The following is a 57,578-nucleotide window of genomic DNA, read 5'->3' as shown; positions in this document are numbered from 1 at the left end:
ATTACTTTGATTTTGTGCATTGCTGATAGTAATTTGGTCACGTTGATTTTAATGCTGATTGGCTAAGTGTGCTTAATAGCGTAAGCAATATGCGGCTTCCAACGTTTTCCACTACAAAAGGGTGGCCTATGGCAAAGAGGGAAAGGGTGATAATAATAGATATAGTCCGTTTGAGTTAAGTATTCACGGATATATTTTTTGATTTTTTTTTTAAAAATGCATTGTACTATTATAGTTTGTGGATACTTATAAATGTACTTATCTATCTTTATAAACATCACTTATGCGGAATATGGGTTTGCTGCCATTACAATAGGAATAGTGCGTGAGTGTGTTGTATAATTTAATTGATAAATTTTATCTTAATCACTATTTAAACATCATGAGTAGTGAAATTTGGTATAGTGATATCGGGAGTAGTAAAAATAAACGAAGTGTGGTAACAATAGGAGCAGCGCTAGTAACATTAGTACGTAGTATTGAGAGTAGCAACGGTGAACGTAGTGACAACGGGAATACTATATCTATTTCATAATTCAACCTGTCTCACTTGCAATATCCACTTTCATTTTGTGAGAGGGACACTATCCGTCTACAACTTTAGACGGATAATATCCGTCTAAAGTGAGAATTTGTATTCATAATTTAGTTACTCGTAATAAATTTGATCTTAGAGAAGTCTAATGATGGTTATCAAATAATACCTCGCAAGTGCTCGATTTATCGTTGTGCAAAATTGAGGGTCGATCCCGCAAGGAGCTAGAAAGACTACTAATTGTTCTAGTTCCCGCGTTTAGCTAAGTCAAACGACAATGAGGTGATAGTAGTAACCTAACACTAAACTAGCAATTTGAAGGGCAATTAAACTAGACAAGTAAAAACAAGCTAAAAGAGATTAAGATTGGATCAAATGATAGGAAAGGCTAGAACTCGGTTCTCCCACGACTATACGTAATTTCACATAACAATTCCCTAGGCCAATCTTAAGGGGTAGAAAGGTAAGGGGGAGATGGCTCTAATTCGCCTATTAACTCCCTCTCGGGCTCATAATAGGACACTAGCTATCCCAACTAACCCCCATCTCGGGTTCGAAAGTCGGTATCCCAAGTTTAATACCCAACAACCCGAGAACACATGTAATTCCCAAGGTAGCCTAGTATTGACTAAGGTCATTAAGCCCCCATCATAATCCGGGTCATCCCACTCCTCCTCTCGGAGGTCGATTTCAAACGCTAGCCTAGAGGTACCCTCCCTTAGTTCTCCCTTTCAGTCTCAACCTAGGTTAGTTGTAAGACAAATTTCCGAGTATCCTATTCACAACCTAACCAACTCTCGTTAGTGGACAAGGTCTACAAATCAACACTAGCTACCCAAAATCGGTCCATAAGTCAAGTCATTCCTCTAATGAGTCCTAGTAGAAGACTACTCGCTAATCATGGTTCCAAAAGCAATAGAGACAATAAAGATGGATTCTTTAATCACAAACATAATGGGAGAATGAATCCTACTACTAATCATGCAATAATCCAACACAAATTATGAAGAAAGATAATTTAATCTAATAATGATGAGGATTAAACTAAAAGACACAACCTTTAACACAAGTAACTCAAAGATTCAATCTTTAACACAAGGAAATCAAAGACTCAATCTTTGGGTGTAAATAACAAAGATGAACAAAGAAAAGATGGACAAGAGAGATAATAACAACAATCAAACAACAAAATTGGAATCCTAACATGAACAATTAAACAAAACTTAAAAGAGAAGCAAATGTAAACAAATGAAATTAGGAAGAGGAATAACACCAATTCAATAGCAAGAAAAGAATTTGGATTGAAAAAATAAGGAAGGAGGAACCTTCAATCTTCTTACAACCCAATTTCTACTACTAAATATGATGTAATAATTGAAGAACTTCTTCTAATTAGGTAAAGATTAGCAATGTAATTAACAAGATTCAAACTTGGAAAAGGAAATTAATTTAGATCTAGGGTTGTGTGTACAAATGGTTAAGGGAGGGGGTATTTATAGTCTTTCATTGGATTTAGAAGAAAAGAGGAGAAAAGAGAAGAAAAGCCCAAATTCGTCAGCCTGCTGCGTCCTGCCGGTGGACCGGCTACCGGTTCGCCTACCGGCAGTGAGGTCAAATAAACTTGAAGTTGGAATTTTTTTGGTAATAGCTGGCAAGTGTGTTCTGCCGATGGACCGGCTGCCGGCCTGCCGGCAGAACACGGCTTTCAACTTCTTCGATATCTTCCTTGTGTTGCGTTCTACCGGTTGGCCGGCTGCCGGTATGTCTGCCGGTAGCGAGGCCAAATTCTTTTTCTCCTCTAATTCCAATTTTACTTGTGCTGCTGTGCTCTGCCGATGGACCGGCCTGCCGGCAGAACACAGCCTTCAGCATTTTTCCTCCTTCTTCTTGGCATTGTGGGGGTGTGTTCTGTCGGTGGCCAGACCGGCTGCCGGCAGAACACGCTTCTCAGCATTTTTCACCTCTTCTTCTTCTCAAGCTAACGCAGGTTAGCTCCTTCGCTCAGATTTTATTCCGTCTTCCCTTTTCAAGGCTAATCCCCTACAGAAGAGCACGAGGAGTCATAATATCGAGGTACATGGAATAAAGGGCAAAACATGAGCGAGAACGAGCTAAAAACATGCTAAAGAGGGCGAAATGCATAAAAAGGGGGGTTGAAATGGCGTAAACTATCCACATATCATCTAACAATCTTAGGGGCGTTTGGTACGGGAAAGGGTAAGAGAATGAAATCAAGAAAGGGTAAGAGAGGGAAATGAATGGGATCACCCATATTATACTTGGGTGTTTGGTTGACAATTAGAGGAAAAGGGAATTAAAAGTCAACATCCACCACCTCCACCACCATTACCCACCACCTGCCACCATTATCTACACCAGCACCACCACAAGTAGCGGCACCGACGATCTTCCTCACGGTACCCCACGGCGACCTAATCACCGTGCCTCACGCCCTCAACAAAAACCACAATCCCGACCCCAAACACTACCTTATTCATTCTAAAAAAAATCCACAACAACCCTTCGAAAACCCCTCCCTCACCCCTTAAAACACCAGATCTGGTGTGGCCGGCATCAGGCGGTTGCAGTGGTGTGGCCGAGGAAGGTGGTGGTGGTGGTTGGTGGGGTGGGAGAGTTACTGAAGGTGTTGGTGTGGTGTTTAGTGGTTGAGGATATGGGGTAGCGTGGACAGGCGGCGTTGGTGGTGGTGGTTGTGTCGGCGTCGATGGTGGTTGTGTCAGTGTGGTAGGTGTAGGGTGTAGGTGGCAGTGGTTGACAATGTGAGAGGGTGTGGTGGGTGTTGGTAGGAGTGGTGGAAATAGGGAGTAGGAGGAAGAAGGGATTATGGGGTTATGGGCTTACCCAAGGGGGGGAGGGGTATGGATGAAAATGGTTTTGGGGGTAAGGGGGGTATGGGTTACCCTTTCTTTATGTCAAACAAACAATAACAAAAGAAATCACTCATTTTTTTTCTCTTTTCCTTTCCTTATTTCCCCTAATCAAACGCCCCCTTAATGTAAACCATGATTAAAGGGGTCAATCTTTGTGGATGGAGGACATTACTTTTGCAACTCTTTTTATAAATTTTAGAATAATGTTTCAGTTGATATGCATTAACAGTCATATCCTACAAAGACATTTTTAATTTTTTTTTTCATATCAATTATCAATAAATTAATATTCCTTTTTTTTAGAGTAGTTCCTATAGATCCTTTGCTAAGAGTCTAAGACTAATATTTTGCACAAATTCTCATTATAGACGGACACTATCCGTCTTTACGTATAGACGGATACCATTTTCCCTCACAAAATACCCATTTGCCATAAAGTGGGAAGCACATGGGGGGTGCCGCACCTTGTCTCCCCTATCCATTTTATTAGAGGTTTTTACCCGTTTATACGCTCCACCCGTCTATACCAAAACCTATTGAATATTTTGTGCTCTCCTTCACTCAGATAGAAACACCTAGAAAGTAAAAGAATTAACTGCCTTTTCGTGGCACAATTGTATACTTTTAGTGGTGGGAGATTAGAACCACATGATTATTCCTTTAACTTATTATAAAATTAAATTAATTTAATTCACCTTAAATCTAACTATCTTTTTATAAGAATGGTCACATAATAACAACCGATTTTTACAATATTTTTTTATATAAAACATCCGGTTTAATCCGAATCACTTTAGAAATGGTAAAAAGCCTTTTCTCTCATAACTTTAACAATGCTTTCGTTATTCTCGCGAAATAAACACGGACTTACCGTTAAATTAGAACAACCCATTATCAGTTGATTAAAACGATTAGATGGTGGTAAATAATATACACCTATAAACAATTGAATTTATTTAAGAGTAGGTCTCTTGAGAGACGGTCTCTTAATAAGCTTTATTGAGAGACCATTGTACAATTTAAAGAAAAAGTGGTACTAAAGGTAATAAAATAGGTACAAATCATGATTAATGATAAAATGGGTACATTTATTATGTATATAGGTACGAAATTACTATGTCACGATCAACAATAAAAATGGTACGAAATACAAATAAAAGGGTACGAAAGATTGGTCTCTCAATAACTTAGTGAGAGACCGTCTCTCCCAAGTTTTAGTGTTTATTTAATACTAAAGGCAACCCAACACGTTGGACCCAATTACGTGAGAATCATAGATAGGGGACCATTAATATGTTAATTTGTCATCTGTTTAAAGTTTGAACTATATATACTAGTGTAATAATGCCTCTTAACAGCAGCCTCTTCATTTCACTTAGTATTGTTAAATCTCTCAAATAACATGATGAAGGACGATGTCGACGATAGCGAAGGTGACGACGACGACGATTTAATGCGCCGGGGGTGATTCAATAGAAGGTGACATAAAAAAGTTGACTGAAATGGCAAGTCATAAGGCAAAGGGAAGGTCATGCCTTTCTTCCAGTTTTTTTTTTTTTTTTTTTTTTTTTCTTTCTGTTGTTTCTTTTTCACTACTATGTATGTTATCGGTCTCGTTACTCCGTACGAGATTAATAACGTCAGATGATATCTTATGTATAATGAAAATTTAGTAAAGGGTTAATTTGGCAAGCCTGCTTGTCTCTACCTATGTTTCAGATACTCGTAATTGTTATACTAAAATATTTAGATTTGAGTTGAAAAGAGAAGGTTGGTAGTATTCGAATATAATAGGTCTATTGCCAATTTCTCCCAATAACTTGATCATCTCCATCCACCGAAGTTTTCCTTCGAGAACTCATATGGGAAACTAAAGGAGATTAATCGTCCGCTTTCTATTGATTAAACTTTGGGTATAAATACAATATTGCTAAGCTACAATTAAGGACTAGGTTACACTAAACTAGGTAACAAATACCACTAAACTAGGTAACTAAATCAGTAAATAAATAATTACAATTTACATAATAATTGTAATTATTTATTCTATCAGAAACAGACGAGGGAATAATATATTTATTTATTTACCATTTTTTATTATTTCTGATAATATTTTAATTAAAGTTAAACAAATGATTGAGACAGAGGTAATATAAAATAAAATTCGTTTACACTTCTCAATTTGAATCCAAGCGAAGTACGAACAATTCTCCTAAAAGACGAATGTTTTTGTTATAACTAATTGTAGCCTGTAGGCAGTTAGTACAAACAAGATGTAACACAATTGATTCATTCATTGTTCATTCATACTACAAAAGTCACAGTTCTATTCTTCTTTCGTATCTCTCGCTGTTTCTACATTCATTCATATAAGCGAGCAGCGTGCGATAATTTACAAACTTATCAATTTAACAATAAGTAAACCTTATTAGAGGTACATATGATATGACCACAATCACACACTACAGTACTCAATTTTTGTATTACACTCAAAACCCCCAAATTCAATCATAACACCTAATTAAAAAGCACACTTTTCTTAATTTAAATTAATTTCTAAGAATTACCAACATAAATATAGCATAAAAGATTGTAGAAGTAAAAACAACAATTAAAAAACAACGAAAACTCACGACGTTATGGACAATTTGATTAATTGGAAAGTGCAGGCGGCAGGGATGGCGGGATAACAGCGTGACGGTATAGGGTTTGTGAGTTTGTGCGGGTGAGTGAAACAGAGTAAGAGAGGCCTGAGGAGCATTTTGTTTTAAATTTTGGAATCGTTTTGATTCTGGTCTTTAATTTTAGTTTGGTGAATTCGAGGCGTAAAATACGCGATCTTCAAGTATAAATTATTTGCTGGGCACAAAAAAAATATGTTTGGACTCAAATATGACCCATTTTGTCTTGGGTTGGATATTTTCAGAGTTCAGACCAAGTTCTAGACAATTGAATCTTTGTACAATCTGTCTAGGTCCCAAATGGGTGGATGTTTTTCAATTTCTTTTAATAATTTTACATCTTTAAATGTAATTTTAATAATTATTAAAATTATACTCCCTCCAATCTTATTTAATGTTCCCCTTTCCCTTTTCATCTACTTTTCTATTGTTCCCTCTTTCCCCATTTGGTATGATTTTGGGCTGTAAAATTACAACACTGTCCTGGTTAGTTTTTGGTATTTACTGAAATTGCCATCTACTTGGCCCACACTTACTTTACTTAACTCAGTCCAATTATCCCATCCCAACCCTAATCTGTGTATGCTAATCAACCCAGCCCATCACTAACCCTAATTAACCTATAATCCCTCCCGCCCTTTTATCTCTCCAGAAGATTCTAGGCAACCCTAAATCTCTCCCTAAATCAATCCCTCACTCACCTTATCTCTTTAGCCGTCTTCATCTTCATCTCTTCATACACTCTCATTTTCATATTCCTTCATGTATCTCCCAGATCTTCAATTTCCTATGAAACCCTAAATTTCTCCCTAAATCAATCCCTCATTCAACTTCTCTCTTCCGCCGTCTTCATCTTCATCTCTTCAAACATTCTGAGACTCGCCCCATCTTTAGTCTTCAACCACACTTACTTCTGATCTCTTAATCACTTATATCTCTCCGTATATGGCTTGTTTTGCGTTGTACGACTATGAAGATGCACTCAAATGTTCAGATCTTGTTTTCGAAGATGCGCCTTGTTTATTTAACATGTTGAGTGTTGATGAACCAGAAATTGGTACTGATTTTGAAGATGTGGAGATTGTTAATACTGATTTTGAAGATATGGAGGTTGAGGAGGTTGAAGCTAGGGTTGAGGATGAGTCAATGATGAAAGACTCATTCTGCAGCGTCGCTGAATCGCCTGATCTTCCATATTCTGTAATTGTTCCTGATTCTTTGGGAGATCTTGACACTTTTGTGCCTGAAACGTGTCCTGATTTCATGGAGTTTGATGCAAGGATGGAGGAACTTGATCGTGAGGCTAACTGGACGAATATTAGCGGAGAGGAGAGAAGAAAGAGGGTTGAGGCCAAGCGTGAGACTCCTGAACATAAACGGTGGTTCATTGAGGAAATCTCCAAATATTTTCCTGCTTTTAAGATTCTTCTGGAAGATCTAGGGAGGTTGATTTCTATTCCTAATTTTTTTCTTATTTTACGGTTTTTGTTTAATCGATGATGAATTGCATGCATTAGATGGGGTTTTAAAAAGTCTAATGATATCTTGTTTTTGAGGGCTTATTTATGATTGCATGCATTACGCCACCATGTTCTATGAATATGATGAGGCTATGCATGCAGTCAGATCAAGTTTTGTTGTTTTTCAGAAATCTGTTCTCTAAAATCTAGTTGTACGCCAAGTTATGTTGTTTCCTTGATCTTCAAAATGTTGTAGTTGTGGTTTGGTTGGTTGTTGTACTACATAACATAACTTTTCCACAAAATGAGTACAACAATCAACCAAAAGTAATGATGGTTGGTGTCTTACCTTCACAAAAATCTGGTTTGATGCTTGCATAATTGTTAGTTTCACTGTTGTGAACCTAACATTACTGAATCTATCAGTTCAGTAATTTGAGTAATCTGACTTTCATCCCTTACATTTTGAACATACCTAATGCAATCCTTTACCACATTGATGTCTGCCTGTAAATACTGAGGTAGTCTTCCTTCTTTTGCTAACTTGGACTTGTGCATATGTGGTATCTTGTACTTATTGTGTCCTCTGAGTTGTAACACCTCTAACATACAACCCTGCATAGTAATGAACACATAATTTAGTTTTATTACTTCAAGATTATTGAATGCGATTATTCTTTGCTCCCACCATTCATCTAACTTGTAAGAGTTCTTGAGTGTCTTGATGGTGAATGGCCCTAAAGAACCCCAAATCCAATACATTCAGATCTGGTGAATTTGGGGGTTGTTGAACTAGTTGTATATTCCACCCATTAGAGCTTGCTGCTGCTCTAAAATCTGCATCTGAATTGTTGATATGGGGACGTGCATTATCTTGTTGGATGTAAATAGTTTTGCTTGCATTTTCTGGCCATTTCCTCTTGATTTCAGGCAGCACCTTACCTAGTAGCATATCCTTCACCACTTGTTTAGTGATTGATTCTATAGGTTTGGTCTCCATTGTTCCTGCAACCCTATTCTTTGAATTTCTTTTGGCTGGTTCCAAATAAACAAATGGCCATATCCCAATCTTTCCATCAAAAATAACATCATTATTTTCATCATATTGTGGTCTCCCAACAGCACACATGAACATGATTTTACCTATAAATGTTTTTGACTGAACACTTCTATAAGGATCTGGTTCAGTTTGAGATAAGTAGAACCTTTGACCATCTTTAGTTATGTAAAACCATTTTTCATCAATGTGTATAACATTACTTTGATCTTTGAACATGGCTTTACTGCATATATCATCATAGTATAACTGTGACATACTGAAAATTAACCTACAAAGTTTGTTTTTATCTGTCAAACCTGGTTTTAATGCATTGGTATGAGTCCTGATCACTTTGTCAGTTACCCATTTGGACACCATTGATTGGCTACATTTCATAGCAGCAGCAACCCTTGCTTGTGTGGTTTTTTGTTCGAGATCAAGGCTTTTGAACTTTGCATCATCAAACACAAGCCTTGGTTTACACTTCTTTCCCTTTAACTTGCTGATGACATTGATAACTTCCCCTGCATCTCTTTGTTGTTTTGCTTTATTCCATAAATTAGTGATTGATTTTCTTGTAACTCCAAATTGTACAGCAACCTCTAACATTGACCCCCTTGCTGGTTTACCATTTTTGCACTTCTCAAGTAGAATCTGAATTATCTTTTGTCTCTCTAAGTTAGTCAAATTTCTGGTTTTCCACATTTCTGCATTAAATGGGTTTTGGCTGTTTGCTTATAAATGGTGATTGTATTTATTGTTTTGGGATGATTTTGTTTGTTTGCTTGTAAATGATCAGCTTGAAATAGTAACCCTTCTATATATGGCTGTTGTAAATTGCATTTTTGAACTTTGCACAAATTAATGGATGATGTTGGCACAATTATTTAAAAGAGCTGAAATTTCAAATTGGCGCAAAACTGAAATTTTGGTCCCAAATTTGAAATTAATGTTCCACTTGTGTGTCCTCTTGATATACATATGCAGTTCTGATTAACAATGCTGCCAAGAAATGAAGAAATACCCCACATGCAAATCTGAAGTTAAATCATTTTTTACTTTTCAGATTTTAATTTGTACTTTATGGGTTTGTAATTTCAGATTTTATTTTTAAACTAAGGGTTTGTAATTTCAGATTTTAATTTCTATTGTAAGGCTATGTAATTTGAAGACTGTATGTAATTGGAAATGTATGAAGAAAGGGAGAAAATCTGATGAATGAAGAATGTATGATACCTTTTCAGTTTTCAATGCAAAAAATGTTGGCTCACGTGATTACATTTTTGGAGGGAAAACTTTACTTGTTATTATGATTTGTTTACACTAATTAATCAAAGCTTAAGTTGGCCCACTTGATTAATATTTGCCCTCAAGTGTACCTTATATTCTTTTTTTAATGTTCTCCTTAATTCTTGAGCCAAAAAGAAAAGGGAACATTAAATGAAATTGGAGGGAGTATAAAATATATTAAAATGTTTAATAGGATAATCGATACAGAATTTATCTACATTTATCACAATAAAATGACATATAAATTGGTCTATTTTTAGTAGAAATCTGTCATTTATAATCTGCTCTACACACATTTTTAAATTAATCCGTTAATTATCAAAACTTGCCAATATAACAAATCTCCTATCTATAAAAGCTGGAGCCTTTAAAGAATTTTTATTGGTCCCTGATTTTCAGGGAGTGAAAAAAAAAATTAATTTCTTCAGCACCCACGTTCTCCTCAAAGATTTATTTTACCTCTCTCCTGGTTTCATAAATAATTCTCCCTCTTATTAATTATACTATATAAACACTTTGTTATATACTGTGTATGTCATTTGATACAAGTATGATTCAGACTTTAAGATGTAGATAATTAGATTTTTTTATTTAATTTTAAAATACCAAGCATTTTTGAAAAAGCGATATATAGAAATATTTTTTACAAAATGCATGTAGCATATCTGCATTTTTAAGCAAAAAATCCCCCCAAAAAAAATATTAACAAAAACGAAAATATTGTTACATCAAGGATAATAAAAATTTCAAAAGTAATCGACTATTTACATATAGAAAAACGAAATTGGGAAAAAAATTAAGTGAAAATAAATATAAAAAACGAATCACAAATTGCATGTACAATAAAATTCCATGAAATTAAGTAGAAAAAATACACTTAGATTACATCAAGCAATTGAAATTAATTAAGAAAATTAAGACTATCATCAAACCTTAAATGGATGGACTGCTTTAATTTTATCTTATATATCCGAAATTTGTTTCACTAAAGATGATTGACATCAATCATTTTAGTTATAATTGAATTGATTGAACAAAGTGAAGAAAGTGTTGGGTTATGGATTAGACTCAACTAGACAAAAGAGGGAGAAAAAGTGATACGGGAATCGGGATGATGAAAGAGTCTTCTCAGCTAGGGTTTGTTAGTATATATGGACATGTGGTCTACTATTTTCCACTTAGTTAATGGGTCAATATTAATCCAGTTTGTTCTTTTCAATGTTGTTAGACAACTTTCTATATAACTATAATTTCATGTTATTTCAAGATCCAACTTATAAGTTATACTTATGGCTATATATTAGTCCAATAAGCCCAAATTATATGGTGCTCCACGTTATACACTGCCCCTATATCTTTTCATTCGTATTAATGTACTCCTCCGTAAATTGAGTGTCCGTATAATGTATACGAGGTTTGAGTAGGTTTTGCGTGAGATGGGTTTACTATATCATGAGAAAACGTTAATATTTTATAATAAAAAGTGAAGTAATTATATCTTATAACTAAAGTTGTCAGTTTTTAGCGGACTTACACTACAATTACATTAGATTCAACCGCAAGTCTTCCTTGTGATGTGTATATTTGTTACAAGCTTGCGACGGGTCAAATACTACCCACATGAGTTGATAAGTCAAAAGAGAATGCTACTCCCTAGATAGTTTGTTTTTGTCTTATCTCCCCATGTGGGTTGTATTTGGTCCGTCGCAAACTTGCAACGGATATGTGTGTCACAAATGAGAATTTACGTAGGTCTAATTTCTCTTGCAAATTATCATTTCGAATATTACACGTGTTATGAGAAAAAAAAAAGTTAGTTCAACTGATAAGAGCTCTCTTACCCCCAACTATGGATTTGATTATGACCTGCGAGGTAGTGCACTTATTCGGAAAAAAAAATTACACGGGTTACACTTCTATTTATATTTTATACATGATTGTAAATCTCAATATGCGTACAATTAACAATATAAGTTAGAATCAAAACAAAATGCATAATAGCCATAAGTTAATCTGTAATGATGTTGTTAATATCATTCATCATATATATATTTTTTCAATTATTTGTTCATAATATTATAGCAAATTATATTTGCATTAAATAAGCAAAGATTTTTCTAAATTATCAGTATTTTAAAAGTAAGCCCGTACATTTTTTTTGCCCGGGTTTAAAACTAGTTCTTGTTTAAAACTGTTGTAAACAAGAACAATTAACAACGGAGTTATAAATCATCTAAACTCACACTTTTTATGAGGGTAATGGTGCTTTCCTCCTTCGCTGTAACTTACAACATTTGTAAGCAAGAGTGTCAGGGGCGGGCCGTCCTCTTCTAGTCAAACCGGGACTTGGCCGGGGTGAAAGGGCGGGCTTGGACTGGGACGGGTTATATGCGGGTTGGGCTGAGCGGGCCTAACGTAAATTTTATTTTTTCCTAAAATAGACGGGCCATGTGGGCCGGGCTGGGAAAATGGAACCCAGGCGAGGCAAGAGGAAGGAGCGGGCTGCGCTGGTCAGGGTGGGCCATGTGATTTGGCGGGTTGGGGCAGGCCGGGCTTTAGCCGGGCTGTTGGATAAAACAACATGACATGTTGATTGCCCAACACAAATTCTCATTGAAGACATGACATATCCGTCACAAGCTTGTGACGGATACCATTTTACCTCACAAAGTACCCACTTTTTCTCTCTCTGCAACACTATTTATGTGGTCCCCTTTCTCCACTAACCCATTTTGTTACCATTTTATCTCACAAAATATCCGTCACAAATGATAACCCGTCACAAGGGAGACCAATTGATTGCCCAAAGCCTCGGTGTAGTGGCCCACGCAGCTACACATTGGACACGTTGTGTTGTGACACAATACGTGGCAGACTGGCATATGCTTCACATTTTACTAGCCCACAGTAATCAAGACACTCTTATAAGTTGTAACTTAAAATTGAGCCTTTCAACTTAAAACTATCAATCCTCTCTGAAATACATTCATTATAATCAAAATCAGTGAAGCGATCTTACATTTTGTGAAGCTACTGTCATGGCGTTAAGGGCAGTTTTGGTAATTTCTCTAATCCCTTCTATCAAATGGTTATAGTATTACACATTATCGAACAACTGCATAATATTTGCTAAGCTGATCCAACTAATTGAATATGGAGTACTTTCTCTGTTTCATTGAATTATTTACGTTTATTAAAAATATTTAAAGGATAATTTTGAAAAACGTAAACAATTAACTGAAACAGAGGATACAAGTTGTAATAGAACTGATGGTATAATCCTATTTACGAGTACTAAGCATGAACAGACGAAGAGTATGAACAACAAGACGAGTATGTTACTAACAAGAGGAAGCCGCAGCATTGGCACAAAACCAACATCCATTCCAAAAATGAAGGCGTACGCATCAACAACAGGAGGAGGAGGAGGAGAAGAAATGGCCAACAAAGGAAAAGCCCGATCTACATACACTCCAGTCTACGGGCCGGGGTGGGCCCGTCAGGAGGTGGGCCGGGCTCTCTGGGTCATACCAAGCTAGGGGAGGGTGGGCTTGGCCGGGCCGGGGGCCAAAAGTAGAGATGGGCCGGGCCATGCCAGGCTGGCAGGCCTTATCAATTTTTTTTTGTTTTTGCTACAATGGGAAGCCAAGGACGGAGGGCCGGGTTGGAAATTTGGACTCGGGCTAAGTGCGGGGCAAGAATGGGTCAGGTCGGGTCGGGCCGGGCCAAATTGACTAGAATATCGGGCGAATGGCAGGGCGGGTTGGGCCAGCTCGTGCTAATGGCCAGCTCTAGATAACACCATTACATTTCATCCTCATTTCAAGTTGTTTTTTATTTTTTTAATAATTGTAAACTCATTCTTCTCTTCGATCCTATCCTTATCTTAATAATCGTGTGTAAAGCAATTTCAAACTATTGAATGAATAAGACGGAGGGAGTACTCTATTACACGAATAGACGATGGTCGTTCCTTGTTAAGTACTCCCTCCAATCCACACCAAACTCCCCATTCACTCTTTGGAGGTCAAACTTCGAAAAGTTTGACCGGTAATTCACTCAAAACTATAAATTATTGAAAAATAAAAATTACATATTTAACTTTGTTATGAAAATATCTTTTACAAAATTATATTTTTTGTGAAAAATTTCTACGTTTAAAGGACGAAAACTACGGTCAAAGTGTCGCCTCGAAGACCACCCAAAAGCAAATGGGGAGTTTGGTGTGGATTGGAGGGAATGGGGAGTTTGGTGTGGATTGGAGGGAGTACTATTGAAGATTTAGGAAATAGTTTGACCATTATATAACAAATCAGCTACTAATACAACTTTTGTCAATTGGTTTTAAAATGAGAACTACTCCTACGAAATAGATTATCCCTCTCCCTAGCAATTACGGGTCAAGCCTATCTCGCTCGATCTATTCATCCTAATTTAGCAAAACCTCGTGTCATACAGTACTCATACCTTGTATGTACGTGATAACGTGAATGCAGGGACGGCCGAGTGGAATCTCTAAAGAGTGTAGGGGTTGACCCAACAGAAGCCGCTGGAGAACAGCGACAGTGATGAGGCTCATTTCCATTCATCAGGAATCCGCAAAGACATGATGCGCTAGTCACAACTCACAATAACGTTTGCTCATGTTTTTTTTGGAAGCTCACGACTTGTTGTTTGCGGCTATCTTTTATTTCCTTCACTCTTTTGTATTGCGGGTTTAATAACGTACCTGTTATCGACTTATTATCATTGGGAGAGCTCTCGCTCTTTTTTAAATTTTCCGAGTTAAATGGTCTAATTTTATAATGGTTGAATCTTCTAATTTTACAAGTTTGATTGGTAAATATAATGTATAATCACATTAAATCCAATTGAACCGAACCAAATAAGCTAGTATTGTTTTCTTAGACAATTTAATGACCATATGGTTAGTTTGGACAATATTTAACTAAAACGGTTATTGGTTTTATTTTGGCGAATACTTTGAGAAACCCATACCCATACCTTTCATCTAGGTTGCACGGACACGCCACATTTTTAGCCTCCGCGTGTCCGACACCGTGTCGGACACGGACACGGCCAGGACACGGCTCAAAACGTGTCGGACACCCCAAAAACCGTGTCATCGGTTTTATTTTAATTGACGGCGTGTCGGACACGGTCCAACACAAGCGGACACGGCCCGTATTTGGTGGACACGGCATTTATGCCTTTCCAAAACAACAAAACTCAATTTACACCACTTTCACGACATTACCAATTCTCTTTCAAACCAACAAAGCCCTCCATCGACAACAGTACGACCCCCAATAGCTTCCCCTCGCCGCCGACACAAGACCTCGCCGTTGTCGCCGCCGCCGCCAGTCTTTCTTTGTCGACACCACAACCCAATTGAAAAATACTTATTCGACATGACATTATGTCTTAGCTATGAGAATATTTTTAAGAAATTGGTGAAATCAATTGAATGTATACAAACTTAAAAACGTTGGGAGTCAAAAATGTAAAATTGATTTTGAAGATTGGATTGTAGATTTGCCATGGTCGTACTCTATAATGCGTTTTCTTTTCTGTATTTAAAATTGAAGAAAAAAGTGTCCCAATTGCCAATTCACTGTCTTTAAAAGAATGGGCCGTAATTGGGCATTTTTTATTTATAGTGTTTGTAATTTGGGTTTGTAGTTACCTGTATATCAGGTCACACTTTAATTAAAAAAAAATCATTAAAATAAATTACTAATTTACTCATCCCCTTCTCCCCCTTAACTCATCAACCCCTTCTTCCATCACCAGCAGACAGCAGTCACCAAACACCAATGCCACCCCACGGCCCCCGACCGAGCTGCGGCCACCCACCACACCACTACCAATACCACACTCTTATCATACCACCACCAAAATCGCCCGACCACTTAACTCTTATCCCCCAACAACCACACTACCCAATCTCATCGCATTGACCGCTACGTCGGCATAAACGACAACCACCATCTTAGGTGGATACGGTCGGAGAATACCATAATGGTGGTAGTTATAAAAAATTTCATATATATTATTGTAGATCTAAGTTTGAGATCTGAATAAATTTTTTTTGGTTCTTGGAAGCGCCAACGCCGTCGATCGTGGTGGTGTTCAAGTCGTCGTAGCAGCCATTCTCCCACTATTTATTCTATGTAAGCCGCCCTCATAGTCATTCCTGGTGGTCAACCCAAAATTCTACTAAATAGCTTTTTAATATAGGGAGGGAACTTGTTACTCAGGAATACAATTTGTAATGTATAGAAGTTTAGCATTATAAAACGTTGGTATAGAGGGATGAGTTGGTATAGCTTGGGTGCTAAACAGCCCAATTTTAAAATGGACGCTTGGGGAAAGGAGATGTAAGGTTATTAATTTATTATGTGACCTCTGGCGGCTCAAAAATTGGTCAATATGTTGCACCGGTGTCGTAGTTATGGTGCGGTTATTGGTTAGATTGAGGGTGTCGGAGTATTGGTGGTGGTTGATGAGGCTTGTTAATGGAGGAGGAAGAAGGAGGCTTAAACCAAAAATGGGATTGACCTGCTAGTGAACCGGCTTTCACAGGTTAAAAAGGACTTGAGTATAGTATGGGAAGAGGGTGGTAATAGTATGGTTTATTTTGAGTTAATTTGAAGTTTGGATTATTGGGGGAAGATGACCGATAGTTTGGATTAATCATATCAAATAACCCTTATTTATTTGGTAAAACTTGAATGTTTATTTAAATTTAGTATTGTAATTTGGAACTTTGTAGTTTGTTAAATGAGCAAAGTTGAGGTTGGTTATAATGTTCTTTAAACTCCCTTTATTTTAATATGTATATTAATTAATTTTTTTTGCCGTGTCCGTGTCCTAAAAATTTTAAAGTGCCGTATCGCGTGTCCGTGTCGTGTCCGTGTCCGTTTTCGTGCAACCTAGCCTTTCATTGCTGATGTGAAGCGACTGGATAACCCAGATGCTCCTCTCTTTCTTCTCCATTATTACAGTAAAATGGGTATCAAACATGACTACCTTTCTTACTCGTCTTTGGCGATTGAGTTGTTTTATGAATTATGATATGCCCAAGTTTAATTGTCCACGTAGTTTGGTGTCGTTTAATTCTTTGCTTAATTTACTTGTCGATAATTGTCCGTTTTCCGATGCGGATGGTTTTCGGCTAAATTCGGTTTCGTATAATGTGATGTTGAAGGGTTGGTTAGGGAGAGCTGATTTGGGTAATGCGTGGAAGGTGTTTGATGAAATGCTTGAGAGAGAAGTTGAGCCCAGTGATTATGTATCATCCAAACACTAATCCATCCTAATTCCTATCCTATTCTTAACAAAATCCGGATAAAATTGGATAAAAATAAATCTTAATTTTAATCACAAACAAAGTTTAATTACATGCAAACTCTCAATTCCTCAATACTAATACCAATAATAGTGATTATCTAAACACTAATCCATCCTAATTCTATCCTATTCTTAACAAAATCCGGATAAAATTGGATAAAAATAAATCTTAATTTTAATCACAAACGAAGTTTAATTACAAGCAAACTCTCAATTCCTCAATACTAATACTAATAGTGATTATCTAAACACTAATCCATCCTAATTCCTATCTTATTCTTAACAAAATCCGGATAAAATTGGATAAAAATAAATCTTAATCACAAATGAAGTTTAATTATATGCAAACTCTATATTCCTCAATTCCTCAATACTATAAATACACCCCTCAATTTTCTCTTTTATCTCGCACAATTCTCAACTCTCAATTCTCATCAAATAAAATAATCAATACAAATTCAAAGAAAGATGGAGTTTGATCTAACACCAAAGGTAGCAAAGAAGGTTTACGGAGGAGAAGGTGGGTCCTACTACAGTTGGTGCCCAAATGAGCTTCCAATGCTTAAGAATGGTAACATTGGTGCTGCTAAACTTTGTTTGAACAAGAATGGTTTTGCTCTTCCTCGTTATTCTGATTCTTCCAAGGTTGCTTATGTTCTTCAAGGTATCATCTTTTCTCCAATTTATCTATTCTTTCTTATCCTTTCCGTCTCAATCATTTATTTACCTTTTATATTCATTTTGAGTAACTGAGTGGTTTATTAGACTGAATTTGTTTGTTTTCATTGTTTCAAGATTAATTATTTTGTAGTTATGTTATATTTGTTGGTCGCTTTTTGAAAATATAAATTCTTGTGTTGGACGGTTTTAAACAAGAAGTTTGTAAAAACGGATCGTTTTTATTACTAGCTCCGTTTAATAGATCCGTTTTATACAACTTCTTTTATGCAAGGTAAAAAGGAGACATTTTTTTGGTGGCGTCTTGGCATTGATTAAATTACGAATTGTTATCTACTTATCTGGTCAATATTTATGAAGTTTCTTTGTTGTTTAATGATCTTTGATTTTAGTTTTTTAGATCGTTTATTTCATGCAATTCTTCTTTGTTTTCTGAGTAATCATGAAATCATTGTGCTTTAATCTTGTTAAGAAATCAGTTATTAAGCCCCAATGTCGCTTAATTTTACATCCTTAATAACATTCATCCTTAATTCCAAATAAAGCCCAAAACATCCTTGTAAAACATCCTTAAGAAATCAGTTATTAAGCCCCAATTTTGAAAATTAAGCCCAAACATGTGAATTGACCAATGTCGCTTTGTTCGTAAACGATTTAATATGAATGTAGTATGCTTTAATTGTTAATGTGAGATTAAAGTTTTGATTTTGGATTCCTTTAGGCCAAGGAGTAGCCGGGATTGTTCTTCCCGAGAAAGACGAGAAGGTGATTGAGATCAAGGAGGGAGATACAATTGCTCTTCCTTTCGGTGTTGTTACCTGGTGGTACAACAAGGTAGACACTGAATTGACTGTTCTCTTCTTGGGGGACACCTCTAAAGGACACAAAGCCGGCCAATTTACTGACTTTTTCCTTACCGGCACAAATGGAATCTTTAATGGGTTCTCGACTGAGTTTGTGAGCCGAGCATGGGACTTGCCAGAAGATGTAGTCCAAAACTTAGTCAGCAAGCAATCAGGAAACGGCATTGTCCAGCTTTCTGCGTCTCACAAAATGCCAGCTCCTAAGAAGGAGCACCGTGAGGGTATGGCATTGAACTGTTTGGAAGCGCCATTGGATGTTGATATCGAGAATGGTGGAAGAGTGGTGGTGTTGAACACTAAGAACTTGCCTTTGGTTGGGGAGGTTGGCCTTGGAGCCGATCTTGTTAGAATTGATGGAAAGTCGATGTGCTCTCCCGGGTTTTCTTGTGATTCTGCCCTTCAAGTTACTTACATTCTAAGGGGAAGTGGACGTGTCCAAGTCGTTGGGGTGGATGGCAAAAGGGTCTTGGAAACGACTCTTAAGGCCGGTGATTTGTTCATTGTTCCAAGGTTCTTTGTTGTTTCGAAGATTGCTGACAATGATGGCATGCACTGGTTCTCCATCATTTCTACCCCTGAGTAAGGATTCTCATACATTCTCACATATTAGTTTCGTTTCAAAGCGACAGACTCATTATAATATGCTTGTTTGATGTTTTTGCAGCCCGGTGTTCACACACTTAGCAGGGAGGACTTCAGTGTGGAAGGCGTTGTCGTCAGAGGTGCTGGAGGCAGCTTTCAATGTGCCGGCAGATGCGGAGAAGCAGTTCCGATCAAAGAGGACTTCTGATGCCATCTTCTTCCCTCCAAATTAGACAGACGGAAAATTAATCAACAGTATTATTATATTAGAAACTATTACGTAGGATTTAGCAGTGTTATGCTACTGCAATTAGCTAGTAATAAATAAACAATGTGTGAATTTTGAACCAGCATTTTCATCTGCTGGCTTCTTTAGTATTATAATTAATCAACAGTATTATATTAGAAACTACTGCTATTACATAGGATTGGAATAAAATGCGGTTTAGTTGATAAGGCGATTAAGTTGTTTTATGATATGCCCAAGTTTTAATTGTCAACGGAGTTTGGTGTCGTTTAATACTTTGCTTAATTTACTTGATTGTCGGTTTTCTGATGCTGAGTGTTTGTTTGGGAGGAGTAAGGAGCTGGGTTTTCGGCTCAATTCGGTTTCGTATAATGTGATGATGAAGGGTTGGTTAGGGAGAGATGATTTGGGTAATGCGTGGAAAGTGTTTGATGAAATGCTTGAGAGAGAAGTTGAGCCTAGTGTTGTGAGTTATACTAGTTTGATTGGGTTTTTGTGTAAGAAAAGGAGACGAGTTTTAAACCTGTGAAATTCACAGACTGTTTTATACTCGTAGTTAGATGATTACATTTAAGCTAATACTCCATATATTATTGTTAATAAACTTTAATTCATACAAAAGTCTAAAATACAACAAATTAGAGTTGGTTATTTGTACAATTCATATCCATATTATTATTTTAACTAAATGATAAGTTATGAGTTTAAGACATGACTAAGATATAAGCATGTCAAATTTCGACCCGACCCGACCTCATCCATTTTTTCCAGGGTTAAAACCTGAAATTCTCAAGCAATAGCCCGTTCGATATAGAACCTGAAATGACCCGTTAATTTAAGTGAAACCCGACGCGAACACGTCGACCTATTCAGTCAAAGATAAACTAAAATAATTTTTATAAAAATATTAATATTTATTATATAATATATTTGCAAAAATAATTAAAAAGCTAAAAATTGAATATGATTAAAATATTTATATTGAACTTTAGTTTTTAAAAAATATTTTTTCGATCTATAAAATGCGTTATATACTAATTGTTGACCCGCACTTTCCCCTAATGACCCGACCCATAACCCGTATCACTCGACCCGTATTTGAACCCACCGTACTCGACCTGTATGTTCCGACTCGCCCAACTCGTTTGAGATCTATAGACAACATAAAGGATATATAACCCTACTTAAATGGTGTAAAAAAATTTCGGAAAAGTAATATCAAATGAAGCCCGCCCTTCTACCCTGTATACACATTAAAAAGTGATCGGAAAATAATAGTAATAATAATGCTTGTAAATTGTATTTATAAATTATAGGTTAAGACAACCTCAACTATGAAACTGTCCATTTTTGTTAATATAAAAAACGTTCAGTTTAATTATTAAATTAATAAAAAAATTGTCTTTTTTATTTAATGAGTTAAAAATTATAAAATAAGAGAGTCTCACATCATGAGACGATCCATTTTTATAAAAAAAAAATCATTTTATGCTAACAAATAAGTTGTCTTTCCACATTATAGAACCGTCTCACAGTATAAGACCGTCCTAATTTAATAATTAATGACAACCACAATAGCCGATGGAATATTTTTTTACCATTACTGTAATTTGTAGTTAACATGGTTAGGAGTACGTTTATTTTTGGGAAGAGTACCATCAATATAGAAATTTAAAATATATTCCGTAATTTCGGTTATAAATTAGTTTTGGAATCATATATTGCGTAATTTTGCTTATACAATATATTCCGTAATTTTGCTTGAAAGAATATCATATTGTTATAGACATGTAATAAATTAGTTTATAATCTATTTTTGCTTAGATATTATATTTATATTTATTTTATATGTTTTTATAATACGCAAAAGATTATATGCTTTTTAAAGATATATTGTGTAAGAATTTATATGTTTTTTTAATTTTAAAGATATATTGGGAAGATGATACATATAGACATAGTGTACAAAAAATTTGTACACAAACCAATGGTGGCGTGACACGTGGCAAACCGTGGTAAACTAGGTTAGATTAGTTTAGGGTTAGGTTAGTCATTTTACATATATAGTTAATTAATTAACTACACTTAGTTAACATTATTTATGGTTATTTTTGTTATATTTGATTTAGTTTTCCAAATTTCCAATTTAGTTTTCTAAATTTCCGTTAACATTATGTGGATTTATCACCATTTTTTTAATTGCATAATTTTTCAAAAAGCCCTAATTATTTAAACCCTAATTTTTATGCGAATAATCAATTCGTAATTGAATTCGATACATAAAATTGATTAATATTCCATATATAATAATCAAAATCGTTCATGCAATTAAATACCATCCCAAATCAGGCCTATTGTGAATCACAAAATCTCATTGAAGACGGGCGATATCCGTCACAAGCTTGTGAGGGATAACGTTTCCTCTCACAAAATACCCATTGAGAGGTGAGTGAGAACTGGGAAGCACATGGGGAGTGTCCCCCTTGTCCCCTCTCCCTTTTTATGAGAGGTCTTTAGCTTGTGACGGAATTAACCCATCACAAGCAAAACGCTTTGATTGTGAATACCCCGGGCCCCGGCCTTCAAGAAAGTTGTGGGTAGATAAGGCAGTTTACAAAAGAAAGAAGTGGATAAGCCCTTGTCCGTTCAAGAGCCTTCTATGAGTGACGTTCTACGCTCTAGACATTACTTGATTAGTTGACTTCACTTTAATTTCATGTGTATTTTTTTCTCAAACGTTCCACTCTTTTCATTTAGAGACATGCCACGTACGGAGTTTATAATATATACTCACAACATCACTCACTTCACCTCATCTTCTTAGCAGCCTGATCAATCAAACATAAATCAAACTATTACATACCCCCTGTTTACAAACACATACAGATCAGTTAATATTATTATAGAAGTATTTAATTCAATAATCATATTGATTATATTTGAAAGAAAATGGCTATGCGGACAACAATGGTAAGTTTTTTGTCGTTTGAGTAGTGTTAGTTTACTCCCAACTCTATTTCATAGTCTTTACAGTTTACAGAGTAAGTCTCCTGAGAGACGGTTTTATAATAACTGTTTATAGTTAGATCACTTTACAATTTAAAATACAAATGGTTTCACAAGAAATAAAGAGTTACGAATTAACTATTAAGGTTAGTGATGATATAGTATGGACAGTATCTTATTATAAAAATAGGTATGAAACTAAAAAGTTATTTTGTGCTACGATAAAACGATACAAGAGTTCCTGAAACAGATAAAGAGGTATGAAAGGGTGCGTGGTCTCCTAATAATTTTGTGAAAGACTGTATATTAACTACTCCATCCTCTGCATCATAATTACTCTGTACCTGTTTTCATTTGATAAAAAATATGCTCCCTCTTATTTTCGATAACTATCTTGTTCTTGAAATGACACAAGATTTAAGAAACTGACTTAAATAATGTAAAGTAAAGTATTGTGGTAGAGCGAGTTAATTGGAGAGGGGAAAATGTAGTGTGGGTTATTACTTATTGGTGTGGGTGAAGTGATTAAAATAAAGTACTGTTTTGGGATGAGGTGGGGTATTGTTGTGGGTTAAAGTAATTAAAATAAGTATAAAAGTTTATCAAAAACGGATACTGAAACATTATTGTGAATAGGCGAAAATGAAAATTGAGACAGTTATGTATATGTAGAATAGGAGGGAATATCTCACAAAAAAAAAGGTAAATAAATAACTTAGACGAAGTGACCATTCATTTTTTTTTTTTTACAATGAAATTATACGCATTGTTAGAAGATGGTTTCATCTTTGTCAAGTTTCTAGCTCCGCCACGATCCTTAAGATACTAAAAGAGTGAAGACATGACAATATGACATTGTTAAATTAGAATTGAAATCTAACAATTTCGGTGACTTGGACAGACTAACCTCGTCAAGGGAATAACGCCGGTGTTCAAGAATGTCCGTAACATGGCAACAATCGCAGAAACAAGTCCAAAACTAGAAGCACATGCCACAACAAATAGATATAAGAGGAGCCTAAAAGAAGAGTTGTTACCAAAGGGAAAACCCTTAGGAGATTACGTACCCGTATACGTAGCTTTGGGAATGATCACTCTTTCCGTCTCACTTGGTCTATACACTGCTAAGCAAGAGCTTCTCCACGGCCCTGACGTCCGTGTCAAGAAGACTCGCCGTGAGACGCTTCCTGAGGTTGTCGAACCGGAAGTTGTGGCTCGTGAAGCTGAGGATTATATTAAGAAGTCTTTGTTTAGGAAGGTAGCTCATGTTCAAGAGTTTGAGACTTCTCTGCCTAACCCTGTTCGTGGTCATCTGTTATCCAAGTACGTGTTTATATTTTAGTTTCGACATTTGTCTTATTATTAAAAACGGCTTAGTAAATGTCGATTGTGAGTCGCACGTTACTCACAAGTGACATTTACTAGATTTAGAAATAAAATTTGAAAGGAAATTAAAGTGATAATAAAAGTGGGACGATTGATCGTAACATGAATCAATTTGATGCAGAGAACCAAAGGTGGAGTCATTGAAGACGGTGGGAATCGATCCTGTTCAAGTTGGTCCCTAGGCAGGGGCGTGGCGTTTCAAAATAAGTGGAAGCGGAAGCCCTGTGCTAAATGGAAAATTGAGGCGTTAATTATGAATGTACGAGTGTATTATATTTCAAGGTTTGGATTGAATAATATCAATAAAACTTGTAAATTTGAGCACCAAAATCGGAATCGGAGGCTCGATTCCCGGGCTACTCATGGTTGAACATGGCCTTAAACGCCCCTGTCCCTTGGTTGAGTTGTTAATGAGCCCTATACTATGTACACTTTATGTAATGTTGCATAAATATTGGCAAATCTGAGTTTCTAGTCCATTTCCTTTTCTTAGGGGAGATGAAACGGACTTTGAATATGTATAGACACCTAATTTTCGAAGGAGATTGGAGATGAGTACAGTTTTATGTATGCTGTATTTACTCTTTTAGATTGATACATTTGGCCTAATAATGAAGTAACTAAATTAAATAATGGTTAAAAGCTAAATTTAATGGTCAAAATTTGAAGTGATGCGATAAAGTTTTCAGACTCGATAATGACCTGACCCAAACTAACCCAACCCGATCATTTGACCTGGAATGACCCCACCTGATAACGACCAGACTTGAACACGACTTGACCAGAAAGTATAGACTGACCCAATTTGACCCGAAGCCAATATGAGTCATATGACCGAACCGATTTGACTCGACTCAAATACGACTCGACTGACCGATTGCCACCTCTAGAGATGAGTAGAGTTTTATGTGTGCTATATTTACTTCTTTTAGTAAAGAGTGAAAAAAAAGGCAAGTCAAAGAAGGAAGGGGATCCAAAATAGAAGGCGACGTAAAACAACGTAGACAAATCCTAGGTGGCGAGTAACAATTGGAGAGTCAAACGTATGAAAATGATATAATTGGCACAAAACAAGTCATTCTCAAAATCTTTAACCCCTTAATTTCACTTCACCTGGTTTTTAAGACGAAGTAGAATTCTAGAACAGATGCGATTTTACCTCACTACTTCTACTTTCACTAACTAACAACAATCAAACAAAATCTCAGATATTTCTAGGGTTTCCATTAATGGTGATGACTCGAACATCATCCAAACTTGCAATGACGGCGATTGTACTCATCCTCGCTTACTCCATGACTGTCCTAGCTTCTAATATTGTAAGTTTTCGACATTTTCAATGTTTTGATTTTGATTCTGTCGTTGTTGTTGTTGTTGATTGAGTGATTTAATCGATTTTTAATGGTGATTTGAAACCAGATCTTTTACGAGTCGTTTGATGTATCGTTCCAAGGACGATGGACTGTTTCTGAGAAAGACGGATATAACGGTAACTTCTAATTTCTCTTTTTTTTCAGTCTTATAAATATCGTCGCATTATATTGTATCGTCTATGTTACAATTTGATTGTTGTAGATTTTAGTCTTATAGATGTTGTCGCATTATATCGTATCGTCTCTGTTACGGTGGTGATTGTTGTGTTACAATGTGATTGTTGTAGATTTCAATCTTAAAAGATGTCGTCGCATTATATCGTATCGTCTGTGTTACAATGTGATTGTTGTGTTACAGTTTGACTGTTGTAGATTATCTATTTCAATTGTTTTAGATATTTAGGTCTTTCTTGATGCTCTTCCGTAGCTTCTGTATTATGAATTCCGTATGTTGTTGCTTTTGTAAAGACGAATGAAATGATGTTGATTGCTGTGCTTGTTCCATTGTTGGATAATGCGGACATTTTGCATCCATCAGTATCACATACTTCATGGTTTATTAACAATCGCATTGTAATTATACACACATTGTATGGATTGCTGACTTGGTGTACAATTTGCTCCCTTTGGTGATGATCTCACCTATTATATAATAACTAGTATTTGAAACGTTTGTAAAAATTACATCTGATCATCTTCGCTTATATTATATTGTAAGATCTTAAATGATAATGCAGGGTTTATAGACTGACATTGTAATTATACGTACAATGTAATATTGTATGGATTGCTTTCTTGGTCTGCAGTTTGCTTCCTTCGCTAATTCTCTCACTTATAACTAGTATTTGAAACGTTTGTACAAGTTACCATTGGTCATTTGATCTCACTCACGTGGTCACACCGCCACCTTGAGCCATCATGTGAATCACTTTTTTGGAAGTGACATGGCTTCTTATATCTTGCCAATGGCGGCCATTTTTTTACTTGGGACTTTCAGATAGAGTGAATTTGGAGAGAGGACAGTAGGGATGGATATTTGTTTCCCAGTTTGGTTAGCAATCAACCAATCAGGATTGCTTAACAAATCGAGTCGGAGAACTACTTAAAATGCCTTGTTTTATTCCCCTCTTTCCCTTCATTCCACCCCTCTCCTCTCCTCTTCCATCCTTATGTGTTATATAAATGCACTCTTAGAGGTTAATGTTGTTGATGCTGTTTTCGTGATAGGTGAAAATTTTGGTTTTTGTACTTTTAAATAGGGAGCTTCACTCAGATGGAAATAGAGGTGGCAATAATTGGTTCGATAACACAACATGAACCCGGCACAAAGTTAGTAGTTACAGTTAAGACGTTGTGAGTTGTGACCCATTTATATAATTAGGTTGAACTTGACACGACACACAATTTATACGGTCCGGGTTAGGGCTTTAGGGTTGAGGCCTTCCGATACGATTCCGACACGAATAATTCATTTATTTTAAATGGTCATTTTGGTGGGTTGGCTTCTTAATCCAACTCATCTGCATAAGATTATGAATTATCATTCTTAGTTTTTGGGTTAATGAGTAATAAAGCTTACTTGAGTTAACGAGCTAAATGGGTTATAGGGGTTAAGTGGGTTGAAAATGAACTCCGTAAAAATAAATGAGTTGGGGGAGTGGTGACCTATTGAAAGTTGACACGGGCACTACCTGAAGTCTGAACTGTTTGTCATGTTGAGATGCCGACTTTGGACCTTTGTAATCCTAGGAATTATGTTGCAGTGTCCTTTGTCATCTCTTCAGTTTTGGTTTCTGGAATATCGTTTTTCTGTTGCAACATGTGAGATGAATGTACCTTTGGATGCTCTTGCATTGCGTAATCACGATCCGTGAGGCATTCTAATGAAAGAAGTCATTGTTGTGCTTGGGAATGGCGGCAATATTTATAAGTTGTCAACGGATTACACAACCTATTCATCTCGTTTTATTGGGTCTTTTGATTTAGGTTGGTGGTTGTACATTATATGGTCAGAGCTAAGAAATGTCGTCTAAGTGTCGCAATTTTCTAATGTCTCCGAGAACGGATGTGAAAAGTAAATGACATCTGTAATATCTTGGTTCTGTATAGGTGTTTGGAAGCATGAAAAGAGTGAAGGACATGATGATTATGGGCTTTTAGTCAGTGAGAAGGCGAGAAAGTATGCCATCGTGACAGAACTTGAGAAGCCTGTGGAGTTGAAGGAGAAAACTGTTGTTCTCCAATTTGAAACTCGGCTCCAGGATGGTCTGGAATGTGGAGGTGCTTACTTAAAGTATCTCCGTCCCCAGGAAGCTGGATGGGTACCAAAGGACTTTGATAATGAATCACCTTACTCTATAATGTTTGGACCTGACAAATGTGGATTCACAAACAAGGTTCATTTTATCTTGAAGCACAAGAACCCAAAGAGCGGAGAATATGTTGAACACCATCTTAAGAGTCCACCATCTATTACTATTGATAAATTGAGCCACGTATATACTGCCATTTTGACGCCTGACAATGGGGTGCGTATTCTTATTGACGGTGAGGAGAAGAAGAAGGTCAACTTGTTATCAGCTGAAGATTTTGAACCTGCTATCATCCCACCAAAGACAATTCCTGACCCGGATGAGAAGAAACCCGAGGACTGGGATGAGAGAGAAAAGATTCCTGACCCTGAGGCAAAAAAGCCTGATGATTGGGATGAGGATGCACCATTAGAGATTGAAGATGAGGAGGCAGAGAAGCCTGAAGGATGGTTGGATGATGAACCTGAGGAAATTGATGACCCAGAGTCGGCAAAGCCTGAAGATTGGGACGATGAAGAAGATGGTGAATGGGAGCCACTAAAGATTGAGAACCCAAAATGTGCTGAAGCACCTGGTTGTGGTGAGTGGAAGAGGCCAACGAAGAGAAACCCGGCTTTCAAGGGAAAATGGCATGCCCCACTAATCGACAACCCGGCCTACAAAGGAATTTGGAAGCCACAAGAGATTCCTAACCCTGACTATTTTGAGCTTTCTTCTCCAAACTTTGAGCCTATTGCTGCCGTGGGTATTGAGATCTGGACCATGCAAGACGGCATACTATTTGACAACATTTTGATAGCCGGTAATGAGGAGACTGCTGAGAAATACAGGCAGACCAAATGGAAGCCGAAATTTGACGCTGAAAAAGAGAAGCAAAAGGCTGAGGAGGCAGCTGCTGAGTCATCAGAAGGTTTATCAGGCATCCAGGTGAGAATGTTTTCATCATTATAGTCATATAGACCAGCTCGTTATACGACCTAATCACTCATTAATATTTGACTTTTACTCATTTAATCGCAGAGTAATTAGGTCTGTCGTCTGTGTGGTCTCACAGTGAAAATGTCTTTTATACGTATTTGTGTCATTTGGTGTCTACATCTCATTCTATGTTCGATATCTGAAACCTTCCCCTTTGCAGAAAAATGTTTTTGATCTCCTACACAAGGTTGCAGACGTCCCGTTTTTGGCAGCTTACAAACCTAAAATTCTTGTAAGTTAATTGCAGAAATCTGTGTTGTTTTTCTTTATAAGAATAAGGGCTTGCTTGGGATGGGAGTAATTATTAAGGGAGTAATGAGAGCTAAAATAAGAAGAAATGGGAGGAGATTGGTGGTTAGTGGTGGTTGTGAAGGGTGGAAAGAGGAGGTGAGGGAGGAATTATTACCTCTATATGGAGGTAATTATTACTTGGTGGGGGAGGTAATAATTACTCCCGTAATGGAGGGACTATTACACTATATTTCTCCATTTCTATCCATTTCTATCTCTAATCCCCATTCCTTCCTTCCATTTTTTAGTTCATTTTAGCTCTATTACTCCCTTAATAATTACTCTTATTCCAAGCAAGCCCTAAGTGATAATACTTTCTTTTAGGTTTATCCAAGCTGTGCTAATCACTTCTCTTTTCTTCAGGAACTCATTGAGAAAGCAGAGACACAACCCAATGCCACTATTGGTGTCCTAGTCTCCGTATTTGTGGTCCTTGTTAGCCTTGTCTTCAAGATTCTTTTCGGTGGCAAGAAACCTGTAAGTATACTGGTTGCTCGCATTTAAGTTTCATACTGTATTATTTACACTCTTGTGCACTTAAAAGATGAACAGTTATGCTTGATGGTGGGACTCTATGAGTACCACCATCAATCAAACACCGTGTCTCGGGTTGTTTTGAGTTAGGTCATTCGGGTTTGAGTTGGGTATTTGTTTGGTTGTATATGTTGAGGCTTTTGTCATATGTTGGGTTGATTAGTCGTTTTAGTTTGAATTCAGGTCATTACGAATTGGTTCATTTATTTGTATTTGGGTTATTGTTCTGGTCTAATTGTGTCTCGCGACAAGTTTGATAAGGACACTGGTCTAATAAGTGTCTTTAATGAGTGATTTAACTCTATAGAAAACTTGTGTGTTCGGAATAGACCTTTTGGCTTATTGTTGAACAAAACTTATGTAGGCGGCCCCAGTTCCCAAGGCAGCTAAGCCTGCTGCCCCAGAGACCTCAAGCACGAAGGACAGCTCTGACGATAAGGATGGTGAGACCGAGAAGGAAGGAGCAGCTCCTCGGAGGAGAACTAGGCGTGACTAGAACTCAAGGAATAACGTGAGACAGGTTTACTATCTTATCCTCTGTCGCCACAGTGATGGTTTTGTTTCGCACTCTGACCCTAGGAACAATCACGGTGAGGGAGGCAAAGACCACAAGTAGGAAATGACGCCTGCTCGATTTATTTAGATATGCTTTCAAGCGTACTGTTTCCTTCTACGTGTTTATTTTTGGTGGATCTTTCGAATTTTGCATCACTGTGTAATCTTGTTTAAAACTGAACTCAGATTTTGCCTCAATTTTTAAGGAAATTCCACCGTTCAGAAAACGATGTTCTGTTTCTGTTTTTAAGGAAGACTGATTATGGTCACTCAGATTCTAACCAAGAAAGGCGGTCAATCTGTCATGTTAGCTCGCGAGTAACGACACATAATTTAACACGAAAAAAGATGGCTTTGCAATATCTTCCTAGTCTCGAAAACCTCCATCGAGTCTGACTGTATCTGTAAGAGCATTAGCAATAGTAGTTCTTATTCTTAAGATCTTCAACAAGAACTTTATTTAAAGAGTTGATCTACTAAATCATAAAGTTGGTTCTTAATTTTAAGAATTGAGTTCTAAAATAAGAACTAGGTTGATAAGCATATGGAAATGTGATACCAATGACAATGTATAGAAAATATGAAGTGTCTTAAAACTTTGTCTATTTCCAAGTGAAAAAAAAAAGTTCCTCTATTGTGGATTAAAGTTCTTAAATATTGGAAATAGACAAATATGATATGGCATGAGAAGAACTTTATATAGAGTTCTTCTATTGCTATTGCTCTAAATGATTGCTGTTAAACATTCAACTATTACGAGCGTTGGGTTTTTACGACCGAAGATGTCTTAGTCTAGTGGTTAGGAAGGAGGTATTGTGGACAATAGGTACCAGGTTTGAATCCTTCCCTCCCCTCTATTGTAATGCGACAAAGTACGCGCTCTGTTGAACCCAAAAAAAAAAAAAAAAAAAACTTTGAAAAAGGAAATATCATTAGTACTTTCGTGGTTACTTTTGTATTAAATAAACAGAATTGATCTGAACGAAAAAATTATTTAATCGGTATTCCGATTAAATTCGTATCGACCCGCTTCAGACTCCATCACTACTGACCAGACCTTAACTCAAACCCTCTGAGCAGGTTTTACTAGCAACCAAAGCACACCACATAAGTACATAAGCACAAAACATCCACACAATTGAGGTTCTTTTATACAGTTTTTTTTTTTTTTTTTTTTTTTTTTTTCGTGTGCGTAAAGGGAGCCACAATGGCAATATGTTGCTAATGGGATTCCAAACCAAGACATGAGTCCGCCGCTCGTGACTTTACCTGTACTTAGTTTTCTATATTCAGTTGGTATTGCCTTTTTCTTCACCTGTATTTCACAGTACCATGAAACTGACAGCAGCAACTTTTATTTCCTGAATTAACACTTGAAATTTTATTTCCATTAAACATCTCAGAAGCACCCATTCAAATATGGGTACCTGGGCATCTGAATAAATGCACCCATAAATCCTAATTTTGTACAATCAAAGATAACATGGAAGACGAGATTGGTCGTTAACCTATCCCGCTGAAGAAGAATCCAAGATAACAATGTCCTCCTATAAACAGAACATCTCAAGATAACAACTCCCTAAGAAAAACTTCATTTTGAAGTTAATCCGCGGAAGCAAAAAACACCATGCAAATTAAAACCGAAGAATGTAATGTTAATGAGCCGGGGCAAGAAACAGGGCGCTACACCCTACTACCGGTGCATAGGCGGGGGCGCCATAGGATACGCCATGGGAACAGCGTAATGGGGATGATGAGGATGATGAGGATGATGACCAGGTGGTGGAAGCATGAGTGGGGTCCCAACCGCGGATCCCATATGAGGCGGGACTAGTGGAGGCACTGTCTGTCCTGTGACTGGGTGCCCTATTTGTGTCCCATACATTCCTATCCCGGGTTGAGCCCGATGTTTATTAACTCCCGTTGCTGCGACAGCTCCACCAACAGCTTGAGTTGGGGCCGGATTTTGTTGTCCGGTTATTGGGGCTTGGTTTGCTGCTAAACCGGCTCCATTCACGCTTGTTATGTCGTGGATGCTAGACCTTCTTCTATCTCTATTCATCGAGTTTAGTCGAATGAAGTACTTTTGAGCATGGCTAGCTACTTGTGTTGGTGTTCTTGTTATCACATAATTCCTTGATATGCTTCTCCAGTCTCCTTTCCCAAATTTGTCTAGTCCGAGTAAAAATAACCTGAACAACAAAGTCGAGATTCGCATTTTTTTTAGCATTTAATCAAATTTCGCTTTTTCGGTCTTTAATTAATCATATCATATTTAATTTTGAGCTGAAATTTAACCTCAAAAGGATTGTTCAATTATGTTTTTGGTTTTGCACCACATCATTTATCAATTTAAATGAAAATTATAAAACAATTTTATTCAAATTTTCATATACTATACTATACTATGGAGTATAATACATCTAGCTAATGTAGATTAAGTTTTCGAGAATAAACCTCAATTCTTAAAAATAAATTGTCGATTTGTAAAAGCAGTCTCGACTCTCGCATCCAACTAATAGTCGTAACAGAGGTTAATATAGAGAAAAATCGGAGACACCAACAACAACCTAGCATGATACTCAATAGCTTAGTTTTTAAACTGCAGATATACGCAGTTTTACCCTTAGCAAGTAACAACCTTCGGAAAATAAAGATAGAAAGTATGAAGATGAACAAAGAGATAAACCTGTGCTCTTCTTCAGTCCAAGGAATCCCTTTCTTGCGTTCTTGTTCCAATTTAGACGCTTTCGACGCGTTTCCCATTGAAGAAGCACCAAATCCAGCAAACCCATTTCCATTATTAGAATTTCCTTTCTGCTCCTTAGAAGATTGACTATAATTCTCTTTACTAGAACTCGACAACATCGCTTCTTCATTCCCATTCCCGCTCCCATTTGTATAATCGGGGAGCGTTACTTTCCCCGATTCTATAGCGTTCACATCATCTACCAAAACTTGGTAATGTTCCCTTAATTCTTGAATAGTTTTTGTAGGAACTAAAGAAGCAATCTTTTCCCATTCATCACTTAGTTGTTCTGTCATATGCAATGCAATTCCATTCTCAAATGCTTTCTCTTCTTCCCTTGTCCAACTAGCTAAGTTAGGCATATTCTTCTATGTATATGTTTTATTGCTTAACCAAGTGTATGCAAGAGTGAAAATTCAAGTGTAATGTAAGAGTGAAAATTCAAGTCTATTAAAAAAGTGTTTGTTTTTTTAGGCAATGTGTGTTTTTTATGAAATCTTCTTGGTTTTGAGCAAATGGGCAAACCAATAATGAAGAGGAGAATGATAAGAGAGAGAAAGACAGAGAGAGAAATACGAAGAAAATAAGCGGTAAGTCTCTTTTACAACGACAATATCCGTTTTAAGATAGAAACAGGTTTAAAAAAATAGGGCTTGTTTATTAGTCCCTAGGCAGTAGGCATCTTTCTTTTGTCTCATCTACTATATTGCTGATACTGGACCTGTTTTAGATTTAGGATGAATATTGTCGTCTTAAACAGTGGTGGAGCTGGGTGGGGGGCTAGCAGGGGCGGTCGCCTTCCTTGGCGGTTGAGTTTTTCGAAGTTTATAGTTAAATTTTTCGAATTTTTTTCGAGTGTGCCTTATATTAATACCCATCCGTCTCCCAAAAAAATTTCGCCCCTCTAAACTCAAATTCTGGCTCCGCTATTGGTCTTAAATAAGAATTTGTCGTAAAAAAAGAAAAAGGAAAAAGAAAAAACAGGATAAGAAGTAAGGTTGGCATCAAGCCATCAATTAGGAAAGGGGACCCAAGTAAAATGGGAGAGAGTTGAAAAGCATATGGTGCTGAAATTGTAAGGTTGTTACCAATTTACATAATTACACGTCCTTACAAAAAAGGGATGTGTCCTTCCTTGCTATTGGTGAGACAAAGAAAAAATGATGGGAATTGTGGGGACTACTACTTAGTGTAGAAAACTGACTCTCAGTATCTATGGGCTAATCACCATTCGATTTTGGCCACCGTTGTGATGTCTTTTTCTACTAGTACAACCCATCTTGTTGTTAGTGTTACTTGCTCATTTACACTCTCTAGTAGTCTAGTGTCATTCTTTACCCATGCTTAACCAAAATTGCTGGTGCGAGCGGCAATGACTGTCATCTCTTAAATAAGTGGTCAGAATTTGATTTCTGACTCTTGCGAATAGAAAAGCCAAACTTATGGAGGGTGTAGCCATTAAGTTGCCTTCAATAGCACGAATGAGATTGCCCATTTATCGATAAGGGATACTTCTGGTCAATACCAAAAAAAAAAAAAAAAATCTTTTACCTATGCTCACATTTTTTTCAAACCTTACTTATGAGTTTAAGAAGATAGGTAAATTATCTGAGTCGGATAATTATCATAAGTTCGGTTAAAGCTCACCAAGACTCGGATTTGAAGTTCGTTTGCTGAATTACTCTCTTCAGGGTCAATGTTTACTCATGCGCACATATTTTCAAATTATAGACTATGGTCTTTATTTGTAGAAAATGAAGGCATTTATTGAGAAACATAAATTCAAAATGAACTTCAAATTGTATATGTTCCGGGTGTATTTCCAGAGCAAGTATCGTTACCACCCGTGGCTTGTAGAATGATGTCTTGGGTTTGAACCCTTCTTGCTTCTATCGTCCCTCTCGGCCTCTCCTGCAACAATGAACGAACTGAGGGCTTGGCTTTGTGCCAAGCGTACTCACTCCGACGCTCAAGTCAGTAAACTTAAAGGATTAAGCTGTGTTGCTTGGCTAGGTATGTATTATAGAGAGATAAGGGAGATATTACCAGATGAATAGTGTATTTAGATTCAATTGTGGGATCCTTTCCTCAAAGAAGGTTGAGGAGTATTTATAGGCTTTCACCTTTTGTCACGTAGTGGCCAAGTGGCCAAGTGGCTATCGGGTGGAAAGACAGATTCTACCCTCGGCCGATGGACCTATGGCGCGGCCGAGGGTCTGGATGTGAGTCTGCGGATATGTGCCTCGGTGCTAGTTGTCGGGCCGTGACCCGTGTGACAGGCCGATGGGTCATGACGGCTTAGGCGTCTAAGTCGTTGACTTCTTTGTGGATGTCTTTGACCTTGCTCGGTGTGTTGACTTGGTCGAGGTGCGAGAATATGCCCCATCAATTTGCCCCAGTGTAGTAGTCTATGCCGTGGTATGGGCTCCGATGTATCTTGAGCATATATTACGCACTAAGTAAATTTCGCAAATTTTTCTGTATCGGTGTCTTCTTGTGTATCGGCGCGGCTCTTGTTAGGCCGTACCATATACTATATCCCCCCTCCACATGGATGCGTAAAGGGTATCCGATGTGGAAAAGAACATGACGCTGGCCGAGACCAGGGCTGAGAGTGCCGGTTGACTTTGATTGCCCCCGGCCGGTGCTTCCTGGCTTGGTTGATTGGTAGCCGGCGGAGACTAGATATCTAGGAATTTGTTTGAGGGAGATGAACAGTCGAAGAGACGTGAATGGGCGTGTTGAAGACGCTTGGTCACTGTTGCATTGATTGACATTCAACTGTTGCAACGATTGACATCCCGCGGTTGCATGTTTGACACGTGTATGCTCGCTGATTGGTCGACGCTTCATGGGCTGTGCCCTGATTGGTCGTTCTCCATGGGCTTTTCTCTATAAATAGGGCAGTTATTCCGTGATTTTGGCCTCCATTTTATTTTCGAAAATTTTCTCCAAAATCTTCATCTCTCCAAACTTTCAAGGGTTTTCTTCTTCTTAATCTTCTAATATTTGATCCGTGAGTATTTTTCTTTAAGGTAAACAAGCAAACTTTTTATTTTTCTTGCTAGTAATTTGTTGTGAATCATGTCTTATCAACGTCTTTGGACCTAGTAAACCTGCGTCGGGGGGCCCTAGGTCTCCTTCTCCTGAAGTTGATCCTCAAATTCTGGAGGAATGGGAGGATTCTGACTCTTTTGGTGATCTTGGTGATGATTTTGGTGATGATGCGGAAAGGTCTCGTCCTAGTGAGGGGAGACAGTACGTCATGGATCACGGCTATGTCTGTAAGATCCGTCTTGATCGTGCTTGGTCCCGTAAGCTTGCCCGTTGTTCGTGGAAACTTTTCGAGGATCATTTTTTCTTTGGTAGGGGATACGAAATTGTTATTCCTGAGGAGGGCCAGGCCGTATGCTGCCCTCCGCCGGGATGTACTGGCGTATACCTGCGGCATTTGGAGTACGGGCTCCGGTTTCCGCTGAATGGGTACGTTATGGCCATAATTAGAGCCATGAACGTTGCTGTCGCCCAACTGCACCCGCTGGCCATGAGGACCATAACTGGTTTTGTCTGGCTTTGTCTTTTTAAGGGAGAGGCCCCGACGGTAAATTTATTCCGCCGACTTCATCATCTCAAACCGTCAATCTCTGGCCGCGTCGGATGGTACAGTGTACAAACGGAGCAGGGTTATGTCTCTGTTGACAAACTCTCTTCTTGCAAGGACTGGCAAGGTCGGTGGGTGTACGTTAAAGTGCTTGGATGACTATCCATTGCCCGCTCCTTCCAAAGATCGGGTTAACTTGCGGTGTGAGACTAGGGCGGAGCATGACGGATGGGTCACTCGGAAGCATCTTAAAATGGATGCTAGCGGGGTCGCTCTCAAGGAGGATGAGAGGTTGGCAATGAGGCTCTTTGAGGTGGACAAGAGTGGGATGCCGAAAAGATGGATTCCCCCGACGCGATCATTCTTCGGGATGAGCCGCTGCTATGTCGGCCTCATACCGGCCCTAGCACGGGGTGAGTGGGGTCGGTGTGAGGCCCATCGCCGCTCTCAATGTTTCTTCATTTTCGAACTTCGACTTATTTCTTCGCTTGACTCTTGCTTTGTTCCTTTTGCGGACCACTTTGGACCGGACCTATCCGAGGATCTTCTTCGGAGAATGGGGCTGCACAAAGATAAAACCGTTGCTAACTTGCATCCCAAGGCTCTAGCCCATGACCGCAGGATGTCGCCGAATGATCTTATGGAACAGCGGCTGAAGGTCTTGAGCAAGGAGGAGGCGCAGGCGAGGGTTGTTAGCGGCGTGGTGCGTCGGACGCGGAAAACAAAGTTTTCAGCGGTAACGGCGTCGACACCGGTTCCAACTCCCATCCCTTCCCTTAAGAAGGTGGAGATTGTTGATATTCCCGATGAGGGGGATTCGACGACGAGGATCTCCCTTATCCGTAAGAGGAAAGGGACGACTTCTACCGGGGCAAGGAAGTGCCTTCTCCGGTCAAGAAGGCCAAACATGGTACCTATCTAGCTTGTGGCTTAAATTTAGCCGTGCCATTAGGTGTTTCTGATAAGTCAATGTTGATACTGATGTTTTTAATTGAATTTCTGCAGACCAGCCGCAGTCGGCTATTGCTCACGTTGGGCAGCAGGCGGTGGGGTCCTCTGCACAGGTTGGTGATCAAGGCACCACCGTCAACCCTTCATCCCAGAAGGCTTTCGTCTCCCAGCCGCAGGCTAGTGGTCAAATTGTCACCACCGTCCCTTCATCCCAGAAGGCTTCCGTCTCTGAGCTTATTGTAGACACCTCGTTTCTGCACCTCCCGCAAACCACCCGGTGATGATTGGGCCGCATGTTTGCTACGCGGAACGATTTGTGACAGTTCATAAGTTTATCGTCAAGTGATTGCTCAAACATTAATGTCTACCTCTTAGTTGTCATCTACGCGCCGATACGGTCGTTTTGACAGTAATTAGAGTACATTTGGAGTCCGGGTCAAAAACCGTCTTCATTTCCTAAAAACCGTCAAATCCCGAGTCAAAGCAATGTGCTTGTCTACCTAAGGTTAGGATGTCATAAAATGTTGAGATTATATCTCATTTTGAGTCTCATGTACTTCATTAGGCTAAACTGAAAGTTTGCATTACAAAATGTGCATTTCATTTATCTAAAATGATAACTCGACCTTTAGGCCCGTTTTACGAGGTCATAACGGATTTTTTGGGTCAGGCCTATTTCACAGAAAGTTCTAGATCTTTCTTTTAGCTTTCCAACGCCACCGAAATCACCTTAATCCGAGTCTTGTAGAGAAAGTTATGCCTAAAATACGACAGGCTGTCAAACGCGTTTTCTACGCGCAGAGGAACCTACCCGGGAAAGGACGCGGCAAGTCTTTGCGCCTCTTCCAAGGGACGCAGCACCTCTTTGCGCCTTTTCCCAGGTTTTCTTTTTGTCCAAGTTTCCGTGTTTAACCTAAGTCGGTTGTTTCCGGATCTTTCCTTCCGTATCCTAGTCTTACCATAATTCCGTCGTGTGATTAGTATAAATAGGAGCCTTCGTTCCTCATATTTCTCACGCGAGTGTCCGCCCTTCTCTTCTCCCTTTGCATTCTAGACTTCGTTCTTACTAATTGGCGCCTACGTGCTTGGACTTCCGACCACGTAAGCTCGGATCTTTCCGGGTACCAGCCTCTCCGTTGCATGACCGACCAATTTGACCAACTACACAATAATCACTCAATCAACTTTAATTAATTAATCGTTTTCCTCTTACGAGGGCACTCTTTCCTTGCATTCGCGTCGAGCATCACTAATCGATCTTCTTAGTTCTTCTCGTTCCGTCAACATGTAAGTCTGAGGGTGTAATCTCTCTTTTATTTATTGTATTTTAATTATTGTATAACAATTGTAAGGTTTATGTCGAAAGTACCTCATTAAAACCGATTTCTAAAACCGTCTTTAAAACCTTTTTTGCGGATTTCCAGTAGACAGACGTCGAGAAAAGACGCAGCAACCGCTGCGCCTCTTCGAAGGAGCGCAGCACCTGCTGCGCCTCTTCGTGAGGCTGCCGCAGTTCCTGCTTCTTTCCTTCTTCCTCCGTCCTCTGTAATTCGTATCAAATTTATTTCCTTTGTTTGTTTGTCTGTTAATTCGTTCGCATGATAGTTTAATAATTCATATGTATATTAACCATCATCATTAACATGTTTAAATCGTCATAGATCCGACTTAAATCCCTAATAATCAATATTTGCGGGTTTTTCGTCATTAAATTCAATTCGGGTTTTGGGAATTCAATTCATTCATATTGAGTTTCTGGGATTCATTGTTGGTATATTTTCACCTGTTTGTTCATTAATCCGTCAATTCATCATGTTTAGTTAATAATTCGTTCAGTTAGTTTAATAAATCATTCATTAACATCGACCCTTCACATAATTAATCCGTCTTATTTCCGTCTTAACCATGTTTTACTGTTTTATGACCTCAATCATATGTAAATAATCTGCTAATAACTTTCATCCGAGTCTAAAAATCATAATCAATCCATTAATTTAACAAATAATATTAACGGTATGCAGTTCCGGCTTCACAGCCAGAACTCACCCTTGGAACAGACGCAGCAATTGCTGCGCCTCTTCCAAAGGGCGCAGTGTCTGCTGCGCCTGTTCCAGGGTGAATTCTGTCCCTGAATTCCTGTTCTGCCTTGACCTAGTTTAATTAGCTTACGTATTAATCCACTAATATCCGTATTATCACGCTAATTCCTGTTCGTATTTCTTTATTTTTATTTTCTTTTATTCTTTTCTCAAATTATCCGTTTTAAAGGTATTTTCGACATAAATCGCCTATTCCAATGTAATTATTGTAATTCTCATTATTGTAATTTTTATAATTATTGTATTTCTTTTATCATTTGTATGTCTTCACATGTAAATGAGCATTAACTCCAACTTCGACCCAATTGTACGCTAATTACATGTCAACCGACTTAGTTAAATTCTCATATGTTAGGATTAATCTATGGATGTTGCATTGCATGCATATAGCCGACAGTATATCGAGTACGAATAACTTCCCTAATCATTAGTAGAGGCCGCTATCGAGGCGGGCGGGATTAGGTGTTCGATCAAAAGAGCTTCCTAATACGTACCCTCACCCCTTACTCCAGATCTCCGTGAGCACCCGTGTTCATTGGCATCCACGAGAGTCATTCTAGACATAGAATGCTAAGGGTAACGATTGCTTAGTGTTCATGTCACTACTTTGTGTCTTGACATGACACGAGGTATTCGAACGGTTCCAATTTCCCATAAAAATTGGTGGCGACTCCATACAAAATGCAAACGCTTGTTTCGTTTCTCACCAAGCGCCCCCGTGGGCGGCCCGCTGTCCACAGTTTGGCGACTCCGCTGGGGAGAATACACTTACGTGTAGCAAGGGTGAAACTTGAACAAGGTTAGGGAATAATTTGTACAAGACAATTGTCGGTTTTCATAACTCGGTCTTCCTAGACCGTTTTATTCGGCCTTCCTAGGCCCAACCCAACCCATTCGACCAATCGTCCCGTCTAAACGGTCCTAATTCTTATTTGGGCCTAAGGATGGATAGCGATTGACGTCATCCATACCATGATGCTTACTCTTGTTTGTATCAAGGGCCTTCACTACTTGAGGAAATGGACTAGGAATCGGCCTTACTCTTGTTTGGTACGAGCCTCTCCACAGACTTCGGGTTTGATGGTTCGGTATGGCAACCCACCCTTTAAACCAAAACCCTTTTAAATGCACTCAGCATCCCGTTATAATGCTTGTATGAATGTTTGTACCTTACGTGATCACCATTTCTAAACAAAACCATGACGATTTTTGCAAAAATCAAAACCTTCTTTTAATGAAAATTTCGAAAAAAATATAGGCCATTGATTAGCGCAAAACCCAGTCAAAACTCTGTCCATATGTCGAGTCAAACGTCGGGCCTAAAACCCACAACAAAAAAAAAACAAAAAAAAGAAGTCCAAAAAAAAAAAACGTAAAAACAAAAAAACAAACCAAAAAAAAAAAAAATCAAAAAAAAAAAAACAAAATATTTTCCAACCTGTAAATGTAAATGTGTAAATTCAATTGGGCTAAGTTAGAGTCAAAGTTCAAACGGACTGTGTCCTAGTCCGAACTCCGTCGAGTCATGAACCCGTCTTCCATTACATTTTGGGTCTTTTCAAAATTCAAGTCAAGTCCTAAGGCGTCACGCCGTCATTTCGGACTCCCTACCCCAATTCAGTTAGGATCCAAACATTTCCACACCTCGACTCACACACTCGAGGCTAACACATCAAGTCATTCCAAAATCCGTTTCTTGAATTCCCCTAGTGACACGTTCGGGACACACATACCCGAACCTCGAGTCAAGTCTGTCTTAAACAACACAAATTAGAATTAACATGTGTCATCAATTCCGTCAACAAAGTCAATCATATGAATGTCACTCCGTCAAAGTCAACACTCGAGTCTAAAGGTCAAGGTCAAACACCGTGGATTCAAACACGAGAAGTCGCTCACGACATTTCATGAATTCACAAGTCAAGTCTAGACTTGTCATCTTATCCCTTCCTTTGTTGGCTGCCTTAGTATGCGTGATCCCATGCCGAATCGAGTTGTAATGTGCGTCATTTCTGTCGAGTAGGAATCCAGCAAGTTCTCATCAATCAAAAGGTCACGAAGAAGTTCAAGCCACAATCACTGTGTCTCTCCAAGATGTTTATGCCATGGTCCTACGAGTGCAAGATACAGTGGAAAATTTGAGCATTCGCGTCTTTACCCTCGAGAATGGAATGATGGAAAAGAACACACCAACTAGAGAAACCTCTAGTCTAGGTCGTCCAAAGCTTACCTCTTGCAATAACCATCATCCTAGAAAGCCGAAAACAGCTGAAAGGAAACCTGGGAGGCATCAAAGGGTGCTTACCAATTTAGGCATGTCTTATGTCGATGCTTTGAAGAGACTTTCTGCCCAAGGCAAGCTGCATCCAATAGGTCCGACTCCGGATCCACCTTTAGAAAAGCAAGTAAACCTCTGGAAGGGCAACAAATACTGCTTATATCACCAAGGTAGAGGTCATGATATTGAAGAGTGTTTTCTCTTGAAACACACCATCCAAGATATGATCGAAGGGGGCATGCTTCCAGAGCCACCTTCTGTCAAGAAATCCAAGAAAATCGACCCTCTTGGGTCTAATATCATTAAACATGACGAAGAATCATCTCTAGACTGTTCTCATCTCCTCGATCCTTATGACAACGGAGATGTCAACATGCTTGAAGACGACGATATCCAAAATGGAATGCTCATGCTTTCCATTACCTTCAACAATAAATTCTCCAAAATAGAAGGAGCCATTGGTACTCTAAACTCTCGACTTTCCAACATGGAGAATCAGTTTACTGAAATGGGTAAGAAGCTTGAGACCCAATCTTTCAGGATGAAGAATGTCCAGACAAACCCTCAACCTAGTAGTCCTAAAGCAACGAGTGGGCAATCCATTCCTAGTTCTTCTCATCCAAGAATCAAAATCAACAAAGGCAACCTCATGGAGCCTTCGTCAAAGAAACCTAACAACTCTCCAAGGTCATTCACAAAGGCTTCCGAGAAAAAAACTACCCTACCAAGGAAATTCACAAATCTTGGGGGCACTTACTCCAACGTTCTTAAAAGGTTAATGAAGCAAGGCAAACTTCAACCCATTGGACCTACTCCCGAACCCGAAATGAAATCCAAATTCTGGGATGAGAACGCTTACTGCAAATACCATAGAGGCAAAGGGCATGATACAGAGAAATGTTACAAATTAAAGCATGTCATTCAGGATATGATCGAAAGCGGGAGGTTGTCCCTCTCAACTTTTAACCCACAGGGTAGCTTAGGCAATCCTCATGGATATACCACTTATCAAGAAACTCTTCTTGACTATTATCCTTCCAATATTCCCAATGATGAGGACGAGGTGATCAAATGGGTGAATGCTCAAAATCAGATGCCGAAGCCAGTTGCTGGAAGGGAAAATGTTCAAGCGTGGGCCGATGATTACGAGTCTAGATCTAGGATCGCGTCAAAGTCCGGGTCCGAGTCCGAGTCTTAGGCTTTCTATCTCATTTTGTTCTAGTGTCTTCTTTCTTGTCCATTTTCATTCCTAAGTGACAACCTGGGGGCTGTCCCACGAGTCACGTGTCTTCTCAAGTCTATGCTAAATACATTTATCATTCATTTCAATAAAAGTACAACTTTTCAATCCACATATTCTATCATATCTCTTCCTCTACCCTTTTCCTGTGACAACAAGATTTGGTTTGAGACATTTTTTTTAAAATGAACAACAAAAACAACGTACGACAGTCAATGTGAGTGCACTTATACGATGTTCCGTTCAAAGTTGTAGAGGACCTGAAACTCCGTGTTCTTTTCTTACCTATTCCATGTCTGGCAATAGAAACCACAATATAACCCTAGTCTAGGACGAGCATATCTTAAGAGATTCTAGGACGAATCCAGACCGTCTCCCTTGTTAGCGATCCATGACGGAAGGCAAGCCCATTCCCCACAATAAACAACCCGTGTTACTAAAGACCAACCCGTTTCACATCCAAAGGTGCTAGTCTGACCCAAGACGATACGAGCCATGATGAAAGACAAAAGGCTCAATCAAGAGAAATACCAAAGATCAATATCCAAGACAAAAGAGTCAAAAGAAGAAGGCTCAATCAAGCAAGTCAATGTCAATATCCAAAGTCAACGTCATCCTCAAAACCTGATCAAAAATCTGAGCAAAAGCCGAAATATATTTTAGACCAAGAATCTGAATCTGAATCAAGAACAAGCCTGGAATCAAATACTAAACAGTATACTCCTGAAGTCTATATAGAATCAAGTCACAGTATAGAATCAAGACATTGATGAAGATGGCCAGCTAGCACCCTCACTTAGCCTTTCACATTTCACACACCCTAAGTCCTTCTCGAGACCGTTATAGGGAGATAGTTAGGAATTTTGAGAATCTTCTCAAGCTTGTCAAGTATACCCATCCTTTAGGGCCAAGACATGGAAATTTGAACCCACGTCATTTTAACCTACCTTTATGTGCTCAGGCTATATCAAGCCAAGAGACCCCATTTCTAAGCCACATTACAAGCCATAACCTCATAAAGCCTTAACACCACAAAATCAAGCTCCAGAGATTTGTTTCATCAAAGCCTCTTATTACCGAGCTCCACATTCCAAATATCCAATCCAGTTTCACCTCGACCCATACACGGAGTCTTCAAATACTTTGCTACCTAGAACGGGACATACCCAATTCATCCTTAGGGTCCACTTTAGGTGTGCTCACACGACAAGGAAATTTTTACAAACTTAGTTATACCTCTTTGGTCTATGATCAGAGGGAGTTATCTCAAATCAATTCTTCGAGTCACCAAAGGAATATTACCCTTGTGACCCCTGCACTTTAAGGTCCTAACAACATAGCTTAGGCACACACTTGAACTACGAGCATGGTTTGATTTCACCTTTTCAGGTGGATACGTAGGCAGTCCTTTCTTACACAAGGAGGATACAACCACAACACCCTAAACAAAATTAACCAAACCTCAGAACTACGATCTGGTTTGATTTCACTTCACGTGAATACGTAGGCAGTCCTCAAGGACACAACCATCCCAACTTTCAACCTCTATTCCAACCTTTCAGCCTCAATTAACATCCCTTCCACAAACAACACCTCTATACTGGGGGCTCCTTATTGTCGCCCAGCCTCTTTTTACCAAAGTCCAGAGTCATCTTATCATCCTGGGGGCTTCTCTTCTAAGATGCCACCCTTCTTTTATTCCCCTAAGTCTAGCTAGTACTCGGTCCGGACAATGACAAAGGTCTTAGATCGATCCTCCAAGTTATCGTGCCTCAAGAAGAGTCTCTTTTACAACAAACGGTGGTGAAAGAAGTCCTAGTAGACAGATGATCCATGGCTCATGCCTTGCCTTTATATGCCTTCATCATTCTTGCAATTTTTCCACCTTTGGAACTGATACGCATTGTCACCCACACTTGGCTAGGTTTGCGCATGCTTAAGCAAAGTCTGTCAGAGTCATCCCTGTGTCGCGTCGAATTCAAGTAGTGCCGCGTCAGTCAAGCCTAAGTCTACATTTTGCGTCGCGTCCGTATGAGGTCTGCGTCATGTCAAGCCCATTGAATATGCATAACGCATTACAAACGACGAATTTCTTTGAACAAGTTTTAAACGACTTTTATAAAGAAACAACTTTTGCTAAACCTATGTGTTTCCTCATTCGAGGTCCATGTGATAATTGCTTACGTGCATATATTAGATTGCATTCTTGTGTGGCTACTAACCATGCAGGTGAGCTTCCAGCGCAGCAGTATTTTGCAGTATTGCTCAAATCCTTATATCCAGCGCAGCAGTATTTTGCAGTATTGCTCAAATCCTTATATCCAGCGCAGCAGTATTTTGCAGTATTGCTCAAATCCTTATATCCAGCGCAGTAGTATTTTGCAGTATTGCTCACTCAAGATTTCTCCCATGACGATCAAGATGTTCCTAATCGTCAATATATTCCCCAACAAGAGTTCGCTTGAGACCGACGCAAGCAGATTCAACCTCAAGTTTCGCCAGAGTTTGTTTGAGACCGACGCAAGCAGATTCAACCTCAAGTTTCGCCAGAGTTCGCTTGAGACCGACGCAAGCGGATTCCCCAGCAGTTTCTACCGACGTCCTGCTACCCTCAATATTATTGTTTCCTCACGGAGTTCGGCAATGGTGTTGTTCTCCAGAAGTTCCCAAACCAAAGCCTCCTTAATCCTTAGGTTCGTAAACCCAAAGTTAGGATTCTAACCCCTAGATTCTTAGATCCAAAAATGGCTTCCTTTAGGTTCATAAGCCTTTAAGCTCCCATACCCAACGTCCTTAGGTTCATAAACCCATAAATCCTTTTGGAGTTCCCATGCCTTAGAAAGCTTAAGCGCACGCGTTTAAAACAAGAATTAGTAACCCAGTAAGTTCCTAAACTTAACCCTAGGATCCCAATTCCTCTTAGGTTCATAAGCCTTTAGGTTCCCATATCAGCCGTCCTTTTAGGTTCATATACCCAGGTTCATACACCTAGCTTCTTTTAAGTTCCCAAACTCCCTAGATTTCATATACTTATACCCTTTAGGATCATATTCCTTTAGGATCACCTTTTCCTTTTAGGATCATATTCCTTTAGGATCACCTTTTCCTTTTAGGATCATATTCCTTTAGGATCACCTTTTCCCTTTAGGATCATATTCCTTTAGGATCACTTTTCCTTAGAGTTCCTACACCCAAACCTTGGTTACCCCTTAAGTTGAACTTATATTTGGCCTCCTTCCCGTCGATGCTTTCCTTTAGGGTCCCCACACCCTAGCACAATCCTTATATATCATTTAGGTCTTACCCTTAGCTCCCATGCTCAACCTTAGCTCCTACGCACCTCCAGAAGCATCTCGAGAAAGAAGTCTCAGGTATGGTCTCTTCTTATGGCTGGCGAGCCTCCTTACGTAGTCTAATGGACTTTAAACGACCCTCCCCGATAGTCGACAGACTTTAAAATGTTCCCGACGACAGGTCCTTGGTTCAGACCCCTTGAGCCGCCTCGCGTCGCCATAGTCGTCAGGTTGTAATCTTCGATTGACTGATGGCTATACTTTGACTTTTTGTCCAAGCCTCGGTCAAAGTGGGGGCTCAGTGACACCTCGTTTCGCACCTCCCGCAAACCACCCGGATGATTGGGCGCATGTTTGCTACGCGGAACGATTTGTGACAGTTCATAAGTTTATCGTCAAGTGATTGCTCAAACATTAATGTCTACCTCTTAGTTGTCATCTACGCGCCGATACGGTCGTTTTGACAGTAATTAGAGTACATTTGGAGTCCGGGTCAAAAACCGTCTTCATTTCCTAAAACCGTCAAATCCCGAGTCAAAGCAATGTGCTTGTCTACCTAAGGTTAGGATGTCATAAAATGTTGAGATTATATCTCATTTTGAGTCTCATGTACTTCATTAGGCTAAACTGAAAGTTTGCATTACAAAATGTGCATTTCATTTATCTAAAATGATAACTCGACCTTTAGGCCCGTTTTACGAGGTCATAACGGATTTTTTGGGTCAGGCCTATTTCACAGAAAGTTCTAGATCTTTCTTTTAGCTTTCCAACGCCACCGAAATCACCTTAATCCGAGTCTTGTAGAGAAAGTTATGCCTAAAATACGACAGGCTGTCAAACGCGTTTTCTACGCGCAGAGGAACCTACCCGGGAAAGGACGCAGCAAGTGCTGCGCCTCTTCCAAGGGACGCAGCACCTGCTGCGCCTTTTCCCAGGGTTTTCTTTTTGTCCAAGTTTCCGTGTTTAACCTAAGTCGGTTGTTTCCGGATCTTTCCTTCCGTATCCTAGTCTTACCATAATTCCGTCGTGTGATTAGTATAAATAGGAGCCTTCGTTCCTCATATTTCTCACGCGAGTGTCCGCCCTTCTCTTCTCCCTTTGCATTCTAGACTTCGTTCTTACTAATTGGCGCCTACGTGCTTGGACTTCCGACCACGTAAGCTCGGATCTTTCCGGGTACCAGCCTCTCCGTTGCATGACCGACCAATTTGACCAACTACACAATAATCACTCAATCAACTTTAATTAATTAATCGTTTTCCTCTTACGAGGGCACTCTTTCCTTGCATTCGCGTCGAGCATCACTAATCGATCTTCTTAGTTCTTCTCGTTCCGTCAACATGTAAGTCTGAGGGTGTAATCTCTCTTTTATTTATTGTATTTTAATTATTGTATAACAATTGTAAGGTTTATGTCGAAAGTACCTCATTAAAACCGATTTCTAAAACCGTCTTTAAAACCTTTTTTGCGGATTTCCGGTGAGACGAGACGTCGAGAAAAGACGCAGCAACATGCTGCGCCTCTTCGAAGGAGCGCGGCACTGCTGCGCCTCTTCGTGAGGCCGCCAGCCTCTTCTTTTTCCTTCTTCCTCCGTCCTCTGTAATTCGTATCAAATTTATTTCCTTTGTTTGTTTGTCTGTTAATTCGTTCACATGATAGTTTAATAATTCATATGTATATTAACCATCATCATTAACATGTTTAAATCGTCATAGATCCGACTTAAATCCCTAATAATCAATATTTGCGGGTTTTTCGTCATTAAATTCAATTCGGGTTTTGGGAATTCAATTCATTCATATTGAGTTTAAAGGATTCATTGTTGGTATATTTTCACCTGTTTGTTCATTAATCCGTCAATTCATCATGTTTAGTTAATAATTCGTTGATTAGTTTAATAAATCATTCATTAACATCGACCCTTCACATAATTAATCCGTCTTATTTTCGTCTTAACCATGTTTTACTGTTTTATGACCTCAATCATATGTAAATAATCTGCTAATAACTTTCATCCGAGTCTAAAAATCATAATCAATCCATTAATTTAACAAATAATATTAACGGTATGCAGTTCCGGCTTCACAGCCAGAACTCACCCTTGGAACAGACGCAGCAATTGCTGCGCCTCTTCCAAAGGGCGCGATGTCTCGCTGCGCTGTTCGAGGTGAATTCTGTCCCAATTCTGTTCGCCTTGACCTAGTTTAATTAGCTTACGTATTAATCCACTAATATCCGTATTATCACGCTAATTCCTGTTCGTATTTCTTTATTTTTATTTTCTTTTATTCTTTTCTCAAATTATCCGTTTTAAAGGTATTTTCGACATAAATCGCCTATTCCAATGTAATTATTGTAATTCTCATTATTGTAATTTTTATAATTATTGTATTTCTTTTATCATTTGTATGTCTTCACATGTAAATGAGCATTAACTCCAACTTCGACCCAATTGTACGCTAATTACATGTCAACCGACTTAGTTAAATTCTCATATGTTAGGATTAATCTATGGATGTTGCATTGCATGCATATAGCCGACAGTATATCGAGTACGAATAACTTCCCTAATCATTAGTAGAGGCCGCTATCGAGGCGGGCGGGATTAGGTGTTCGATCAAAAGAGCTTCCTAATACGTACCCTCACCCCTTACTCCAGATCTCCGTGAGCACCCGTGTTCATTGGCATCCACGAGAGTCATTCTAGACATAGAATGCTAAGGGTAACGATTGCTTAGTGTTCATGTCACTACTTTGTGTCTTGACATGACACGAGGTATTCGAACGGTTCCAATTTCCCATAAAAATTGGTGGCGACTCCATACAAAATGCAAACGCTTGTTTCGTTTCTCACCAAGCGCCCCCGTGGGCGGCCCGCTGTCCACACTTATAGAGGAGGGCACGAAGCTTATTAGGGAGCTGGCGAGGTGGAACGTGGTTACCGGTGCTCGTCTCATGGAGCAAGAGAAGGCCGTGGCTCGGGCTGTCCATGAGCGTAATGCTACTAAGCGGGTGGCTGCATCGGCGAAGTTGGGTCTCCTCAATGAGCAGAGGCTTAGGGGAGAAGCTGAGAAGGCGCTCTTGGCTGAGAGAAAACTTAGGGAGGACGCTGAAAAGGAGGTCCTTGCTGAGAGGGCTAAAGCCGAGGCCGCGGGTTTGCCGAAGGCTGCGAAACTAGCGAGGAAATGTGAGCTCGTACAGGGGCGCGCCGACCTCTACCTCCAGCAGAGGAACGAGTCCTGGGGCCTGTTTAAGGCTCAGGCGGAGGTGGTTCGGGGCAAAGAGGCCGTCATCAAGCAAAAGGAGGCGGACATCGAGATGCTGCAAACCGACATGCTTCCCAAACTGTGCGCCGAGTTCCGGGATTTGGCCGAAGATGCTGCTAGGGAAGTTATCGGGGAGCTTTTCCCTCTCGATGGTTCCTTCCCGTGGGGCAGGTTCGACGTGCTGCTTGATGAGAAGCTCGAGGCTAAAGAGAAAGCCGCGGCGGAGAAGGCCAAGGAAGCGGTGAAGGCGAAGATGGAGAGGGAGGCGGCCGCGGAGAAAGCAGCTCTTGCTGAGAGGGCTAGGGTGGCTAAGGAAGAAGCCGAAAGGATGAGGGCAGCTGAGGCTGCCGAGGCCAAGGCTGAGGCTGCTAGAAAAGCGGCTGGGTTGCCCACTGAAGAAGATGCGGCTTGATGAGAACAAGTTTACAGCAGATCTGCTTCAGCTGTCCGGGGGCCAATTGCTCAGCCCTTCCTCCCCGCTATCCCTTGATACATGAACATAATGGTAGTTTTTGCCTTCCTTTTTTTGTACAACCTCGGTAGGTTGTGTTTCGGCTTATCCCTGTGGGGACGGCCGTCGTCTGTATTCTTTTCACTTGTAATCTTACCTGTAACTTATCTTCTAATAATAGTTCGTTTCTTTCGCCTTCGGCCTGGCCGAGGTCTTTATCTCATCTTTGTCAGAGTTGTCTTCCTGTATTCCTAATTGAGCGCCCCTTTTGTTTCCGCCTCGGCTTGGCCGGGGCCGTTTTAGAGTGCGTATCTCAACTGTGTTTCAACGCTTCCAAGATACTTCGCATATTTTTGCGAGTGTAGTGTGCGATGGCCGTTACTGTCGTGGTATTCGCCTTACGAAGGTGATTGCCGCTTTTGTCGGATTGACCGTGGGAGCCGGCGTTGGTTTCTTGACAGAGGTTGCCGCTCTTGTCGGTATGACAGTGTGAGCCGGCGTCTATTTCTCGATAGCGTGTTACGTGGCGTCTACCACTTGGAGTGACTGCGACGGCGTCAAACCTCTTGGGGTGACTGCCGTGGCGTCTACTACTTGGGGTGACTGCGACGGCGCTAATATCTTGATGGAGACTGCCGCTCTTGTCGGTATGACAGTGTGAGCCGGCGTCTATTTCTCGATAGCGTGTTACGTGGCGTCTACCACTTGGAGTGACTGCGACGGCGTCAAACCTCTTGGGGTGACTGCCGTGGCGTCTACTACTTGGGGTGACTGCGACGGCGCTAATATCTTGATGGAGCTGCCGCTCTTGTCGGTATGACAGTGTGAGCCGGCGTCTATTTCTCGATAGCGTGTTACGTGGCGTCTACCACTTGGGTAGCTGCGACGGCGTCAAACCTCTTGGGGTGACTGCCGTGGCGTCTACTACTTGGGGTGACTGCGACGGCGCTAATATCTTGATGGAGACTGCCGCTCTTGTCGGTATGACAGTGTGAGCCGGCGTCTATTTCTCGATAGCGTGTTACGTGGCGTCTACCACTTGGGTGATGCGACGGCGTCAAACCTCTTGGGGTGATGCCGTGGCGTCTACTACTTGGGGTGACTGCGACGCGCTAATATCTTGATGGAGATCTGCCGCTCTTGTCGGTATGACAGTGTGAGCGCGTCTTTCTCGATAGCGTGTTACGTGGCGTCTACCACTTGGAGTGACTGCGACGGCGTCAAACCTCTTGGGGTGACTGCCGTGGCGTCTACTACTTGGGGTGACTGCGACGGCGCTAATATCTTGATGGAGACTGCCGCTCTTGTCGGTATGACGGTGAGCCGCGTCTATTTCTCGATAGCGTGTTACGTGGCGTCTACCACTTGGAGTGACTGCGCGACGGCGTCAAACCTCTTGGGGTGATCTGCCGTGGCGTCTACTACTTGGGGTGACTGCGACGCGCTAATATCTTGATGGAGACCACCGCTCTTGTCGGTATGACAGTGTGAGCCGGCGTCTATTTCTCGATAGCGTGTTACGTGGCGTCTACCACTTGGGTATCTGCGACGGCGTCAAACCTCTTGGGGTGACTGCCGTGGCGTCTACTACTTGGGGTGACTGCGACGGCGCTAATATCTTGATGGAGACTGCCGCTCTTGTCGGTATGACAGTGTGAGCCGGCGTCTATTTCTCGATAGCGTGTTACGTGGCGTCTACCACTTGGAGTGACTGCGACGGCGTCAAACCTCTTGGGGTGACTGCCGTGGCGTCTACTACTTGGGGTGACTGCGACGGCGCTAATATCTTGATGGAGACTGCCGCTCTTGTCGGTATGACAGTGTGAGCCGGCGTCTGTTCCTCGATAAATAACCGATGGGAAAATTATGCTTCGATGGGGGGCTTGGATGGTTACTTTTCATTAGGTAAAAACATGCGTTGGGGTGTCCACAGCTATTTTGGACACCTCCGCAGCTACATAAATTCTACGAGATTACCAATGCCCTAATGGCTCATCATAGGCACACCTCCCCAGTCAGCCACTAGTTGTATCCATGAGGTCGCCCTCTGCTTTGTAGGACGGGCTTTTTCCTTTTTCGGATTTCTTCGCCTCTTTGAGGGATTGCATGTTGCATCCTCGGGCAGCTATCTGGACGTTGACCACCTCATCCTTCTCGTTTTTGGAGACGAGCTTATGCGCTTCCCCCCGGTCCGAGACATACATCAGTGTTAGGGCCCGGATGGACATCACTGCGTCGGCCTCGCTCAGGGTGACTCGGCCTATGAGAACGTTGTAGGCGGACGAGCCGTCAATGACCACGAACTCAGCTAGGACGTTTTTAGCCGCGTTCTTTTCGCCGAACGTCACCGGGAGTCCGATTGATCCCGCGGCACCAGGCCGGCCCCGAGAAGCCGTATAGGGGTTGGTGCGGGGCTTAAGTCCTTGATCTTCAAGCCGAGGCCGAGAAAGCACTCTCTAAACATGATGTTCGTGTATGCACCTGTGTCAATCAGGCACCTCTTGACCAGGTGGTTGGATATGTCCAAATTGACTACAAGCGGGTCGCTGTGAGGGGCGATGACCCCTTCGTAGTCCTTTCTTCCAATAGTCATATCGGGGATGCTTGCAGAGGGGATCCCTGAGTTGGGCACAAAGTTGATGGCCTGATATAGCTCGTTTAGGTGTCGTTTGTGCCCATGAGCGGACCCTCCGTTCTCGTTGCCCCCGATGACAACATGAATCACTCCTATCCGCTCGAAGACGGACTTCTTATCTGAGCTGCCGGCGTCAGTCTTTTGGCCTTTTGCAACATACTTGCCGAGGCTTCCCTTCCGGATCAGTTCCTCTATGGCATTCTTTAGGTGGCGGCAGTCGTTGGTTAGATGGCCGGTGTGGCCGTGGTACTCACAGTACTGGTTCGTGTCACCGTCACTTTTTGGCTTGGGGGGTCTCTCCCACTTCTGGCCCTCGTTTTTGCTCAGGGCGAAGATCTCGGCGGCTGATACGACGAGAGGGGTTTTTTCACTATACCGCCTCTGGTGGTACGTTCCTGAATTCCACCCGGCGCCCGCCGAGTCTTGCTTCCGGTCGGATCTGTCCGACCGTGATCTATTATTCTCACGGCGTCTTCCATCGGACCGCGAGCCGTTGTTGTCACGGCGTCCCTCGTCCTGACTGTCCTGCTTGTGACTCTTCTTTTCTGAGTGCTCGGCTTCGCGGGGATCTTCCCAGGTCTTGTGGTAGTCTTCCACCTTGATGGCTTGGTCGGCCAACTTTCTGGCGGCGTCCGGGCCCGGCCTCCGCTCTTGATGAGCTCATTTTTAAGGCTCCCCTTGGGAGGCCCTTCATCGTCAAGGCCGCCGATTCGGGATTGATTTCCCGAATCTGCTGGACCTTTCCATCAAACCTCTTCACATAGCTCCGGGAGAGACTCGCCCCCTCCGTCGATAGTCGGGAGGTCGGATGTCTCTACGGCCCTTCTCTTATTGCAGGAGTACTGGGCTAGGAAAGCGCCTTTCAGGTCGGCGTAATAGTACACCGAGCCATCGGGAAGCCCTTTGTACCAGCTCTGAGCCATCCCATGCAAAGTTGTTGGGAAAATTCGGCACCAGACCTCATCGGGCTGCTCCCATACCGACATGTAAGACTCGAAGGCCTCAGCGTGGTCGACTGGATCACTATCTCCCTTGTATGACAAAGGTGGCAACTTGAGCTTGTTCGGCACCGGGACTTCTAGGACGTAGGTGTTGAGGGGCTGCCTAACCACGTGTCGAACGATACGCGGCGATCGGCTCCTTTCGTCCCTAACCTGGCTCCTCCCCCCGTAGCGGGAGGGGCTCCTTCTTCGACTCGGACTTCTTCTCCAACTCTGCTGAGTCGGACTCCTCTGGCTCCTTCGGGGTGAGCCTCGTTCGTGTGGCGAGGACGCTGTCCTCCCCCGAGTGCGGGAAGGACTTAGGTCTACCGCGCCCACTTTGGGCTCCCCCGACGTCTTGACTGGGTCGGCTTCTCCTAGTGCTCCGTTCAAATTTCTCGGAGTCACGTTTTGGGCCCTGTTCTCCCGGACGATTTCCGCCGCTCTTGTCGGCGTGACAGTGTGAGCGGGCGTACTACTAATTAGGTCTAGGAGCACTTTCAGTTTTGCTATATCAACCACATGTCCCATGATGGTGACCTGGTTGGCTGGCAGCGTCGTGTCGGGTATTGATGGCATCCCGAACTCCGGTTGGATTACACCGCCGGTGGAGGGCTGTATAACTCCGGAGTTGTTGAAAGTATCATCTTGGTAGAATGCGGTTTCGTCGGTTACGACTGCGTCTTGTTGTTTCGACATTTTCTTAGCTTTTTGGGTGGGTTTTTGTTGGTTGTATTTTTTTTTTTATTTGGGAATGAATGTGACTAGCTTCTAGTGTCTTTTCCCCACAGACGGCGCCAATTGTTCCGGGTGTATTTCCAGAGCAAGTATCGTTACCACCCGTGGCTTGTAGAATGATGTCTTGGGTTTGAACCCTTCTTGCTTCTATCGTCCCTCTCGGCCTCTCCTGCAACAATGAACGAACTGAGGGCTTGGCTTTGTGCCAAGCGTACTCACTCCGACGCTCAAGTCAGTAAACTTAAAGGATTAAGCTGTGTTGCTTGGCTAGGTATGTATTATAGAGAGATAAGGGAGATATTACCAGATGAATAGTGTATTTAGATTCAATTGTGGGATCCTTTCCTCAAAGAAGGTTGAGGAGTATTTATAGGCTTTCACCTTTTGTCACGTAGTGGCCAAGTGGCCAAGTGGCTATCAGGTGGAAAGACCGTTCTACCCTCGGCCGATGGACCTATGGCGGGCGTAGAGGTCCGGATGTGAGTACGCGGATATGTGCCTCGGGCGGCTAGTTGTCGGTAGTGACCCAGTGACAGTAGCCGATGGGCTCGACGGCTAGGCCGTCTAAGTCGTTGACTTGCTGTGGATGTCTTTGACCTTGCTCAGTGTGTTGACTTGGTCAGAGGTGCAGAATATGCCCCATCAATATACTAAGTATGATCTTTATTTGTAGAAAATGAAAAGTTATGAATATTAACGTGATTTTTAATATATAAAATTAAAATTGTATTCGTTTTTAAGAAAAAGTAAAGTTAGTTCTTATGTCATTTTCCCATTTGCGATAGTACTTTGTGCGGGGTGTCTCTTCGTAATGGTGTTAAGCAATTCGTTCTAAGTAATTTTATCTACGGAAATTTTCCATGGTATCTTGTGGTTTGTCACTTTGTCCATGGTACCCTTATTTTTTAAGAATGTGTCAATGGTGCCCTTGGCATCAATATGATTAAGAGATTACTGATTTTGATGGAAATTTTTTATTCCAAAAATATATTTTAAGAAAATGGTAATTGCGTAAAATACCCTTGAACTTTGAATTATTGCCCAAATATCCTTTGGGTTTAAAATTTTCCCATTCAACAGCTTTCATAAGCTATGTATGTATAAATTATCAATCTAACATCTATTTAAATCACAATCAGCTATTTAAATAATATGCCCATTAATATAGGACAATGATAACGCCACTACCGTTTTTACTAATGTCATTCAAATACAAACTAATTATATGGGTATCTATAATTCACTCTCTCACAACTTAAGTGACATTAATAAACCGGCAATGGCATTATCATTACCCTTAATATAACTCAAGTTCAACTAACATAACGATCCAAAAAACTACTCTCTCTATTTTTTTTTTTTAATATAAGTCATTTAGAGGAAATCAACTTTTTATAGTTTATATGTCGTTTTAGAACTTTTTATCCCTTTCTCGTGTGATCTTCTCCATTTCCCATACACATTCACCTTTGTTTTGTGCTTTTAATGAACACAAATTCTCATTATAGACGGATAGTGTTCCTCTCACAAATTAAAGTGGATAGTGCAAGTGGGTGGAAAATGGATACCCCACTTGCACTACCCACTGAGAGGGACACTATCCGTCTATAGTGAGATGGACTGTTTAATGGATTAGTTAGGGAGAGATAACCAATGAAAGATAGTGCTCAATAGAGCAAATTTTTCTTTTTTCAGATTTTCAAGGTTATTAATTGTATATAACTAATACTTCCATCTTCCATAAATATTTCTTAATTCATCTATAAAATTACGAATGTATATGTTGGATGAACTTGAGTTATACTAATAGACAAATTAGTTAAATAACTAATCTTCTTTTGGGACATTGTTGAATAAAACACAATGTTTAAACCAAACTTAGCAAAAGAAAACCAATGCTTCCTCCGAGGTCTCTCCAGTCTCCTCTCATACTCACATGGTCCTTTCCTCATTCTAGTTGAGTGAAATTACCTTTTCTCTCCATGACTAACATGTTGTCTCTTTTACCACATGCATCTTGTTTTTAAGTTTAAAATGAATTAAATTATATTACTTCTCATTTAAATAGATGAAACAAGTTATGTGTTAAGATTATAGAGAGTGAGATAAATGCATAAGGGAGAATTGTATTATTGAGTTGTGATTCTTCTCATTTAAATAGATGAAACAAGTTATGTGTTAAGATTATAGAGAGTGAGATAAATGCATAAGGGAGAATTGTATTATTGAGTTGTGATTCTTATGATAAGAATACATCTATTTATAGTACCAAAGTCTGAACCCTAACACTCTAAACCCTAGACGGTAGCCGTCATATCTTGTAACCTAACCCTAATGGGCCTAATATCCTAATATTATGTGTTAATGCGTAGGCAGATACTTTTGGCTATCTATCGGTTAGACATATAAGAAATTTAAGACAAATATACTCGTTTTGAATAAAGGTTTGTGTTTTTAAGATACGAGAGTCTTTACTATTTCACCACCCGCAATACCACAACCTATGATCTAATCTATGCCATTATTTACTATTTAATCTAGTCAAAATTATTTTTAATGACAACAGAAAATAAAAAAAATTGGTTCAGTACATACTCCTAATTCCTTCGAGTTTTCAAAAATAATTAAAACCTTTATAAAGTAGTCATGACAAAATTGACAATATTAAATACAATTATAAATGGTGGTATAAAACAAGTACAATTCAAAATGCATCCCCATGGCCCATGCATCCATGGCTGATAAATATGCTTAATCCCCTACACAAAATCTCACTATAGACGACACATATCCGTCTATAACTAAAGACAGGTCAAATATATAATACCACATTCCTGATAGGACAAGCAACAAGTAAGGTAGTGGGGCCAAAAATATCACCACTTTCAAGCTATCTAACCCGTCTTTAGCTATAAACGGATATATCCGTCTATAGCAAGACTAACCGAATCCCCTAAGGGCCTAAGGCCCTTACCTAGCTCACCAACCACATTATTCATTCATACATGCTCCAACTTATGCAGGCGCGGTGCACTTTATATATAATTCTAACTACTCTAACATCAGTACATCACTATCTGGGATGTACAAGTAAACAGACTAGAAGAAAAAGAGACTGTTTACGAATGTCCACAGTCTAACTCTTGCGTTAGTATTACAAAGAGACTATTTTCGAACGATTAAAGATGAAATTTGTAAGAGAAGTGCATCGAATGACCAGTAAATAGTCCATACATCTGATGT

The 57,578-nt window shown here is 39.9% G+C and overlaps 5 protein-coding genes across 5 annotated transcripts; 3 read left to right on the top strand and 2 right to left on the bottom strand.

Annotated features, from left to right (window-relative positions):
• Window positions 1-7,957: 7,957 nt before the first annotated feature.
• On the bottom strand, window positions 7,958-9,311 carry LOC141651013 (uncharacterized). The gene is made up of 2 exons (XM_074458742.1): window positions 8,268-9,311; window positions 7,958-8,182 (listed from the first exon to the last, which is right to left on the bottom strand). The coding sequence occupies exons 1-2, from the start codon at window positions 9,309-9,311 to the stop codon at window positions 7,958-7,960; spliced, it is 1,269 nt and encodes a 422-aa protein (XP_074314843.1).
• Window positions 9,312-17,590: 8,279 nt separating this feature from the next.
• On the top strand, window positions 17,591-19,891 carry LOC141652792 (glutelin type-D 1-like). The gene is made up of 3 exons (XM_074460392.1): window positions 17,591-17,913; window positions 18,649-19,369; window positions 19,455-19,891. Exons 1-3 carry the CDS (start codon window positions 17,718-17,720, stop codon window positions 19,603-19,605), a joined length of 1,068 nt encoding a protein of 355 aa, XP_074316493.1. The 5' UTR covers window positions 17,591-17,717; the 3' UTR covers window positions 19,606-19,891.
• A 2,542-nt stretch (window positions 19,892-22,433) lies between these two features.
• LOC141652028 (uncharacterized) lies at window positions 22,434-24,487 on the top strand. Its single transcript, XM_074459689.1, has 3 exons — window positions 22,434-22,589; window positions 23,527-23,948; window positions 24,133-24,487. The coding sequence occupies exons 1-3, from the start codon at window positions 22,569-22,571 to the stop codon at window positions 24,191-24,193; spliced, it is 504 nt and encodes a 167-aa protein (XP_074315790.1). The 5' UTR covers window positions 22,434-22,568; the 3' UTR covers window positions 24,194-24,487.
• A 563-nt stretch (window positions 24,488-25,050) lies between these two features.
• On the top strand, window positions 25,051-30,320 carry LOC141652791 (calnexin homolog). Its single transcript, XM_074460391.1, has 6 exons — window positions 25,051-25,330; window positions 25,431-25,500; window positions 27,494-28,623; window positions 28,835-28,906; window positions 29,329-29,442; window positions 29,864-30,320. Exons 1-6 carry the CDS (start codon window positions 25,241-25,243, stop codon window positions 29,993-29,995), a joined length of 1,608 nt encoding a protein of 535 aa, XP_074316492.1. The 5' UTR covers window positions 25,051-25,240; the 3' UTR covers window positions 29,996-30,320.
• Window positions 30,321-31,406: 1,086 nt separating this feature from the next.
• On the bottom strand, window positions 31,407-33,429 carry LOC141652789 (transcription factor SRM1-like). Its single transcript, XM_074460390.1, has 2 exons — window positions 32,744-33,429; window positions 31,407-32,246 (listed from the first exon to the last, which is right to left on the bottom strand). Exons 1-2 carry the CDS (start codon window positions 33,163-33,165, stop codon window positions 31,748-31,750), a joined length of 921 nt encoding a protein of 306 aa, XP_074316491.1. The 5' UTR covers window positions 33,166-33,429; the 3' UTR covers window positions 31,407-31,747.
• Window positions 33,430-57,578: the final 24,149 nt, after the last annotated feature.

Source organism: Silene latifolia, chromosome 4 (assembly GCF_048544455.1).
Source record: "Silene latifolia isolate original U9 population chromosome 4, ASM4854445v1, whole genome shotgun sequence".
In the NCBI taxonomy this organism is placed as follows: Eukaryota; Viridiplantae; Streptophyta; class Magnoliopsida; order Caryophyllales; family Caryophyllaceae; genus Silene; species Silene latifolia.
This window is presented reverse-complemented; position numbering and strand designations above follow the sequence as displayed.

Bases quoted from the DNA above. Each gene is read 5' to 3' on its own strand.
- LOC141651013 (XM_074458742.1), bottom strand. From the start codon at position 9,311: ATGTGGAAAACCAGAAATTTGACTAACTTAGAGAGACAAAAGATAATT. The intron at 8,183-8,267 runs GTTAGATGAATG...ATTACTATGCAG, and splicing joins ACACTCAAGAACTCTTACAA to GGTTGTATGTTAGAGGTGTT.
- LOC141652792 (XM_074460392.1), top strand. From the start codon at position 17,718: ATGGAGTTTGATCTAACACCAAAGGTAGCAAAGAAGGTTTACGGAGGA. The intron at 17,914-18,648 runs GTATCATCTTTT...GGATTCCTTTAG, and splicing joins GGTTGCTTATGTTCTTCAAG to GCCAAGGAGTAGCCGGGATT. The intron at 19,370-19,454 runs GTAAGGATTCTC...ATGTTTTTGCAG, and splicing joins TCCATCATTTCTACCCCTGA to CCCGGTGTTCACACACTTAG.
- LOC141652028 (XM_074459689.1), top strand. From the start codon at position 22,569: ATGGCTATGCGGACAACAATG. The intron at 22,590-23,526 runs GTAAGTTTTTTG...TGACTTGGACAG, and splicing joins TGGCTATGCGGACAACAATG to ACTAACCTCGTCAAGGGAAT. The intron at 23,949-24,132 runs GTACGTGTTTAT...AATTTGATGCAG, and splicing joins CGTGGTCATCTGTTATCCAA to AGAACCAAAGGTGGAGTCAT.
- LOC141652791 (XM_074460391.1), top strand. From the start codon at position 25,241: ATGGTGATGACTCGAACATCATCCAAACTTGCAATGACGGCGATTGTA. The intron at 28,907-29,328 runs GTAAGTTAATTG...TCTTTTCTTCAG, and splicing joins CTTACAAACCTAAAATTCTT to GAACTCATTGAGAAAGCAGA. The intron at 29,443-29,863 runs GTAAGTATACTG...AAACTTATGTAG, and splicing joins TTTTCGGTGGCAAGAAACCT to GCGGCCCCAGTTCCCAAGGC.
- LOC141652789 (XM_074460390.1), bottom strand. From the start codon at position 33,165: ATGCCTAACTTAGCTAGTTGGACAAGGGAAGAAGAGAAAGCATTTGAG. The intron at 32,247-32,743 runs GTTTATCTCTTT...TTTGTTGTTCAG, and splicing joins TGGACTGAAGAAGAGCACAG to GTTATTTTTACTCGGACTAG.